This window comes from Lactuca saligna, chromosome 4 (genome assembly GCF_052625555.1).
Source record: "Lactuca saligna cultivar CGN05327 chromosome 4, ASM5262555v1, whole genome shotgun sequence".
NCBI classification, from domain to species: domain Eukaryota; kingdom Viridiplantae; phylum Streptophyta; class Magnoliopsida; order Asterales; family Asteraceae; genus Lactuca; species Lactuca saligna.
This window is the reverse complement of record NC_136420.1, coordinates 65,076,315-65,148,403: the sequence shown is the minus strand read 5'-3', so window position 1 is coordinate 65,148,403 and position 72,089 is coordinate 65,076,315. Positions and strand designations below refer to the sequence as shown.

The window sequence follows — 72,089 nt, the reverse complement described above, 5'->3', positions numbered from 1 at the left end:
GTAAAAATGCTGGAAATAAGGAGCATATACTCATTCTTGAACCATACATCAAAAGTGGGGAGATTTATGGTGTTGCAGATTTTGGTGTTTGTGTTTATAAGAGAGAGAGAGAGAGAGAGAGAGAGAGAGAGAGAGACCTTTTATATATTTAATTATGTTTATTCTTTTTAAATAGAAGAAACATCATAAATGGTCCATGTGGTTGTAAAATGATGAAAATACCCTTCAGTTAACAGACAAACTTAACATAGTTAGCAAAAACGAACAAATATTAAAAGTTTTGAAAACACAGGGACCATTTATGAGGTTTTTAAACTACGGAGGATTAAACTTCAGATTTTAAGTAACCACAAGGATCATTTATGATGTTTTTTTTCTAAAAAAAAAAATGATGTTCTCTTAAAACATGTAACAAGCAATTGATATAGTTTAGTCTATAAAGTTATTAACTCACAAAAAGAATCGTTAGAAATCGTTTAGTTTAACTATTATTAGTTAAAATCATAAATTTTAAACATCAAATATAAATAAGTTTAATAATAAATTATATAAAACATAATAACGACTGAATATTGGTTAAATGATTATCCCCAATTAATTAAATGAGTGCAGATAAAAAAAAGTTAAATAACTCGAAATGAAAATCTTGTTTCATGTTTGTTTTGTGATAAGTGGGGCATAATTTAGAAAGTAAAAAGAAAAGAAGAAAAAGGTAGGAAAAGCGCGTGATATTTGGAAGTGGAGTTCCGAGAAAGAGGGTGGTAATCAGAATATATTGTCGGTACGCACTCTCAACCTCCGCCGCGTGGGAGGGGCGGCGTTAAGAAAACCATCACCCAATAAAAACAAGACACGTGTTGGTAACTGAGAGGGGGGACAAATCAAAGGCGTGTTGGACAATAATCCTCTTAACTTTAAATCCGACAAGTCCGCCCCAGGTTTGTTCAATACCAGCATCCACTTTCTAAACATTTTTATACTAAAATTATTTCTCAAATTTTTTATTATAAAATCGTAATCAATAATCATATCCGATATATTCTTTCAACAGAAAAAAAAAAAAAAAGTTCGTATAATAACTAAATGGATTTACAAAACCTGAAGTATCAAAAAATCAAACGTATATTTAAAAAGGGAACTCTAGAAAGACTACTATATGGAACAATGATTGGCTTTTTAGAATAGGAAAATATATAATCATTCATAAATCCATATCAAAACGATATTAATCAATTAATTATTGTAAATGATAGCATATAATATAATGGAAGATATAGTGGGGTATTTGTAAAATGCTTTTGCTCCCAAATTGATAGATAAATAATCAAAGACACAAAGATCATGCACCATTGCACCGCCATATTCTAACAAGAGAAATTTCTCTTCTAACAAATGCACAAGTGTCCTTGCAAAGGTAACAAAGGGCATCTTTTATTGTATCAATTTTTAATTAAAAAGTAGAATATATTATATATGTTCAATTCAATTACATGAGAAAAAGAAGCTGCTTTTATTGGACTACACTTGAAAGCAAAATCATATAAATATAGTGGAGAAGATTTTGGTGGGCATGACAAGTTTAATCCATTAGTGTTTATCGAGACTTAAAATATGCAATATTAATTTGCTAAGTTTCTAGTTACATAAAGGACAAACGGCTTTCAGAAAGCAATTGAATTATTTATAAAACATACTGTATTTTTGAATAATTTATAAGAATAGTCCATAATTTCATATGGTATGCTACACTATAGTATATACTTAGATCAAATTTCAACTTCGTTAAAAATATTTTCTTCTCGATTTCATTTTATATGTTGATTGTGATGTGATGCACCAAAAATAAAAGCATTAAATCTTAATAGAATTACCATTTTAGTCTTATTTCGTCGTTTTATTTTGTTTTTTCTGCTATAAATTAAATATGACAATTTTTTACTCTCATGTCCAACCAAGGAAAAATGTTTAGTACATGTATTAGAACATATAGTAATCTTTTTTGCTTTACGTCCTTGGTGTTAAATCTGAATTCTGACAACGCTTTTACTAAAAGAAAAAAAGGAATATATATTTTAGAACGAAAGGCTAGGTTTATCACTTCATAAATGATTTGCTTCCTCAAAATGACCTAACGAAAAGTCTTTAGTTGTATTTTCATGATACTTATAACGAATTACATAATCTTTTAATGGCAGATCCATATACATGAGACAAAAATACATAGACCTTATGACTTTAGTGCAAAAATGTAGGAAACCTAACATTTTTTTAACTATAACATGCAATTCAAATTAGTAAATTAAAGAACATTTGTTGTCCCATGAGGAAACACAAAATAAGCATGACTTAGTTGTTAGAGTTTTCCATGAAAAAAATAAAGCAAGTTGGACGTGAAATCTTTAAAAAGAACATTTTCGGCGATGTTGTTGTATATATTTATGTTAAAGAATTCCACAAAAGTGGAAGTTTTTTTTGTTGTTGACGAGCTGTGAGGTACATGATTGAAATGATTTTTGTTATATAGAGATTTGTTAGCTAAAGTTATATCAGTATGAGATATTGATTTAGCAACAACATGAGGTATTGTTGCATTGCTACTTCCAGGAGGTAGAACAACTTATTCTAGATTCAAAACCCCACTCGATTTAGCAGAAGGAGTTTAAAGGAATTTGAGTAATATTAGATTAGGATTCCTTTATTCATTTTTTAGGATTTTTTCCTTATCTTCTATTGCTTGCTATCCAAGCATCTCATTGTATATAAATACCTCTTTGTTCTTAATAAAGAGATAACAAGGAATGCAATTCTTCCTGTAAACCCTATTTTTTTTTTTTATGGTATCAGAGCGGATCTCTTGATCCGTTTGAAGTTAAAACCATGATTGGACTAGTAATAGCAATTGAAACTAGCTCATCCACCAACCCATCCAATGATCCTAACTCTCCGTCCTATATTCACCCAAACGATTACCTTCGACAACTACATATTAAGGAAACCTTAAATGATGGCACACCAGATCTGATGGCATGGCAACGCAACGATGCGATAATCAAAGGTTGTTTGACCACTGCCATGGAGAAAGAAACGAGATAGCATAAAATATGCACACACAATAAGAGAGATCTGGAAAGATCTTGAGGAACGCTTCGGAAAAGAAAGTGCACCCAGGGCATACGAACTAAAACGGAAGTTAGCTTCAACAAAACAAGAAAGCATATATGTGTCGGCATACTTCATGAAGCACGGAGGAATCTGGGATAAGATTTAATTCTTCTCATCACAGCCTAGATGTGGAAATGTTTATGCAATATTGGAAGAAGGCTCACCGAGGACAAGGAGTAAGAACATGTCTACAAGTTCTCGATGGGTCTCAACGAAGAATTTGGAACGGTTAGAACTCAAATACTTAGCATCAAGCCCATGCCAAGTCGTGGGGTTGTGTATCATCTTGTGGCTGAGGACGAACAACAGAAAAAAATTATCACATCTCGAAAAAAAAAAAAGGTTGTCGAGGTTGTTGCCTATCAGATCCGTAGTCGGACAATTGTTGATAAAAACCTTACAGATAAGAAGAGCTTGAGGTGTAAGCATTATGGAAAGAACACTCACAACATCGATGGTTGTTTTGAAAAGACCATATACCTGGAATAGTGGGAAACCCACCAAAGAATACCTACTAATGATCAAAAAAAGAACCTGAAGGCGAAACCGAAGGCTATTGTGGTTGAGTAAGAAAACAACCCCATACTCGGTCCTAGTATCGAACAATATAAAAGACTTTTGTTGTAATTAAGTAATCTACCAAAACCAAAACCAGAAGTAAACATGGCAGGTAAATTTGATTTTGTTCTTCCATGGGTAATTGACTCCGGAGCCACATAAACCATAACATCTAACAACTTCATGCTAACATCCCTAAAGGAATCCAATGGAATACCCGTTAGCACTCCAAATGGTGATCGCATTGCAGTGAAAGGGTGTAAAATTGCCAAACAACTTGAATGTCCATGATGTTTTATATATACGTGATTTTAAACGCAACCTCCTATCAGTTAGCAAAATCACCAAAAGTGAAACGACCCAAAAACACGACCCAAAAATTTTCGTTTTTCCATATAATCAAAACCATAATATAAGTATCATAACATAATCACATGCGATGTATCCCCAAAACATAATAAAATATTGTGCGGAAAACTGTATCATACTACATCAATCCAAAACATCAAGAGACATCCCTAGGATAAAAGTTATGCTGCGGTGTGTGCGATGCTGTCACCCCGAGCTCTTCCCTTTGCTTGCGGAAGTACCTGAAACCAAAACTGAGACTGTAAGCACGAAGCTTAGTGAGCTCCCCCAAACTACCACATACCATACAATAACATATAAACACATATTGGGCCTTGCCCACTGCATCGGGCCGAAGCCCGGAAACTGCATCGGACCGAAGTCCGGAACTGACTGGGACCTTGTCCCCTGCATCGGACCGAAGTCCAGAACTAACTGCATCGGACCGAAGTCCGGAACTGACTGGGACCTTGTCCCCTGCATCGGACCGAAGTCCGGAACTAACTGCATCGGACCGAAGTCCGGAACTGACTGAACATGGCATATCATAACACATCAACTAGCATAACACATATACGACATGCTACATCGGGCCGTGGCCCAGAACACATAATACTTAACACATAAAGCATAGCACACAAATCCTGTTCGAACCACGGACGCATCGAACATACTAACTGCTGCATCGGACCTAAATCCGGAAACTACTGCTAACTGAACGGGCCGGCATTGTGGCCTTAGACCCGTTCCTACTGGAAGGAAACTGACCTCGTAAGCTGGCTGCTGAGTGTGTGGCTCGGAAAGCTAACGGCGGCTGCTCCTGAATCTCCTCGGCTACAAGTCCATAAACACACTCAATCAAATACTAAACACTGCGCTTGGGGTAAAATAACTCTTTTACCCTTGGTCAAAGTCAACTCTCTTTTGGGCTGACTCGCCGAGTTGGCCACCCAACTCGCCGAGTCCTACTCTCACTTTTCACTTCTACTCACTGCTACTCGTTGAGTCTGGCATCGACTCGACGAGTACCCTCTTGATCCAAGAACTCAGACAATCTTCATCCGACTCGCCGAGTCGTATGAACAGACTCGACGAGTTGTTCTTGATCCCAAGAAGATTGCCTTGGACTCGCCGAGTTGTATGAACAAACTCGTCGAGTCCCTCCATCACTGAGTCCACTCTCAACTCGCTGAGTCCACTTCCTGACTCACCTCGTCCACTCAACACTGATAAAACTGAAGGACTCGGGACTCGCGACCCGACTCGTCGAGTCGTTCTTCCGACTCGCCGAGTCGCCGCCATGCAACTGATTTTTACTTGATTTTGTTTGAATCCAATGCATACAATTGATAGATCTGAGTCCAATAAGCTGTTTTACCACGTAAAGTTTCCAACTTTACGTGCACAACCTCATGAATAAGGGAAATAAGGCTAAAAGATGCATAAAATGGATAGATCTATGGTTATCATGCAATATAACTCCAAAAAGACAGTAGATCTGGGCTCTACAACACCCCAACATTCAGATCCATAGATATATCGACTTAATAAGACGTTCATGCAAGTGAAAGGCTTGAAACAAGCACCAACTAGCTCTTAGGAGAGCCCTAATGGAAGTTTAAAGCATAATATGAGATGGAACTCCGAAAATACTTCAATAAACTCTGATTTGGCCTTGGATCTTTGCACTACAACCCTTCTCCTTGCTTCTTCCTTCTTCTCCTTCTTCACACCTTCACAAAATGGCACCAAAACACATATAAGCTCTTCAATGGAGGTTTGGGGCTCTATCACTGCGTTCACAGGGTGAGGGAGGCGAGAATGGGGGCTATAAGGTGGTATAAATAGTGGGCAACCCGGGGATTTTAGGGTTTCAACCAGACAGATGGACTCGCCGAGTCGGGGATATGGACTCGTCGAGTCCCCGGCTCACGCGTGCCCTCAGACGCGACCCGACTCGACGAGTCAGGCTAGAACTCGCCGAGTCCCTCTAGAAAACTCACTATAATTACCAATAAATCAACATACCGGGAACGGGTCGCTATAATTCTCCCCCACTTGTCTCAGACTTCGTCCTCGAAGTCTGCTACGGCTGGATCTGCAAATAACTCCGGGTAGTGCGCTCTCATCTCCTCCTCGGCCTCCCACGTCCATTCAGACCCCTTCCGGTGCTGCCACTGCACCTTTACTAGCTGAATTACCTTGTTCCTCAAGGTCTTGGTCTTCCGTTCCAGAATCGCGACCAGCTTCTCGATATAATTTAGGCCGCTATCAACTTGAATGTCCTCTAAGGGAACGACTGCTGTCTCATCCACCAAACACTTCCTCAACTGCGACACGTGGAAGGTGTTGTGTATCAGACTAAGCTCCTCAGGAAGATCTAACCGATAAGCAACCCGACCCACCCGGGCCAAAACCCTGAAGGGACCAATAAATCTGGGGCCCAATTTGCCCCTCTTCCGGAACCTGATGACACCTTTCCAAGGTGAGACTTTCAGAAGAACCATATCTCCCACCTGGAACTCCAAGTCCGAACGCCTCCTGTCGGCGTAGCTCTTCTGCCGACTCTGCGCAGTCTGCAGCCTACTACGGACCTGCTGGATCAACTCAGTCGTCTTGAGCACCACTTCGGTGCTCCCGATGACTCGCTGACCGACCTCGCCCCAACAAATCGGGGTCCTGCACTTCCTGCCATATAACATCTCAAAAGGAGGTCGATCAATGCTCGCATGATAACTGTTGTTATACGAGAATTCCGCTAATGGAAGATACGTATCCCAACTGCCCCCAAAGTCTAGAACACATGCCCTAAGCATGTCCTCGAGATTCTGAATCGTCCTCTCGCTCTGCCCGTCAGTCTGAGGATGGAAAGCGGTGCTGAAATGGAGACGAGTACCCATCTCGTCGTGGAATCGCTTCCAGAATCTGGACGTGAAACGAACATCTCGGTCCGACACCACCGATACCGGCACTCCATGACGTGCCACAATCTCTCGCACATAGATATCGGCTAACTTTTCCGCCGATATACTCTCCTGAATCGGAATAAAATGGGCACTCTTCGTCAACCGATCCACTACTACCCATATCGAGTCCACCCCGCGCGCGGTCCTAGGGAGTTTGGTGACAAAATCCATGGTGATGTCCTCCCATTTCCACACGGGAATGTCTAACGGCTGCATCTTGCCGTGAGGTCTCTGGTGCTCCGCCTTGACCTTCCGACAGGTCAAACATCTCTCCACATACCAAGCGACATCTCGCTTCATGCAGGGCCACCAATAATCCGATCGAAGATCTCGATACATCTTCGTCGCCCCTGGGTGGATAGAAAACCGAGACTTATGAGCCTCGTCCATCGATACTTGTCGTACCCCACCCCAGTACGGTACCCATATCCTACCATGAAGTGTCAACAAACCACGACTGTCGTAATCAAATGAAGCTACTCGGCCCACTATCCTTTCACACTTCTGCCTCTCCTCCTTGAGGCCCTCCATCTGAGCCTCCTTGATCCGCTCCAACAACGAAGTGATCACTGTCATCCTCATACACAGATCTCTGATAGGGGACGTTGACACCTTGCGGCTCAGGACGTCGGCCACCACATTGGCCTTCCCTGGATGATAAAGGATCTCACAGTCATAGTCCTTCAGCACGTCTAACCATCTCCTCTGTCTCATGTTCAAACTCGGCTGATCCATAAGATATCGCAAACTCTTGTGATCCGTGTAAATAGTACAACGGACCCCATAAAGGTAATGTCTCCAAATCTTGAGGGCAAACACAACTGCCCCCAGCTCCAAATCATGGGTAGGATAATTAGCCTCGTGAGGCTTCAACTGTCTCGAGGCATAAGCTACTACATGGCCTCGCTGCATCAACACTGCTCCCATACCTGTGATCGAAGCATCACAATAGACTACGAAATCCTCCACTCCCTCTGGCAAGGTAAGGATCGGAGCCTCGCACAATCTCTGCCTGAGAGTCTCGAACGCCGCCTGCTCTCAGGCCCCCAACGAAAAACCACCGACTTCTTGGTTAGTCGGGTGAGCGGCACTGCTATCTTGGAGAAGTCCTGAATAAATCTCTGATAATACCCTGCCAACCCCAGGAAGCTCCGAATCTCAGATGGAGACCTCGGGACCTCCCACTGCATCACGGCCTCAATCTTGGCCGGATCTACCAAAATACCCTTCTGGTTGACGAGATGACCAAGAAACTGCACCTCGCGCAACCAGAACTCACACTTGGAGAACTTTGCGAAAAGTCTCTCCCTCCTCAAAGTCTCCAACACCTCCCGCAGGTGCTCCTCATGTTGCCCCTGGGTCTGGGAATACACCAAGATGTCATCTATAAACACTATCACTGACCGATCCAGCATCGGTCTGCACACGCGGTTCATGAGATACATGAACGCGGCTGGGGCATTGGTGAGCCCAAATGGCATCACCACGAACTCATAATGACCATACCGGGTCCTGAAAGCAGTCTTTTGTACATCCTCATCTCTAACCCTCATCTGATGATAACCGGAGCGTAGATCAATCTTGGAGAACCAAGACGCTCCCTGAAGCTGATCAAACAAGTCATCTATCCTCGGAAGTGGGTAACGGTTCTTCACCGTTACTTTGTTCAACTCCCGATAATCAATGCACATACGATGCGACCCATCCTTCTTCCTCACAAATAAGATCGGCGCTCCCCAAGGCGAACTGCTCGGCCGAATGAAACCCTTGTCTAACAGCTCTTGAAGCTGTGTAGACAACTCCTGCATCTCAGGGGGAGCAAGTCGATACGGTGCTTTGGCTATCGGAGCCGCACCAGGAACTAGGTCGATCCTGAACTCAACCTGCCTCTCTGGAGGTATCCCCGGCAAATCCTCGGGAAACACATCCGGGTAGTCACGAACAACAGGAACATCATCAATCGCCGTCTTGCCCTTCTCCCGGGCATCCAAGACGTAAGCTACAAAACCGGCACAACCCTGCTGAACATAGCGCCTCGCCCTCGCGGCGGAACAAAAGATCGGTCCTCGCTGGGGCCTCTCGCCCTGAATCACTATCTCTCCCCCACTGGGAGTGTGAACCCTCACTAGCTGTAGCTCACAATCAATCACCGCCCCATTGGGGCTCAGCCAATCCATGCCCACAATAACTTTATTCCCACGCAGGGGAATAGGAACCAGGTCCACTGAAAACTGCTCATCAAATATCTGAAGGGAACACCCTTTATGTACTCTGCCGACCCTCACGGTCCTATCATCTGCTATCTCAACCTCTAGTGGACAATCCAGCTCCACTGGAGTTCTGCTAAATCTCTTGCTAAGCGCAAGCGATACAAATGATCGGGTAGCCCCCGAATCGAACAATACCAAAGCAGGGATGCCGTTCACCGAGAACGACCCTAAATAAAACATATCATCAAGTAATATTCAAACAATATAATAACAATTAAAGATGAAGGAAAGATTCATACCCGTCACCACATCAGGAGTCGCTCGCGCCTCCTCTGCTGTCATCTGAAATGCCCTGCTCTTCACCACCGGCGCATCAGCTCGGCCCTGCCGGCCATCCGTAATCCTCAGGGTGGCAGGGGCAGGTGCAACCACCTTCCCTGCTACAGCTAAACTGGGACACTGGGACCTTTTGTGTCCCCTCTGATTGCACTGAAAGCAAATCAGATCCGATGCTATAACCGTAGTAGCAGGGGCCGTATAATCCCTACTCATATGCCCAGTCCGACCGCACTTGTAGCAGCCGGAACTCCCTGCCTTGCACGCCCCCTCGTGCAATCTCCCACACTTGCCACACCGACCGTGGCTCTGCTGACCCCTGGACCTGTGATCTGAAACCTTGGGCTTTTTGCCCACACTGCCTAAACCCGAAACCGCCTCCGGTTTCCTCTTCTTCTCCATCTCGAGATCAATCTCCCTCTCTCTGGCTCTAGCAATCATGTCGTCCAGCGTTTTGCAACTGGACCGGCTCACAAACATACGAATGTCACTCCGCAACATCTCATGATAACGGGCCTTCTTCATCTCCTCATCGGCTGCATACTGAGGAACAAGAAGGGCCCTTTCCCTGAACTTGGCGGTGATCTCCGCCACTGTCTCTGTAGTCTGGGTAAGATCCTGGAACTCCCTAGCTAACTGTTGCACCTCGATGACCGGTGCAAACTCCGCTCTAAACCTGGTAGAGAAATCAGCCCAGGTCATGGCATCCAGTGCCGCATCATCCCCGATGGCATGTCCGACCTCCTCCCACCAGTCTCGTGCCCTGTCCTTCAGAAGACAGGACGCCAATCTGACCTTGTCCCCCTCGGGACATCTGCTAGTGCGGAATGCGTTGGCCACATCCGCCAACCACCTGGTACTCGCTATGGGGTCCCGTGCCCCATGATAGTCAGGAGCCCTGCATGCCCTGAACTCCCTGAACGTAAGTGTGCGCGACCCCATCACGGCCACCATCTCGGCACGGAAAGTACTCAATCTCTCATCCATCAGCTCTAAAATACCCTCCTTGATCGAGCCGAAGATCATAGGAGTCTGCTCTAGTATGATGCGGGTAACCTCAGAAGAAAGGAACTCCCTAGTCTGCTCATCCATCTGCCCGGCCTCCGGGCCTGATCCCGATCCTGATCCCCCTCCGGCATCTGAACTGCCGGCTGCTGGCCTCAAGGGATCATGATACTACTACTAGCTTCCTGGTCTTGTCTTGGCCTTCCTTAATTCGAGTACGGATCCTCTGCTTTCAGTAGTATGGGCCCCTACTACCTTCCACATCTATCCGTACTTTCCTCAAGAACTGCCTTGACTCCACCAAGTCACTTCTACTACTGCCATTCTCTGCTACTCTCATCCTAGGCTTGCCCTAGGGAAACTTCAAGCTCAACGCGACTGGTCCTCAGCTGCTGTAGGTCTCCTCATAATGCCAGTTAGCCACCACCTAAACACCATCACATGTGATGAGGATCAGATAATCCTTCAAATAAAAGATCCGTCCCTACAACGGTTGGACTCAAACAAGAGCTGCGCAGTAGAGCCAGTTCCAACACTCTGGGATTATTCAAACCTGATCACATGTGGTGTGACGTGTTCACCTAATGGCTAACTCCCACTACTCAGAACCCCACTAAGCACGAAGCAAGCAACATTCGGACACGGGAAATAGACTCAGGCAAAACTATTCTTATAACAAGAAACTGCACTAGCATAGGATGCTAAGCTCATACTATCAGGCATAACCTAAACAGGCTATCCTACTGCTGTCTACTCAATTCTAGCATGCAATACTCACAAAGCTGTAACACATAAACAGGCACATAAGGCATTCTCCTAGATCCTTAGCCCTATACTAGCATGCTGCTCTACTGAAACTGAAACTGAACATATAACTTGTATGGGTAATTTGGGAGTACTTACTTAAGCTCGGCTGACCGCATGCACACACACCTCTATCTTGTTCAAAACAATTCTTTCTTTCTAAGTGCTTTCAAAATTCTTCTTGTAAAACATTTTTATCTTACTAAAATCTTTTGTTTCCCTTAGTTTGAGTTCAGATACACCCGGAAGTGTATCCGAATCCCTCAAACCAGGGCTCTGATACCAACTTGAAACGACCCAAAAACACGACCCAAAAATTTTCGTTTTTCCATATAATCAAAACCATAATATAAGTATCATAACATAATCACATGCGATGTATCCCCAAAACATAATAAAATATTGTGCGGAAAACTGTATCATACTACATCAATCCAAAACATCAAGAGACATCCCCAGGATAAAAGTTATGCTGCGGTGTGTGCGATGCTGTCATCCCGAGCTCTTCCCTTTGCTTGCAGAAGTACCTGAAACCAAAACTGAGACTGTAAGCACGAAGCTTATTGAGCTCCCCCAAACTACCACATACCATACAATAACATATAAACACATATTGGGCCTTGCCCACTGCATCGGGCCGAAGCCCGAAAACTGCATCGGACCGAAGTCCGAAACTGACTGGGACCTTGTCCCCTGCATCGGACCGAAGTCCGGAACTAACTGCATCGGACCGAAGTCCGGAACTGACTGGGACCTTGTCCCCTGCATCGGACTGAAGTCCGGAACTAACTGCATCGGACCGAAGTCCGGAAATGACTGGGACCTTGTCCCCTGCATCGGACCGAAGTCCGGAACTAACTGCATCGGACCGAAGTCCGGAACTGACTGAACATGGCATAGCATAACACATCAACTAGCATAACACATATACGACATGCTACATCGGGCCGTGGCCCGGAACACATAATACTTAACACATAAAGCATAGCACACAAATCCTGTTCGAACCACGGACGCATCGAACATACTAACTGCTGCATCGGACCTAAATCCGGAAACTACTGCTAACTGAACGGGCCGGCATTGTGGCCTTAGACCCGTTCCTACTGGAAGGAAACTGACCTCGTAAGCTGGCTGCTGAGTGTGTGGCTCGGAAAGCTAACGGCGGCTGCTCCTGAATCTCCTCGGCTACAAGTCCATAAACACACTCAATCAAATACTAAACACTGCGCTTGGGGTAAAATGACTCTTTTACCCTTGGTCAAAGTCAACTCTCTTTTGGGCTGACTCGCCGAGTTGGCCACCCAACTCGCCGAGTCCTACTCTCACTTTTCACTTCTACTCACTGCTACTCGTTGAGTCTGGCATCGACTCGACGAGTACCCTCTTGATCCAAGAACTCAGACAATCTTCATCCGACTCGCCGAGTCGTATGAACAGACTCGACGAGTTGTTCTTGATCCCAAGAAGATTGCCTTGGACTCGCCGAGTTGTATGAACAAACTCGTCGAGTCCCTCCATCACTGAGTCCACTCTCAACTCGCTGAGTCCACTTCCTGACTTACCTCGTCCACTCAACACTGATAAAACTGAAGGACTCGGGACTCGCGACCCGACTCGTCGAGTCGTTCTTCCGACTCGCCGAGTCGCCGCCATGCAACTGATTTTTACTTGATTTTGTTTGAATCCAATGCATACAATTGATAGATCTGAGTCCAATAAGCTGTTTTACCACGTAAAGTTTCCAACTTTACGTGCACAACCTCATGAATAAGGGAAATAAGGCTAAAAGATGCATAAAATGGATAGATCTATGGTTATCATGCAATATAACTCCAAAAAGACAGTAGATCTGGGCTCTACAACACCCCAACATTCAGATCCATAGATATATCGACTTAATAAGACGTTCATGCAAGTGAAAGGCTTGAAACAAGCACCAACTAGCTCTTAGGAGAGCCCTAATGGAAGTTTAAAGCATAATATGAGATGGAACTCCGAAAATACTTCAATAAACTCTGATTTGGCCTTGGATCTTTGCACTACAACCCTTCTCCTTGCTTCTTCCTTCTTCTCCTTCTTCACACCTTCACAAAATGGCACCAAAACACATATAAGCTCTTCAATGGAGGTTTGGGGCTCTATCACTGCGTTCACAGGGTGAGGGAGGCGAGAATGGGGGCTATAAGGTGGTATAAATAGTGGGCAACCCGGGGATTTTAGGGTTTCACCCAGACAGATGGACTCGCCGAGTCGGGGATATGGACTCGTCGAGTCCCCGGCTCACGCGTGCCCTCAGACGCGACCCGACTCGACGAGTCAGGCTAGAACTCGCCGAGTCCCTCTAGAAAACTCACTATAATTACCAATAAATCAACATACCGGGAACGGGTCGCTACAAAAAGATTTAACTGTTTTGTAACTATTTTTCCCGACTTCTGTTACTTACATTCGAGGAAGCTGATTAGCATAGGGAGATGTAGTGATGGTCTTTACCACATAGAGAAGGTAGACAAAGGAGCTATTGCCATGGTTGTTACTATAAACTTTGAAGTTTGGCGTTGAAGGCTGGGACATACTTCGAACTCTAAGCTTCATCAAATTAACTCTATAGGTAGCGTAGCTAGTATTGATCATTGTGATTCCTATGTACGAGCCAAACAAACCCGTTTACCTTTTTATGATAGAAATATTAAAACAAATTCTTGTTTTGAATCAATTCATTGTCTTATATGGGGTGGGTATCGAGTTCCTTCAAAGTCAGGAGCATGCTACTAATGGGTTTTGAGCATAGCAAAATCACATATGTGTGCATGCAACCCTAATTGTTGGATCTATGTTTTCTCTAAGACATATAAGCATTGAACACAAAAATAGAAACGCTAGAATGCATCTAATATTTTCAAAATCTACAAAACAAGGATTAGAACACATACCTTTATTTTTCTCTAGTAATAACAATGAATTCCTTGAAGATCTTGACTTTGAGAACAAGTGCCACAAATTTAATACCTGGCTCACAAACACACCAAGGAAAGAGGATGATTATGAGTGTGTGTGTGTGAGAGAGAGAGAGAGAGGGAGAGAGAGAGAGGAGAAATGAGGGAGTTTATCAAAGTTTCAGCTCTTCTAGGTTACTTTGGATGGCCGAAACTTAGATGGGGTGATTATCCTTTTATAGTTAAGGTTGCTTAGTCTCCAGGTTAGGGTTTGAAGGTGAAAACCCTAATTTCCAGCTTAAAGCCTAAGTGTTGGATTAGGTGTCTAAGTTCATAATTATTTCTGGAATGTACTTAACCCGGTTGGTATGGTCCATTTGGGTTGCATGGCATTTCAACACTTGGATAGACTAAATGAGAGGTGACACTTAAGGATTATTAATATATTATAAGTTCTAATATATTAATAACATTATTTATTTAGTATTGAACAAATAATTAATTAAGTGATCAAAAAGAGACTAATTAAATATATGGGGTTAATTATGTAAATCATCCATTCTTGTATAGTGGGCTAATGATCCATGGTTTATATGAATTGGGCTAAACCCATAAGGTGCTCCATGGATAGTCCATGGAGGTCATAAACCCATGGATCATGGAATATGGAAATCCATGACAATTAGGGTTTACATGGTGTAACCCTACTTGTGACACAACTATATAAAGACCCTAAGTCTAGCAAAATCGGCACTACAAGTGAAGAATTAGAGGGCTAGCCGATTTTGAGTGATTGTGAACTTCTCTCAAAGTTATTCTAAGTGTTGTGGTGTTGTGTGAGACATTTGAGGCATCACACTTGAGGTGCTAGGCTCACAAGGTTCTCAAGGAATCCAAGCAACAAAAGGTATGTTCTTCTACTAGCTATTATGATTCAAAATTCCCCATGTCATACTAGTTAGGTTAAGAACCTTGGAAAATCAACTTTGCATGTATCTTAGTAAAACGTAGATCCAAGGTTTCTAGGGTTGCATGTACACCATAGGAGTGTTAGAATGATTAAAACCCTTCAGCGGTATCAGAGCCTAGACTTGTTTTCTTGATACTTGATGCAAACTTGTTGGAAAAACTCAAAAATGTGCAATCTGCTGAGTGAACTCACCGAGTCCATGGGGGGACTCGACGAGTCCATGTGTAAAATCATCCTACTCGTTGAGTAGGTTCTTGCACCCGACGAGTAGAAGCCCCTGATTACAGATTTTTGAGTTTTGTTGCTGGAAATGGACTAGAAACATTACCCTAAACTGTTTTGGTCTTATAAAACTTGTTTTAGATGGTGCAATGGTTATAATAATCCATTTTCAATAGCCAATATCAAAATTTCAAGTTTTGTATGGTTTATTTATGATTCTTGAAATTGTTGATATGAATGTTCATGAACTTATAAGTTTAGAAGATCATAGGAATTATTTGTAACTTGTTTGTTAGCTTAATTCTTGATCTTAATGTGTTTTAATGGAATCCATAATTTGCCCTCAAGTTATGGATTACCAAAAGTCACTCTTTTAAAGTCCATTATGAAACACATAGGTTACATAAAATGAAAAGTCTCTCATTTTAATAAACCATTAACGCATAAGTTATGAAAGATGAACAGTTTTGAAAGTTACAAAACTTGCCCTCAAGTTTTGGAACATGTAAAGTCACTTTAAAAAACTTTAGTTCCAACCCCTAAAATTTTAAAAGTTAAAATTCAACCCTTATACTTTATAATATTATAAATTAATAATATATATATATATATATATATATATATATATATATATATATATATATATATATATATATATATATATATGTAAAGAACAAGTCGTTTTACCGTTAGTAGGCCTCATTCATGAAGCCGGTCTATATGGGGGTATAAGGTTGTTGCCTATAAAATGGCTGCTTAATGGGTGTCCACTCTCACCCACCGCTTCCTTAACTGGTGGAGGGTCGTTAGCCGAACGGGTAGGACAATGACTTTAATCCTTATTAAAAGTATGATGATTGTAAAGTAACTAAATGTTTTTTAAATTATCAATCTTAGTTACTTTAGGAAATTGCGAATAATGTGATAACCCATAAAATTACACTTAACACTTTGTTTAAGTTGTTGGTGGAGCGTGTGCGGTTAACAGGCACACTAACCTGGACTTAACAAGGTAGGCAAAGGGTGGCGTAGGGTTTATCATAGGTCGGTGGAGTGCGTGTGGTTAACCGGCACATCGATTGAGTGATAAACATTAAGAGTACCAAGTAATTTGCATGGTTATTTCACACCTTGTTTTGTGATCCTCGGCATCCCAGTCACAAAACTTGAAGGACACACTCGAGATTGAAACATGCCATTGAAAAGTTCAATGAATCTCAAAGAATATAGGAGTTTCAAAACCAATTAAAACCTAATAATCTATCTCATTTTTCATGGTGGAAATTGGTGAATCATCATTCACCTACCTTCAAATATTTTATAGCTTGGATTACGGCATCCCTCTTCTAAGTTATAAAATATTGTGTTAGGTCCTAGCCTTAATATTACATTTGGGTGTTTTATTAAGGACTATATTTATATCTAATCTAAACTTGTCTTTCTTCTTTTTCAGACTTCTTCCAACAATGTTGCTTCTGGCTCAAACCCTACCGACTCCTTCTCTCTCATGAACCTTTGTGGGAGAGTCATCTTCGATGGTTCCAACTTTATGGATTGGATCCGGAACATCATGATGGTGACTCTTTACGAGGACAAGGAATATGTCCTCGACAAGGAGCTTAGGGAACTTAATGAGTCGTCTGCTACTCCTGAGGAGGTCGCTGAATTTCGAACTCATGAGAGAGATTCCACGGAATTGGTATGTATCATGTTGGCCACGATGACAGCTGAGCTCCAAAAGTACTATGAGAACTATTACCCTTTTGAGATGCACCTGGACTTGATGGACCGCTACCATCAAAGTGTTCGCCAAGACAGGTATGACATCATCTGCTCCATGATAACAACTCGAATAAAGGATGGTAAACCTATCATGGGCCACTTACAGAAAATGCAAAGGTATGTGGACCGTTTTCTGAAGCTAAATGTAAACTTACCCGAGGAGTTGGATTTTGACATCATTTTTCACTCCTTATCTTCTTGTTTTGATCAATTCCGAATGACATACCACATGAACAAGGAGGAAGTTACACTCAACAAACTTCAAGGACTCTTGAAGACCGTTGAAAGTGGTCTTAAGGGTAAGTCGGTGGTTACCACTCTTACTCCTACCTCGGCCCCTGTCTTGGCAATCGGGCAAGGCAAAGGGAAAAAGAGGAAGAACCCCTCGAAGGGTACCAAGGGAAAGTACCTTGATGTCTCCTCTTCAAGTGGAACCAAGAAAGGTTATATCACTTCTTCTGCCAACCCTAAAGAGGCTGAATGCTTTTATTGCCACAAAAAGTCGCACTGGAAGCGAAACTGCCCAAAGTATTTGCAAGATGTTAAGGAAGGGAAAGTGAAACCCAACCATGCAGGTATTTACACTATATTGTCTAATAACTCACCCTATTATAACTTTTGGGTCCTTGATATAGGGTGTGGTATTCACATATGTTTTGATGTGCAGGGACTAAGAAGAAGTGAGAATGTGGAGCATGGGAAGATAATCTTAATCTTGGGGAATAGGAAAGCTTCACCTGTCACCAAGATTGGAGTTTATACTTTGTTGCTAAGTAGTGGATTAACATTATATTTGAATCAATGTTGTTACTCGTCTGAAATGGCGAGAAATATTATTTCTTTTCATGCTTTGTACAAACAAGGGTTTACCTTTTCTTTTGATAATGAATGTGGTGGTATTAATGCTTTCTCTAATAATGTTCTTTATTTTAAAGCATTACCTTGTGCTGGTGTGTATGAAGCTGTGTCGGTTGTAGATAACCTAGGAAATAATGTGTTGTGTATTGATTCTTCCACTAACTTGGATAAAGCATCATTGTGGCATTGTCGTCTTGCACATGTAAGCAAGAAACGCATAGGACAACTCCAAAAGGATGGAGTCTTGGAGTCGTTTGACCTAAAGTCGGATGATAGTTGTGAATCATGTGTAGTTAGAAAAATGACAAAATCACCATTCACTGGTTCTTGTGCTAGGGGTGAAGGTTTGTTCGATCTGGTACACATGGATGTGTGTGGACCCTTCAGAACCGCCACATGGGATGCTAACTGCTTCTATGTGACTTTTACTGATGATTATAGTAGATATGGAGATGTCTACTTAATCAAGCATAAGTCAGAAATCTTTGAAAAGTTCAAGGAGTTTAAACAGGAAGTGGAGAATCAGCTGGGCGGGAACATTAAGATGCTTCGATCCGATCGAGGTGGTAAGTATCTTAGTACAGATTTCCTTGACTATCTTAAGGAATGTGGTATTGTCTCACAGTTGACACCTCCCAGGAAACCACAACTTAATGGTGTGGCTGAGAGGCGTAATCGAAACTTGTTGGACATGGTTCGTTCCATGATGAGTCGAGCTTCGCTACCAATCTCATTTTGGGGGTATACCTTAGAGACTGTCGCCCATATTATTAATCTAGTCCCTACAAAGAAGGTTGCCAAAACACCTCACGAGATGTAGACTGTAAAAGTTCCCAGCTCTGCAGGAAGTGTTTCGCTATGAAGGACCTTGGAGAAGTTGCCTATATCCTAGGGATAAAGATTTTGAGAGACAGGAGTAAGAGACTAATTGGACATAGTCAGAGTACCTACTTGGATAAGGTGTTGAATAGGTTCAGCATGCATGATTCCAAGAAAAGTGACTTACTGATCCAGAGTAACGCCAAACTGAGTAAGACTTAGAGCCCGAGTACAGAGGCTAAGATAGTTGAGATGAGTCGAGTACCGTATGCTTCCGCTGTAGGCTGGATCATGTATGATATGACTTGTACTCGTCCTGATGTGGCTTTTACGTTGAGCATGGTCAACAGATATCAGGGGAACTCTTGCAAGGCTCATTGGACTGCGGTAAAGAACATTCTCAAGTACCTGCGGAGGACTAAGTACTAGGTCCTTACCCTCGGTGGAGTGATGACTTTAGAGTAGTAGGGTATAGTGATGCTATCTTCCAGACTGATAGGGATAATTTCCGCTCACAGTCAGGCTGGGTCTTTACCTTAAACGAAGGAGCAATTACTTGGAAAAGTTCCAAGCAGGAGACAGTGGTTGATTCAACTTGCGAATTAGAGTATATAGCAGCAAGCGAGGCAGCAAAGGAGGCTATATGGCTAAAGAACTTCATTGGATAACTTGGAGTTGTACCGGCTATAAAGGAGCCTATGGAAATTAATCAAAGTGATAGTGAAAGTGCAGTTGCCTTAGCAAAGGAACCAATGGTTCACGGAAGATCCAAACACATCGACATAAAATATTATTTCATTAGACATCGAATAGAAGGACTCCCCATGGCAAAGAGGGTATCATCGGATAAGAATCCATCAGATCCCCTCACAAAGGGACTGGGTAGGGTTAAGCATCTTCAGCATGCGAGGCGCATAGGGCTAAAGGATGATATTAGTTTTAGAAATTAGATAGTTTTAGAAATTTGTTAAGTGTAATTGACATTTGACGATAAATAAAAGTTGTTTTTTATTTATAAGTATAAGTGTTGCTATCTTTTGTCAATTGTTTACTATCATTTCAATTTTGCATGTTTTGAGTTCCAGAATAATTATGTTATGGTATATCATATTATTCAAATTCTCCACAGTCGGTCATATGTCGGAAGTAGATATAAATCAAGATTGTCATGAGTTAGGTTGTAGATGTCTATTTTGTTGGACATAGCAAGATTTGCTACAACACTGATGAGTGCTCATAAGTTCTGAGTATTGGATTCAACCCATGCTCACTTGTATCACTTCATGGAATTTATCTCGAGTGATCGTGCGACGGTAATATCATATAAGTCTTCAAACCTAGAGATATGAGGTGTTGACTATGATCTAGATATACATTGATTGTACGAAAATGCATTGGTAATTCGATTTTATAAAACTTGCCTTTGTGTATAATTCAACGAGTAGTAAAACAAGCATATGATTCAAAGTTTATCTGTTCCTTCTTGGATTAGAAGCGATATCTGGGCCCTCGATGATTTTGTTTTTACCTATGTATCGGGCCCGATCAGAACTAAATTGATGTGTTCAATTAAGCTCTATGTCAAACAAATCGGAAATCGAGAAACAAACTGTTGGACAATAAGTAAGACTTTGTTCCATGTATTTGTCCGGCTGATATCTAGAACAGAGGATTATATGATCACTTATCTTAAATGGTGTATCATCATAATCTTAGTTCTGTGAGAGCTTGAAAGAGCTACGATTGCTGATCGGTTCCTGGAGTCATTCTTGCAGTTATAGTTATATGACTTATCCAAGTGGGAGACTATTGGATTAGGTGTCTAAGTTCATAACTATTTCTGGAATGTACTTGACACGGTTGGCATGGTCCATTTAGGATGCATGGCATTGCAACACTTGGATAGACTAAATGAGAGAAAGGACACTTAAGGATTATTAATATATTATAAGTTCTAATATATTAATAATATTATTTAATTAGTATTGATCAAAGAATTAACTTGGAACTAATTAAGTGATCAAAAAGTGACTAATTAAATATATGGGGTTGATTGTTTAAATCATCCATTCTTGTATAGTGGGCTATCCATGGTTTATATGAATTGGGCTAAACCCATAAGGCGATCCATGGATAGTCCATGGAGGTGATAAACCTATAGATCATGGAATATGGAAACCCTTGACAATTAGGGTTTACATGGTGTAATCCTACTTGTGACATAACTATATAAATACCCCAAGTCTATCAAAATTGGCACTAAAATTGAAGAACTAGAAGGCTAGACGATTTTGAGTGATTGTAAACTTCTCTCAAAGTTATTCTAAGTGTTGTAGTGTTGTGTGAGACATTTGAGGCATCACACTTGAGGTGCTAGGCTCACAAGGTTCTCAAGGAATCCAAGCAAGAAAAGGTATGTTCTTCTACTAGCTATTATGATTCAAAATTCCCCATGTCATACTAGTTAGGTTAAGAACCTTGGAAAATCAACTTTGCATGTATCTTAGTAAAACGTAGATCCAAGGTTTCTAGGGTTGCATGTACACCATAGGAGTGTTAGAATGATTAAAACCCTTCAGCGGTATCAGAGCCTAGACTTGTTTTCTTGATACTTGATGAAAACTTGTTGGAAAAACTCAAAAATGTGCAATCTGCTGAGTGAACTCACCGAGTCCATGGGGGGACTCGACGAGTCCATGTGTAAAATCATCCTACTCGTCGAGTAGGTTCTTGCACCCGACGAGTAGAAGCCCCTGATTACAGATTTTTGAGTTTTGTTGCTGGAAATGGACTAGAAACATTACCCTAAACTGTTTTGGTCTTATAAAACTTGTTTTAGATGGTTTCAAGAAAAGTTATGAACCATTATCCGTCAATTTCATGGGTGAAAAAATATCTGGAACATTAAAATGTTCACCGTCAATTTAGAAATGGATGGATTTCGGATTTTGGGTTTCACTTAGAATCATGGTGACAATGACTTCCATGATCATAAACACATAATTTTTGGTAATCGTCAGCCGAGTTGTTTTTATACTCGAACCTCAAGGGGTATCGGTACATGGAAGTGATTTAATGGAGAAATTTTAGATATGGGTGAAGAACAGTTGGGTGTTTCACATTAGTCATGGTGAAAATGACTTTTGATCATTAACATTTGATGAGAATACTCCTATTAACACTGGTATATGTCTGTATATGAAAGAGTCTATCATTCGTATTTGAATCTTTCGTCAATTCTTTTCCTTTTTCAAGTTTCTTCTCATTGCTCAAAATATTTCGATATAGTCTCCTTGAGTCTCATCTTCTTCGTAATTCAGCAATTTAAGTTGCACTCAAATGACTTGATAACAACAAGCAGATGCAACAACACATTCAACCTTAAATGTGTTTCAATTCCAGAACAGATTCACAAATTCGTCACATCGTTAAGTACAATCCCCATTTGTGATCCTCTTCTTTCTTCCTTTCCCGCAAAGGCCACATACTCTTAATGAAGATTTTGAATGTCATACAGATGAGAGATGTATCCTATCATGTTCCTGGAACAACCACTACCAACAAATTGATATGATGATATTCCTCTATAGCTGCTTCGACACAGAGTGCGGGATTAGTTGGTCTTTGGAACCCAACCCATTTTGAAGCTTGGTTGACCATTATCATCTACACAAGGTACTCTCTCCCATTACATATTTTGTTTTTCACATAAAGAAGATGAAGAAAAGTTAGAATCATTAGATGATTTGGGAGTGTAAGCCTTTGGTACCAATCTGTAGACGCTTTTAACCCATTACCTGCTTGATCGGATGGATGTCGCAACACTTGCTTTAGAACTTGAAACCAACCTCTGAGATTACTTCGATCTAAACGATCTTGATCTAACATAACCATTTCGTAAATTTGGCATCTTGTCAGACATTCTCTTCTTGTCCTTGGGCGTTTGATTCTTTTCCTGCTTAACATTCCAGTCACCATTGTTTAAATGTGACCTCGAAGGGTTTCTTTTATAAGATCTTCCTCTTGGCACGTTCTGCCAACCTTGTTTGCAGTAAGGAACATATAAACGATGTGGGCAATTTCTGACAATGTGACTGGGAGTCCCACAGTTAAAGCCAGTCTGTCTTTTCATATAAATCAGATTGTGACTTGTTCCTTGTCCAACAAAAATTCGTTTCGAAAAACTTCCACAAGCACAAGCACAAAAACATTTGTTAGACTATTTAACAAACTTTTGAGGATGGGAATTTTCAATAGTGGGGGTGTCAGCATCACAAGCTTTTAAAACACTTTCAGCAGACTTAGAATTGATTTTGATCTGCTCTCTCCCAATTTGCACTGCTTTTTTATCTAGCACATGAAGTAGAAGCATTAGAATCGTTCACCTCATCATGAGTTTTTGAATCATTGTCAGCAGAAAAAGAATTATTAGTGTTCTGCTCATTCCCATCTTGCACTGTAACCTGCTCTGCACTTGAGGTAGAAGTATCAGAATCGTTCACCTCAACACTTCTAGTGGGGCCAGACTTTTTAGTCTTAAATGAATTTGTTACTGGGGGCTGGCCATATTGAGCAGGTGTCTCTACCTCTTTAGTTTTAAGGGGTGGGGTATATTTATCATTGAAGGGAGGTGGAACACTTTGATACCCTAGACCCTTATTCTGATTATCTTTTAATTTTAACTATTTTTCTATCATGGACACAACTACCTCACTTGACACATCAAATTTCTTAAAGTTCAATTCAACATCTTTATATTTAGCTTTTAATGCATCAAGTTCGGTAGTTAATTCGGAAATTATTACTTGAGCATAATGATAATGTTCACATTTACCGCTATAGTCTGCTTGAAGTTTTTTAAAGTCCTTGGTTTTGGCCTCTAATTGATTTTTAAGGGTCTTTGGTCCTTTCTGATAGTATATCATTCATATTTAAGGTCCTCGATTTCCCTAATTAATAATTCATGTCGATCACGATAAAGTTTAATTTTAGCTTCACATGACTGAGAGCATGAAGCTTCATTAACCTTGGTGATTGAAGAACTCATTATTCACCAAAAAGAATAATTTACCAAAAATAGAAATGATTGTGAAACCAAGAAAAATGCCCTTTAACTTAAAACCTTGAAAGTTAAACTTGAAAACTTGAAAGTCAAAAGTGAAATTTGAAAGTCAAAAGTCAAATATGAAAGTCCAATCTTTTTGTCCAAAAAGAATGACCTTGATCGAAAACAAAAGTTTCTAGGCCGAGAACTAAGTCTCAAGACTAAAAACGATGGTATTTGACCGAATACGCGGCTTTTTGACCAAATACGAAGCTTTATGTCCGAAAACGAAGTTATTGGATCGAAAATATGGCTTTTGGATCGAAAATAAGTCAAAATATTGAAAATCCAAAATTTCAGCCGAGGATGCGAGGCCGAAATCTCAGACCGTGAACAAGATCGAAATCAAAAGCCGAGAAGAGAAGTTGTCCGAAGTTGCAAGGCTGAGAAGTTGCGAAACGAAATTAGCGACCGAGATTGCAAGGCCGAGACCCTCACACTGAGAACCCTCACTTCCGACCGAAAACGCTGTTGACCTAACTGAGAACGCTGCTGGCCTCCGAAATCTGCTAGGGCTTGACCGAAGACCAAGGAGTGCCGCCGAAATCTCGCAAATTTCGACCAAAACACCCAAAACTTGCCAAAAACACGGGATTTTCAAATCTTTAATGCAAAACTTGATCAAAACTCCAAATATATGAAGAACGCGAAGAAAAAACAACCAAAAAATCGTGTAAAACAATTCAAAAACACCTGGAAATACGAGAAAAAAATCCAAGAAACTCTTAACATCTTGTCAATTCGATTGATACCGATCCAAGCTCTGATACCAACTGTAAAACTCAAAATTCTTTGATGTATCAATCGCATTCACTTGATGGTGCATAATCTCAATCAAATGAATTAGACAAGATCAAATATGGAATAAGAACACGAAGATTAATCTTCAATGCACACTATTATTGAATAGTCAGGTACATAAGATACTTGATTACACTTGGTTTTCTCTGTTTCTCTCTAAAATCACGTTCTAAGCTTATGGCAGCCCCCAAAAACATCCCACACACTTTACAAGGCTCAAATGACACTATCTATACCTAGACATAATAACCAAGCCCAAGTCTAAAACCCAAAAAAACAATATTAAGCCCAACAAAAATCACATGAGATTTCGGTCCAAACAACACCAAATCATACTATTTTCAATCCTATCCCAAGAACTCTAATAACTTATGAAAAACAAAGTATAAACCACAATTTATGACCTAACACATTTTTGCTATCTATGCATCCGTAGTCAGACTCTAATTCTTACTTAGTTTGGTATTGCTCCGGATAGGTAACTCTCTTTTCTTGGAGTTCTCCATGCTAAAATGCTTTAGCACCTTATTCAAATATATACTTTGACTAAGTCCAATTAGTCTTCTAGCCCTATTTCTCAAAATTCTTATTCCCAGATTATAAGCAGCCTATCCTAGATCCTTCATAGCGAAACACTTTACAAGCCATGATTTAACTTCCTACAAGGTTGGAATGTCGTTTCCTATGAGTAGTATGTTATCAATATACAATACTAGGGAAGGTGAATATACTCCCATTAGCTTTGACATACACAAGATTCATCTTCACCTATAAAGAAACCAAACTCTTTGAATTTATCATCAAAGCAAAGATTCCATCTGCGAGAAACTTGTTTCAATCCATATATTAATTTCTCAAGCTTACACACTCTATTAGGATACTTAGCTGTCACACCCCCAAACCAGAACAACGGAATCGTTCGAGGGTGGATGACTTCATGTAGTATCGTTACAGTTGAATACATAGTAAAAAAAAGTAAACACAACCATCATATATATAATTTAAGAGTTACATTGTTGGATGATACTTGTTTCAAAAACAAATTACAATATGATGACAAAATGAGTTTAAAACTGATGCCTTAGCATCACTTTTCCAAAAGTTGAAGTTTACATGTATTACTGAATCCTTGAGAAATACAAGTAGATTTGAAATAGTAGATCAGTATTTAAGCTGGTGAGTTCATAAGTATTTAATGTCAATGTTTGTATAAATTTGAATGAATTTGTTTGTAGATGTTTGAAAACTCCTAGAAAATCCCATATTTCATACTAGTATAAAAGTAGTCTTCTACTAAGACCCGACTGTTTCGAATGTTGTTTCTGAAATTCCAATATTTTTCTATAAGTGTAAGGTAGTTAAAAAGTTCCAAAGATTATTATGCAATAGTGTTTTTCATGCCTAGAATAGAAGATTTATGTATGTAAAAGAATCGCTAAGACATTAGATAACCCCATAAATCAATATGTTTTTAATACTCTATGTGAGTTTTATAACAATACTATTGACCCAGATTGCCTGTAACAACGTTCTTCAGGTGTTGGAATGTTATGACGTTTGTCACCCCAGACCTGCCGGTCTAACTGTAGCTAATAGTTTAGGTGCGGGATTGTCAATCCCGTATAGATCTATACACAAGTATCACGCTCTCCCTACAAAAGATTATGGTATATAATACAAGACTTTAACTGCATACTCGAAAGTACGTGAAGCTGAATGTCTCACAAAACTTAGTATCAAATAGATTTACGTATGAAAAGTTCATTTGTTTTTGTATGAGAAAGTATTTCCTTGATATAGTACTTATAGTATGTAAAATCTCTTGAATATCTAAAAACTATACCTATTATAGTTTTTCTCAAATGTATGATTCGTATATAGTTACAAAAACATCATGACATCTTGTGAGATATTGACAATAAATAAAATCAGATTTTCTCTCTCTCTCTCTCTCTCTCTCTCTCCAACCTTTAGGCACTACAATGATTCCTAAAAATGTCTAAAGTTGAAGGAATTTTTTTAACATTGCTTCAAATATTTAAACACCGAGGGTTTAGTTGTGGAAATTAAGTAAAGTAATCTAATTAACTTTTTAAAGAAAATAGCTTTCCATTTAGTGTTTTAAAAATGGCCATTTACTTTCGAGTTTTCTATTCTAGTATGTTTTTGAAATTTGGGTTATTTTTTCTAATTTTTTTCTCTGCTTATATCGAAAATGTTCATTTTGATGTGTTTAATATCATTATTTTTCAATAAGTTGTTTAATTTTAAGTCATATTAACATATATATTGTTTATTTATTATATTTGTTTAACATTTTGTTAGATTTTAGTAAAAAAAAAAATTTTTTTTTTTGGAAATTTTGGGTTTCGAAATTTCAATCAAAAAACCAAAATATTACTCCAAAATCTTAGAATTTCAGTGCGAAATGTAATTTTTTTATAATTTTTTTTTCCCTTAATCTGAAATCCTTCATTTTGGACTTAAGAAATATTTTTTTAAAATCTTTTTTTTTTTATTATTTTCTTCAAATACACGTTTACATGTGTGTTAGATTACTCAATTTCCATGTATTTGTACATTAGATTCCAATAAACTAGAGTCATTATGGGTAATTTCGTAAACGCTTTAGAATTGAATAAACCAAAACAATATGGATCAAAACTACAACATTTAAAATCTTAGGGTACTAAAAAGCGCAACAACACCAAACTCGAAAACCCCAAAACGCAACAACAAAACGTGGGTCGAGTGGCAATCGCATGCTTAGGATTTTAGGGTTAGGGTTTATCGATTACGGGGTACCAAATCACCAACTAACTGAACCTCGATTTCTTCATTTCAAAGGCTTAGATGGCGACGATCAATGAAACGGCGGCGGTGGAGATTGAAAATCAACAACCAGAACAAGGAGGAAGAGGAATAGTGAAGCGGAAGCCGGTGTTCGTGAAGGTGGGCGACCTGAAACCTGGAACCAACGGCCACACACTCGCCGTCAAGGTCTTGTCTTCAACGACGGTCTTAGACAAGAAAGCGCGCATCTCATCGTCATTCAGTAGCCGACCCGGCGCTGCTAACACTCGCATCGCCGAATGCCTTATTGGTGATGAAACCGGCACCATTCTCTTCACTGCTCGTAACGATCAAGGTCCCCCCTCCCCTCTCTCTCTCTCTCTCTACTCCTCCATGACAATTTCTTGATAATACTTCGTTCTATTTACTGTGTCCAAGCTTCTGGTTCGATCTATTTGAAATCGATGATATTTAGCCATTTTTGGTTTTGCAAAGTCATTTTGTGTAAGTTTTTGTTATGACAGTGGACTTGATGAAGGCTGGAAACTCTGTGATAATCCGAAATGCGAAGATCGATATGTTCAAAGGGTCCATGAGACTTGCTGTGGATAAATGGGGGCGAATTGAGGTGACTGAGCCTGCAAGTTTTACTGTTAAGGAGGATAACAACTTGTCTCTGGTGGAGTATGAGTTGGTGAATGTTGCTGAATAAAGATTTAGGGGGTTTTGGTATACAAGAACATGGAGGTCAGTTTAGTCTTTTTCTTGTTGATATTATTTTAACATGTAATGGGAACTAAGTCATTATGGCCTTCATACTGGTTTACTCTGTAAAAAGATCATCTTTTGAATTTTCTTAGCTTTTGTGCTTACATTGGTTTATTAGATGTGTTAGTTTGTTATCCTTTATACCTGTTTATGCTGTGGTTCACATCTTTATCTTTGTGTTTGTGTCGAAAATGCCCTCATTCAACTCGACAACTATCTGTTTCATGACTCTATTGTTGTTAACAACTATTTATGTTAACAATGGTGTTGTATTCTTCAACATTAATCTTGAACTCTGCAACAAAATAAACTTTGGATGAGATTAAAAGAAGGGGTTGTTCATTAGAATGACAAATAAAAGTTAGGGCTCATATTTCTAGATAACAACTTCAATATTAAAAAAAAAAAAAAAAAAAAAAAAAAAAACGACAAATGTGGCTAAGGCGAATACACTTTTTCCAAAATTAAAATCCGTGAGTGTAATTTTTCCTCGTGAAATGCTTTATGTTCGATGAGTTTGACATTTTTCATCAAGAAAAAAACATAGAAAATTTTTATGCTTTATAGGTGTTCATCATACGATTATTAAGACATCGACTAATTTGCGTTTTTATTTATTGTTTGTTCGGTTTGTTAGATTGTATGATGGAACATTTGTAATATAAAAGTTTATTCTCTATTATAATCATGTAACTTGACATTTATCAAGGTTGTTGGATTTTTGGATTATTTGATTATATACGGAACATTTGTAATATAAAAGTTTATTCTCTTGTATAAAGTGAACAATTAATAGATAAGCAACTTTCAAGTGATTAAATGTTGTGCTATAGCCATTACATGTATTTTCATAAACGCAATTAATACTACAATGCAAAGTGAAAATCACTATGACCATGAATACAAAAAAACTCTAACCAAGATAACATTTGTAAACTTTTGGTCTTCCAACTTGAAACTAATATTTTTGTTGTGCTTCATCTAACTGCATTTACTTTTGTAGTTATGATATGTGTTATTCAAACTTTAAACCGTTGTATATGCTCATGTTCTTCAACTCGAAGTGCATTTCTTTTGGTTCCAATATCTTTTAACTCGTTGGCATGTCAAGTAGCAAAACACATGTAGTTCTGCAAAGCTATTTCATCATCTATCAATTTGAAGTATTTATTGTTCGGTCTCTTATCCAATAAAAATATCACACTTTGCATAGATGAAATAAGCAATAATATAGGTCATTACAATCCCTAACAAAATATGTGTTGCACAAACCACATCAAAAAACTTTATAATAAAGTTGAAGGGGGTCCATGATGTAAATGATGGACCTTTGACATCAAATTAATTCCTTTAGGTTTCATTATTTCTTATGGACAATTTTCTCCTTCGTTAGCTCGTTTTAGATTATCAATAAGAGATAAACATCGATGATCTCATTTAATAAAGAAAAAAATATAGAACATTTTCATGCTTTCTCGGTGTTCATCACACGATTATTAAGACACCGACTAGTTTGCGTTTTTATTTATTATTTGTTTGGTTTGTAAGATTGTTTGATGGAACATTTGTAATATTAAAGTTTATTCACTGTTGTAATCATGTAACATGACATTTATTAAGTTTGTTGGATTTTTGGATTATTTGATTATATATTTGTGTGGTTTGTAGGTTATAAAGTCAACAATTATTAGCTAAGCAACTTTCAAGTGATAAAATGTTATGCTATTCCTATTACATGTATTGTTATAAACAAAATTAATACTATAATCCAAGGTGAAAATCACCATGGATACAAAAAACTCTAAGCAAGATAACATTTGCAAAAGGGTTTTCTTCCAACATCAAACTAATATTTTTGTTGTGCTTCTTTTAATTGCATGTTCTTTAGTTATCATATATGTTCTTTAGACTGTCGTTTAGGTTCTTGTTCTTCTTCAACTTGAATTGCGTTTCTTTCAATCCTGACTAAGTATTTTTTTAACTCGTTGTCATGTCAAGAAACAAAATACATGTAGATTTACAAAATTACTTCATCATTTATCAATTTGAAACATTTATTGTCCGGTCTTTTATCCAATAAAAATATCATACTTAGCATAGATGAAATAAACAATAATATAGGTCCATTACAATCCTTATCAAAATATGTGTTGCACAAACAACATCAAAAAACTTCATAATAACGTTGAAGGGGGTCCATGATGTAAATGATGTACATTTGACATCACATGGATTCCTTTATATTTCACTATTTCTTACCGACAACTTCTCTTTCGTTAGCTTGTTTTAGATGATGAATAAGAGGTTAACACCAATGATCTCATTTAATCATTAAGAAAAAAACATAGAAAATTTTCATGCTTTCTCGATGTTCATCATACGATTATTAAGACACCGACTAGTTTGCGTTTTTATTTATTATTTGTTTGATTTGTAAGATTGTTTGATGGAACATTTGTAATATAAAAGTTTATTCTCTATTGTAATCATGTAACTTGACATTTATCAAGTTTGTTGGATTTTTGGATTATTTGATTATATATTTGTGTGGTTTGTTGGTTATAAACTCAACAATTATTAGCTAAGCAACTTTCAACTGATAAAATGTTATGCGATAGCCATTACATGTATTTTTATAAACTGAATTTATACTACAATCCATGGTGAAAGTCACTATGGCCCTGAATACAAAAAACTCTTAAGCAACATAACATTTGCAAACTTTTGGTCTTCCAACTTCAAACTAATATTTTTGTTGTGCTTTTTCTAATTGCATTTGTATTTAGTTGTGATATATGATCTTCAAACTTTAAAGTGTCGTTTTATGTTCATGTTCTCTTCAACTCAAACTGCGTTTCTTTTGATTCCGACTAAATATCTTTTAGACTAAATTACTGAAATCGTCCCTGTGGTTTGGTCAAAATTGCATGTTTGGTCCCTAACTTTTTTTTTGCACTCGGATCGTCCATGTGGTTTGATTTTGTTACGTTTTTCGTCCCTATGGTTTGGTAAAAATTGAATGTTTGGTCCCTAACTTTATGTATGTAAGGGATGAAAAATACAACAAAATCAAACCACAGGGACAAAAAACGCAACAAAATCAAACCACAGGGACGATTGGAGTGCAAAAAAAAAAGTTAACATGCAATTTTGAGCAACCACAGGGACGATTTCAGTAATTTACTCTATCTTTTAACTCGTTGGTATGTCAAGAAGCAAAACACATGCAGTTATGCAAAGTTACTTCTTCATCTATCAATCTGAAATATTTATTCGTTGGTCTCTTATCAATAAAAACATCACACTTAACATAGATGAAATAAACAATACTATAGGTCCATTAGAATTCCCACCACAATATTTGTTGCACAAACGACATCAAAAAACTTCATAATTAGGTTCAAGGGGGTCCATGATGTAAATAATGGACCTTGGACATCACATTGATTCCTTTAGATTTCACTACTTGTCGACACCTTCTCATTCATTAGCTTGTCTTAGATGATGAATAAGAGACTAAGAAGAAAAAGAAGAGAACAAACGACCTAATATAAACATGTTGCTTAGGACTACAAAATTGAAAATGTCTATTTTTCAAACATCTTGTATGTACCATCTCACACCAATCAACACTTTCATGAGCTTCTAAATGTAAACATGTACACACAAACCATCCACGTGTTCACAAGGTGTATTTTCGTATGTGAGATTTTCCATGCAAATGTTAATACAAAGCATGAATCATCAACATAATTCATGAGGTTATTTGTTAAAGTGTTTGTTTCCAATGCAACTATTTATATCATATCCCATCCATAGAGCAAATCGTGAATTGTCGTTGAGTGTTTGGGTTGTGTAGTGTAGGTTTTTTTGGTATATAATATAACATCGACCGAAGATTATGGATTTACAAAACTTAGGTTCAATTTATCTTTTGATTAAGACACGATGGTACGAAGGCTCAAAACTTGTAGAATAACTACCAGCAAATGAATAGGTCAACAAATTACCTTCCATTTATATTTTCCTATTTCCATTTCCAACAATACTTCTTTATCATACATATCTACTTCGTCATGACCAAATTTCAGCATCACCTCTACCTTTCAATAATGATCCTAGGAGATCCGTGAATGCCTATCGGAAGAATTTTAGATTTTGCAAAAATATGGATTCTGATATACCTATGTCGATCCTATTTATCATCATTGGTATCGACATATCCTGAAACCTATTTGCCAACATCGGTATCAAATATCCTTTATAGATTACCGTAGTGTTAGATCAAACAACACTGAAGTTAGACAAGGTCATTCCAAACACCACCACTTCAATACATCTTTTAGACGAGCAAAGTAATTCTTGCAAGTAAAAAAAAGATGAGGAAAATGTTTAAAACTAATACTAGTGTTTTTTTTAAATGAACTTATATTGATGTTTTTTTAACTACTTTTTGTTAACTAGTTTAGCACTAATGAACTAATTTTATTTAGGAAAATCTCCGAAAAAATCCCAAAGTTTGGATTTTCGGTTTAGTTTCAAATTAATTTATTTTAACGAAAAAGGGACAAAAGATCGGTTAATGTAATCAGTTTCACCCTTTCACCCTTTTAACCTATTGAAGAATGGGTAAGTGCTAACGTGACGTATGACTTGACTATAATTGCTGACATGATAGCTAAAAATACATGCAACATCACTTTCTTTGTTTTATTTAAAAATTAATCCGTGATGAATAAGGGAAGCACGTATCAAACCCACAATCTCCGGTTCAAAATGTAACACGGTTAACCACTTAACTAGAATGCTTTTGATGCTTTATATATATATATATATATATAAAAGAATAATAATAATAATAATTATTATTATTATTATTATTATTATTATCGAAAAGAAAATAAGTTTAAATACTTATTTAAATACATAGTATAGGATACGTTTTTAAAAAATGTTTTTTTAGAACATTTAAAAAAATATATATCTAAATACATTTTCAAAAATCCATTTTGAAATATGTTTTTCGAAAACACGTTTTCGGAAATATGTTGCAAAATAAATTTCAAAATACGTTATCACAAAATATTTTTTTGAAAATACGTTTTTTGAAAAAATTGTTGTCAAAATAATTTTTCAAAAATCCATTTTTAAATATGTTTTTTGAAAACACAAATTTGGAAATACGTTGAAAAATACATTTCAAAATACGTTGTCAAAAAATATTTTTTGAAAAAATGTTGTCAAAATAAATTCCTTAATACGTGAATACATTTTAAAAAACATATTTTTGACATCGTATTTAGAAACATATTTTGGAAAATGTATTTTTAAAAATGTCTTTAACGACTTATTTTTAATAATAATAATAATAATAATAATAATAATAATAATAATAATAATATAAACGATGATGGTGATGGTGATGATAATAATAATAATAATAATAATAATAATAATAATAATAATAATAATAATAATAATACTGGTTAGCAAATTGTATCTTAAGTATATAGGAATAAAATTAGTGAAAATTAAAATTAGTGAAAATTGTGTAGCCCAAGTTGTTAAAAGCGTTTGTTTAGGGATGTCGTACATAGAGTTTAAGCCTGTTCGGAGTGGAAAGCAAACCATGCATGAGTTGCTTACGTGGAGATCATCTCCACGCCTGAACACCGCCCCCAACCTTAGTGGATTGGGCATGATGTGGCAGCGAAGACAGAAGAGGGCACAATTTGAACGAACACATATAAGAAAGACAATTCCAATGGGAAAATGACAATCGAGACGAAGATGATGAGGACGGTGACGACGAAGCGGATGAGGCCGGTGATGACAACGACGACGACTAATATTTCTCTATGGGCTTTTATGTTTTAAATTTTTATGTTTTTTAAGTAGTGTAATGTTTTATTTGATATGTTTTATGTTGTCACACCCCCGAACCAGACGGCGGAAACGTCCGAGGGCTCTTGTGATTTAAATTGAATACCATCACAATGAATATACATGAATCATAACATAATTCATCACCATGCATTGAAATATTACAACTGATATTGTTTACATCCAGTACATTATTTTAGGCATTACAATTTTTTAACATAAATTGTCTGATAGATAATCTAAACAAAACACCATGACATTATTTGATACTTATTCTTCGGCTTACCTGTTACCTGAGAATACAAGTTATTTTGAAAAACGTTAACATATGAAATGTTGGTGAGTTCATAAGTAATGTTGTGGTAAAATGATTTGGTGTAGTTTGTAAAACTCAGAAAATCCGATATTTTCTGAAAAAATAATTGTTTATAAAAAGTGTGAAGATCCATGAATATATGCTTGTTGATTTTCAAAACATGTATAATTGTTGAACCTTTGTACACATCACGCAAGTGAAAATGTTGAACTTCCCACGAAAACCCGATGTTTTTCCAATACATAAAATACGATGACTTGTTTATTATTATACCGATACGTCGAATGATTTTGATTACCCGGGTGGCGTTGGATTAATTAGGGTTTGTGAGTTGTTATAATCACGCATTAAAGAAAATGACTAGTTTATAACTACAGATTACGAACGATCCTTAAAGGCGTTGACCGTTACTACTCACTTAATCCACCCACCATGTTTACTCTTGTTTATCGTCCTGAATCTGTTTACTTTGGTTTCTCATAAGCCCAACAACCGAGGAGATAGGAGAGTACGAAGTCCCTTTATTTCCATGAATTATTCAAGGCTATCGGGAATGCGAGAGACGCTTGGCCCCACTCGCATTTGACTTCTCGACCTCACTAGCGGTACTAATGAGCTACTAGGGTCCAATAGCACATTAGAGCTATTGAAAGTCCTTTTACATGGAATTGGGTCATAAAAGGCCCAATAACACGTAAGCATATTCCCTTTAGGCCTAAAGATCATGTTAATTGGCTAGCAAGGCCCAACAAGCATGATTTGAAACTTTCAAGCCCAAAGTTTGTAAGTTAGCTCATCATAGTTATCGTGTGTTTATTGAAATGCTTTGGTTTTATGATTTTGTTTTGTTATTGATTCGAGACCGAATCAATTCATTGTGTAACGATATTTGTTGTTGAGTGTATATTTGTTTTCCGGTTCGTCGGTAGTAGTGGATCTTGTATTTTGTATTAATGAATTAATTTGTTTGAAAGTGGAATTTGACCCTTTTGACTACCCTTCTTTTATAAAAATAACACTTTTAGTCCTTTTTATATAAAAGAATTTCATTTTTAGTCCTTAAAACCCTTTTCTTGACACTTTTGTATTATTTATTTGATGAAAACACGATTTTAACCCAAAATTTACTTTATTAACAGCTTCAGCCCCTCTAGAATAGTGATTCTCAGTTAGGGACCCATTTTTCACAACTTTTACAGTTTTGGCCCAAAATCTAAAAAGTTTACATTTTTGGTCCTTTTTGTTAGTGAAAAGCATTTTTGACCCTTATAAACATTTTGTTATGGTAATTACCCCGTGTTTTACAGGAAGTTACATTTCCAGCCCCTCAACTTATCTTTTTCGCATTTTTGAGGCTTATTGGGCCGAGAAGCCTATAAATAGCCCATTAGGCCGAAAATTTACATTTTAAGTCCCTTGAAATTCCTAATGTTCAGAAAAATAATTATAGGAACTGTTTTGACCCTTTTAACCTTCAAGAAACCGTGACTTGTTGATTTGTACCCCTAGTTTTGTATTTTTGACAATTTAAGCCCAAAAATGGGTTTTATGTTAGAGCATGTTCATCATGACCTTGTAAACTGTTTTTCTTGACTTTTTTAGTGTAAGATAGCTTAGATTATGCTTGTTTCCTTTCTCATGTCATAGATCTCGGGTTTACACCCATTTTTGGTAACATAGTCATCACAAAACACATGATATCACACACATACATGCATCAAATCACACATAGCATGCATATACCCATAGATCTACACATTTTCTTGTATTCTCCCCTATAAAAATCATAAAAACCGAAAAGAAGGGGGTATGAAACTCACCTTGTGGTTTGGATTTGGTTTTGATGAAGATTTGAGAGAAGATTTCGGCCCTAACAACTTCTTGAGGAAGTTTTCGAACTTAGATGGTTTTAGGGAGTTAGATCATGAATTTTCATGAGTTAAGATGAGATGTTTGATGAAATGTAGAAGTTAAGCCATGAATTCAAGTAATTACTTACCAAGAATGATGATATTAATTGGTAAACTCCTTGAAGTCACACACCAATGCTGGAAAATTCAGAGAAAAGGGAAGAGTTCTTAAGAGTTTTTCTTGTAAGAGTTAGATCAAAATGAAAATGGTGGTGGTGTGGAGTGCTCTCGGCCGTGGATAAGGAGAGGAGGGGGAAGGGGGAAGAGATGAGCTTGCCTTGATACATGAAACTATGCATGGATACATGAAACTATGCATGGATACATGGAGAGGAGGGGGAAGTGCCCATTAGGCCCAATAAGGAAATCCTAGTCCATAATGGACTTAAACCGGGATTTCTAGGGTTTCCAATTATTTGTTGACTATTTGTAGTGTTTGCATAGAGCGTTTGATGGATAATTTATTGTTATTAAATAAGCATCATATGTGCTTTCACGTTGTTGGTTCACATTTATTATCGTTGTTAAATGTTTACAAGGAATCGAATTTCCTAGTTGTGACATATATTTATTTTAGTAATTTAGGTTTTAAATTTCTTTATTTTTAATTAATGAAGTGTGGTTTTATTTTTTTAAGTTTTCAAAAAAATTATTTATGTTATAAATTATGTTTTTTATTTAATATAATTTTAAAAAATAAAAATAAAATAAAAAAAAGGAATATTGTGTAGTGATAACAATTTCAAATGTCTAGTGGGTTGGTTGTGATGCTGACGTGATGCATATGTGACAACAGTTTTCCAGTGGATTGATGGTGACCATTCCCCATAACCTTATTTGTATTTTTAAGTATTTTTTAAGTTAGGGAATTAATGGAATTTCTTCAACAACTAAAGCATCAATATGGTTATAGCTTAGTGGTAAAACCCTTTGTTAGGTGTTGTTTGTTTTTTTTTTTAAACAAAATATCTGCAGTTTGGGACCACATCTGTAGAGCTCTGTAGTAGAAGAGGTGGACCAAACGTCTGCAGTTTCAAAAAAGAAGATTGTTTGTTTTTTTATACATCTACAGACTACTAAAATAAACTGATTTTTTTAAACTTCAAAGTGATTTTTTAATAATTTTATGGCTTTCTTATGAATAATTTACAAATCTAGATCAATTTTTATGTATTAATGTATAAAAAATTAAAATAAAAATGATACAAATTAACGTATATATTTGATAAAAATCAATAATTTTGGTTGCAAAGTTATACCCAAACATTGCAATTAGGAATCAAAAAATCTATACACTAATTAGATAGAAATAAACTTCGATTTTTTCAATTAAATCAATTAAAAACATATCATATATATTTTCTTAAGAAATTGACGATACAGTATTAAATAATGTTTCATAAAATTTGGTACAAAAAATATAACAATATATTATGATTTTTTTGTTCATATTTATATAAACAACTTCAACGAACATTATTATAATAAATCTTTATTTACAAATTTGTCAAAAATATCATGTTTCTGTCGTCGATTTTTTTTTTGAAGTATTGTAACTTTTTTTTTTCAAATTGTTTATCATTAATAAAGTTTGAATAAATATAAATTAAAAAAAAACTAAAAAAAAATAAAGATATAAATGTTTTTTAGGCTAGAAGATGTTTGAAGATATTAAAAGACTCTGGTCTACATCTGCACCAAAAAGAGGGTGCACAAACATTTTTAGTTCTGCAGTCTCCAAAAAAACAGTCTGTGAAAACTAATGTCTGTGCGTGGTTTGTGCGGTGCAGACAGAAAAGATCAAGAAGATATGCAGACAAAAAACAAACAAAGAAGTATTGAAACTCCCTTTTTACAATTTAAAATCTGATTTTTTTCATACAAATTATACATCGTGCTCATACTATCAGTGTCATTTCAACAACTTGTCCTACTTGGCTTGCATTTAGGCAGTTTATGCAGGTGAAAAAGGGTTGGATTTAATTATATTAGTTGGGTTTTTATTTTTATTTTTATTTTATTTTATTTTAAAACTAATTTGAGACTAAACCATAATCTAAGCCAAAACTTTCAGACTTTTTTTGGAGATATCATTTTTGTTTATTACCGCAATAATTTAGCGGAATAAGTAGTTCATATTATATATATTAATTAGCAAATAAGGTTTGTGAGAAACATTTACCGTTCATTTGGATTGCTTATTTTCAAAACACAAATTACAAAACCCAATCAAATTACAACTATTACAACATATATTATAAAGAATCCATATTTTTTTTTCTTCAATTTTTTTATCTAACAATTTTCATTGTTTATAACTTTATGGTTAAATTATTGTATTTTATAAGTTGTTATTTTGGTTCTTTATTATATTTTAATGTTATATTTTTTTGTCCCTTACATAATTTGTTTTTATAGATATTATTATTATTATTAGTTTTCATAAGATACATTTTCAACCCTTATTTTCGTTCATCTTTCATACATAATTGTTTCGATCGAAATTTTTTTTTTGGTAATTTTATGGTCCACTTGATATGGTATAATCGTCATTTGTAAATCAAAATCTATATACCTATTACAATTGAGTTATTTTGCGGATTAAAGTTACGTTTTTGTCCATGAGATACACTTTCAAGTCTTATTTTCCTATTTCTCCTCCATACATAATTGTTTGTATTAAAATTTTATTTTGATACTTTTATAGTCCATTTAATATGGTATAAAGAAGTCATCACACACATTGTTGACATTTGTAAATCACATACTACATACAAATTAAAAAGAAGTCATCCCACACATTAAAACTACGTTTTTGATCCCTTATATTTTTTATAGTTTTTTGTTGTCATTAATTGCAAAAGAATTCTATGCCGCAATGCATGTCATGACTTAAATACTAGTTTTAAGTCAAGTATTTAAGAAAAGTAGTTCATACATACTCATATATGATTATTCATAAGGTTTGTGGTCGTTTTTTGAAGTCCCAAAAAAACCTATGGTTATAATGAAATATGAGTCTTTTTATGGTCATTTTAGCAAACAAGTCTTGAAAGAAAGCAAAAATGAGAAAGTACATACAAAAAGCCAGGACAAGGACTTGATATCTTCATCTCTTGCCTAAGCAAAAGACTTAAATACCCTTTTCATCTCCATCATTCAAAAAACCTTTAAAATATGATTACCAAACTAACCATGAATCGGTTGTGTTAATATACTCATAACATCATCTTTATCTTAATCAAGGGAATGAATAAACCATCAACATTTGAGAGTATGAACATCATTAAATTTCATGTTTTTTTTTTAAAAGTACAAACAATAAAAATGGAGGATGCAACTACCATAACAATGGGCGACACCTTGAGAGCTAGCGATCAAATGCATAAAATCATCCATCTACAATCAACAAACAATTTACCCGAATGAAAAAACCATATGCTAAATCTTGATGCCCCAAGTCAACAAGTCAACCAATCACAGCCCTAAACAAACAAAACCCCATGTCAAATAATATATGCTATGTTTGCTACAAACTCAAATAAGATCTAAAGTCTAAAACTTCAATTTTAGTGATGGCCGATATTATCATAATTAAGATTAAAAAAAAAATGATAAGGAATCCAGACTTGCTTCTTGTAGTAGTCCAGAGCCTTCCAACAAGTCATCATACATCGTCGTTCATATCTGATGACAAGTACTAAATTAGCATCATACTTTTATAACTATGATAACTTATGTCAACTTGATCAATATCTTCTACAAATTAAGTTATCTCCTTTATGTTAAAAACTAAAACTTTTTAATACATAGCAATACAAGGACACTTAACTAAATGGGTAGTGGAAATTTGCTTTAAATAGAGTAAAAGACTAAGTTTAATAATGTTAAAATCATATTAGTGGAGTGTACTATGAATATAAGCTCCAAAGAACCTGTTAACAACCCTAATTAGACCTAGAAAGTAAAGCCATTGTCACTACTCAATACTCACTAGCAGTTTTGAAGCAATCACAAAGTAATGTTTATAAAATAATAAACAAAGTGAAACAGATATACCTTCAAGGGTCCAACCACAGGTCCTTGGAGCAGCTGACAGCATAGATGTCAGCAATGCAGAGGCAGTAGCTGTGTGGAATGGAAGCATTGATTCAACAGACACACAGCTCATCTCAACCGGTGACCTAACAAATTTAGATCCAAAATAAACATTAAAGAGGCGTCATATGTGATCACTGAAACAAATTTCTCATTTTCTAATATTAGATTTACTCAAAAACCTAAGTAGTTTAACCCCGAATATGTAGCGATCATATCATGACTAGGTAGGAGTAGGATTGATATTTGGGATGTAAATTCAAAATTCTATATAACGAACAACACTGATAATAGATTGCATTAAAATTGGATAAACAATCAATGGCAGAAAATAAGCGTATACGATATATCATAGTAATAACCTGAAAATGCGATGAGAAAGGGGGTTTTGAGAGGGGAGACGAAAGGGAGAGCGTGCTGCCGACGTCGCATTGGGTTTGGCGCCAGCGGAGATTCTAGAAGCCGCCCTGCCAACGGTGGTGAAGGTGGAGGCGGAGCGGAAGACGGACCTAGCTGCGACGGCTGTTGCCATGTTGTTTGTCGAAACAAAATGTATTGGGGTTTGGGATCTGTACAACAGGGGTTTTGGTTTTGGAGTGGAGATATCGACATTTTTGGTCCCTTAGTTTTCAATCTTTTCTAATCAAGTCCTTCTTCAACTTTTTTTTTATTCAATATTTCTTTCTTTCTTTTAGTAACATTATTCAGAAAAATATTACAACTGAATCCTTGAAGTGAGAACTCCTGAACAACGAGATGTTTGGAGTAAGATTACTTGATTTAAACTTTAAACTACGTGATCTTAAGACAATGACAATCTCAAATTATAAAAATATTATCATTCAAGTTTTGGTAAGACTAATCAATCTACATGTCTAAGTTTTGCTATTGAGTTCATAATTTTACATTTTCCATTTTCCAAGAACCAAGTTTCAATATATATGTTCGATATTTTTTGATCAATAGATTCAGACAAGGAAACTTGATTACTATGTCAAATATTTGTAGTGGATTTAAACACAAGTCGATCTTGGTGACACTCTATTTCGTTTGGTACAAAACAACTGATTATTATTTTATCTTTAAATTTATAATTTTAGCCATTTGTTTATTATTTTTGTTGATCCGTAGGGCCCAACATAAAACAATTTGCCTCCATCTTCATTTATATTTTAGGGTCACCTCTCAATCAATTTGTCATATCATTATTATTATTATTTTTTCTAATTCGATATCATAAGGTCGAGTATACTCACCAACTAGTCATCACCACTTTGTAGTTGTTATACTCAAGCTATCCGGTATGTAAATGAATTCACACATGGGTTTCCTATGTAGCACACCAATCCACCGGTGAACACCGCCCCAGATGTTGGTGGGTTTGGTATGGAGTGGATTATAGTGATGGTGAAGACGCATGAAAACATCTAATGAGAAACCGTGAGTTTCCATTTTCTCTCTACTTTTCTCTCCTCTTTTTTGTCCATTCACTACAAACCAACCGATGAACACTATTTCCACAATCTAATGGGTTGGTTATGGAATGCTAAAATACTTATGTGGCGCTGAATTGACTGAAGGTTTGGTTGTGATCACTCCCTACAGTCTCACCACACCACATTATCAAAACAATTTATTTTTCATTTTTTAATTTAGTGTTTTTTTAGTTAAGTAAATTAAATAAAACTACAACATTTTCATTAAAAGAAACCGTACATAAGTTAAATAAAAACCGAAAAAAACTAACCTAGAAAAAATACCAAACATTGAATTTTTTTTACATATTCTTATATTTATTTTTGATTCTTTCTTTTACCGTAAAGAATATCTCAAGATGCTCGCCTTTGTAATCTTCGACTTTCATCCTCAATGTTTCCAAATCGTTTTTTTTGCTTCACAAATTGTGTTTGTTTGTAATCTTCTTTCGCTTCTTACATGATCTTAATCTTCCATTTTGGGGGATTTACATATCGATCGAATTTCTCTTTAACATGTTCGATACCACTACGCTCCAAACTTTTTGAAGTAGAAACGGAAGCCGTTTTTTTCGTTTTATTCCTTCCAATGGGCCGACATAGAGGTTATTCCACTTCTAATTTATCCGACTCATTGTTTACGCCAATAAATGTTCGTCTGTCCGATTGTTGCAATTGAGATTTCCTTGAGCACTTGGAATCGGATGAAACGATTATTCATTAAGAAGCCATTTGTGACACTTTTTTAGCTCATACCAAGCATTCACATATGAAAAAGGCCTTCATGTTAGATGTGACTCTTGGTATTGCTTAAGCACCGCCGCAAATACATCAAAATCAATCGTCTCTCTTTTGTGCATATTCTTCAAGTTGTGAATTTTGTCGAATTCGGTATTTAGAGCCTCATGTTGCGCCATTTGGAATTCAGTTGGTCGATTGTTTGATACTCGTCTTCTCCCAATTATTCATGGAAAATGTTTCTAACTGTTTCCCAAAAACCAACTCTCGTTTGCACATTCCCTTTTATCGGGTTTTGGCTGGCCACAATCCAAGCCTTAGTCAAAATGGTTTTTTATTTTCTGACCAATTTTGCGTGCTGGTTGAAACAGGTTTAGACTTTTTGCCTTTTTTGCTTGTTTTTTTTCTTCATCAGGGAGAAGAAGGGGTATACCAATTAGCCTAACATATAAAAACTCGTCTTCTCATCCTTTCTAACTCAAACTCATATAAAGTACTAAAATCCCACACATATTTCTTTGACAAGGTGGCCCTCATGAGAAATTGATGAGTAGCCTAATTCGTGTGATCAACCAGCCCGCTCTATAGGCTATAGTATCCAAAACCCCATTCATAATTCTTCCTTAAGTTTCTTTGATAATCAATTCACCACTATAATCTTGTAAATAACAAACTAATAGACGCACAAGGAAACCGACAAATAATATTGAGAATTATATGTCGATTAGTTGTGAATAATAGATCCAATTATTATTATTATATTTACCGAGTTTCGTCCAGAAAGCAGATCTATCCTTCTCGATTAGATCCGATTATAAGAAAGGTAGAAGAAGACTGTCCTGTTATTGGACGAATTAAACACAAGACAGAAAAATAAAACCGACCTGTTGATTGCTGATCTTGATCTTGAAACAACTGCACGGATCAGACTCCTGTCCTTAAAGGTTTTTACTTCGCTTGTACTGGCTGTAAGCAACAGAGTAAAACCCCAAGATTTAATGCAGCTTTATCGATAGTCCAACAGCACTGGAAATCGATAAACACAAAACCGACTACTTGGAAACTAGGAAAAAAACGCAGAGAGAGGGAGGAAGCTTTCAGATTTCGAGAGTATCCATACGGCTCCTAGGGAGCTGTATTTATAGGTATCGTAACCCTAGAAGGCATCAAACGGGCCCCCATAGGCCGGCCCCAGAAACCCTAGGGCGACTGCTTGCTCTCCAAGCAAGCCGTTTCCTGATCCTTCTAGAATACCCTGACTTGGCCTCCACGAAGTCAACGATGGTCAACCATTTGACCGGATCGGTCAAACCGGCTTGACCCGAACTCGTCAAAAATAAAAGCTCGTCAGCTCCCAGCGATCGATACGTCGTGCGAAGTGCAAAGTGCGCCTAAATCGCGCACTCGCGGCGTCAGCTAGTGCTAGGCTAGGCTAGGCGCGCGCGTGGGCTTGGCCCATTCCTTTGATCCACTAAAGCCTTTGAAGGCTTACCAAGGGAATAGGCTTATAAACCCACAAAAGTTTCTTCCCCCCCCCCCCCCCCCCAATGTGGGATACAAAGGAAATTGCCAACTTGCAATTCCTTTATATATGAAGTTCCAACAATCCCCCACCAAGTTGGTAAGTTTCCTTTCACTCAAACAGATGATGTCACTTGGGTGTCACGAAGATTAAACCCTGGTTTAATGAGAACAAACAAGAAGAGACCGATTCAATGGTATCCTTATGGCCATGCGCTATAAATCCTTTTCATGACCCTCTAGAAGATAAACCACTAATCTTCACTTGAGGCGGCACCACCTCTAGATCATATAGGCAAAGTTTTACAACATCTTCGTTGCTTAGATGTCTCCAAAACTATGTTAAGAGTCGTAACTCAACCTCGTTCTCGGCAACGACGTACTATCCTACCTCACATGGATCTATCATGAATGATAGTACCTTCTATCGTTAGTGATTCCGTTGTTACCCGTTAAACTTGAAAATTAGGAGCACTAATGTCAAGTTGGGTTTCCATCACTAAACGATTCTATTGTGGTTTTAGACCCATGACTCTCGTGGTAGATGTAACCAAATCTCTCATCAGAGGTTTGGTAAATGGATCTGCCAAGTTCTTACTTGTCTTGACATAGACAACCTTGATGGTACCACTTTCAATTAGTTGTCTCACAAAATTGTGTCGCAGACCTACATGTCTTGACTTCCCATTATATACCACATTATATACTTTAGACAGTATGGCCTCACTGTCACAGTACATGGGTATTGAAGGCATCGGAACATCCCACAAACGGATGAGCTATGCTAAGGCAATTAGCTCCGCTTCCATTGTTGAATGAGCTATGCATGTCTGTTTCTTGCTCGCCCAAGAAATAGCACCACCAGCTAGAGTATAAATCCAACCACTTGTTGATTTTGAATCACTAGTGTGATCAATCCAACTGACATCAGAATAACCTTCAAGTATTCCATTAGATGACGAATATGTCAACTCAAAAGAACTTGTCCTTTTCAGGTATCCTAGTACTTTACCCACTGCCTTCCAGTGCTCCGTCCCTGGATTAACTGTGTATTGACTCAATTTGCTTACAACGAATGCGATGTCAGGTCGTGTGCAGTAAGTAGCATACATCATACTTCCTACTGCACTAGCATATTCCAGTTGAGCCACTGCTCGACCATAATTCACCTTCAGTTTTACACTTGAATCAAAAGGAGTATTGAATTCCTTAATGTTCAAATGTTGAAACTTTGTTAGAATTTTCTCTATGTAATGAGATTGACTCAGAGAAATCTGACCACCTGTCATTTTCACCTTGATACCAAGAATAGTATCTACTTCTCCAATATCTTTCATCTTAAAGTTTGAGACATCCTCATTTTCACGGCCAGAAAACACCGATTTTTTTTTTTTTTTTTTTTATGCTTTATAAAAATCAGAGTACTTCTTTTAATAAAAATGTTGCGGAATTTGTTCCCAGAAAAACATGATAAATACGTTTTTAAAACATTTTCAAAGAAACGTATTTTGTTCATTTTAAAACATTTGGGATGTCATCGTTAATACAAAAAACATAAGCATAAACAGAACTTACATTTATTTACACTAGTGATCTACATCCCTTTAAATCTCTCAGTGTAATGTGACTTCATATCAACATCTGTGATATAAATAAACTGAGTGGGTCAGGTTAGGAAACCTGGTGAGCACATAGGGATTTCAATCCCACAATGTTATACCATATATATAGTTTAAAATTCACAAAATATACAATTTCACCATATATATATAAACAACTCTTATCCCACCCCGTCGATCCTCGCAACGAGGCTATCCATACTCTCGGACCTAAGATTAGTCGTTTTACCTACTCCATACTCTCGGATCAGAAATGAACGAATTTACCAAATCCATACTCTCGGACTAGGGACGAATGACTAATCCATACTCTCGTATTAAAGATGAATGATTATGCCTAATCCATACTCTCGGACTAGGGACAATAGCTAATCCATACTCTTGGATTAACGACGAATGATTATACCTAATCCATATTCTCGGACTAGGGACAATGACTATGTCTAATCCATACTCCCGGATAAGTGACATATACTAACTTCTATTCTCTGAGTTTAACTCACTTGTACTCGTAAGAATATACTACCCAATATTCCACATATTTAATTTAGGTCTACTCTTTATCCTAAATTATCAAATATAATCAGGTATGTTCTTTAACACGAATTTCAAGCAACATCAATTAACTCGAACATAAACATATAATTAATACTTCAATCAATACTTGTATTAAAATCATGTTCATGAAAGGGACTATGCACTCACCTGAGAAGGTGGTGACTCGGTACTCGGACAACGCTTCGTTTACTTTAAAATAATTTCCTTCGACGAAACCTAGTATTATCACCAATAGATTTTAGTCTATTATTCGCCGAGACTAATTAATAGTCTAGCTATTATTACTATTATATAAGCGTTAAAAAAAATACTTACATAACCCATAATAATAGCCCAAGTATTTATTATATGCTCTTAATAACGTTAATATAATTAAATAAAAGCTATATTAAAAATAGCGTAGGCGTAGCTCACTTACAGCGGGTTTTATAGAAAACCAGGCTTTGCTTGGAGCAGCGTTTCCGAGCCGAAAAGCTCTTCTTCTTGGAGCCGTCGAGCACTCCGGGGCTTCCGCCTCGTGCTAGGGAGGTTCCCTAGGCTTTTCGGGGGATTTCGGGGCTAGAGAGAGGTTCTAGAGAGAGAGTAAAGAGAAGAAAGAATGGGAAAGGTGTGAAGAAAATGAGGGTGGGAGAGGTGGTATTTATAGGGTGAAAATGGCTGAACTTGGTGCCACATGTCACCATCTAGTGGCAAGACTTGGGGAGAAAACAATGGCCAAGATTGTGCCACATCACCCATTTTCGCACAACACACTTCCGACTTCTAAAATCCGTAACTTTCACATACGACCTCCGTTTTTGACGTTCTTTATATCCACGCGTAGGTAAAAATAATATCTACAACTTTCATTTTGACTCCGCCGGCTAATTCTCGACCGATCTTAAATTTAACAGTACGAGGCGTTTAGACTGTTAAATGACCGCGAAGAATTCGTAACTCCTTCATACGGACTCCGTTTTCGTCTGTCTTTTTACCGTTGAGTTCCTATTAATGAGATATTCAACTCTCATTTATTTCACGTAAGCCAAAAACCGCTCGAACTAAAATTCGAGTTTCGGGCTGTACACTGCTAAGCCGAATCTTAGAAAAATCATAACTTCCTCATACGAAGTCAGATTTGGGCGTTCTTTTTAGCGACGCTCTTAGTTTAACATATTCTACGACTTTTGTTTAGATTGCTAAGGCTAAAAAGTCTTCTATCGTAAATTCACTATTTACGTCTTCCGGTGCCGTACCGATTTTGCCGTAAAACTTCGGCGGACCATAACTTCTTCGTTATAACTCGGATTTCGGCGTTCTTTATATGTACGGAAACCTTGTGACATATTCTAAAACTTGGTTAAGACTATTCATTCTAAATAATCTTTTGTCGAAAAGTCATTTTTGACCCCTATTGCCTCTAAATGGACTAGCCCGGATCTGCGGGCGTTACAAAGTTCGAGGATAGGTATTTCTTCGTCTCAAGAATACCTTCTAGATGAGTGCCAATGATCAGCATATCATCAACATAAAGACATATAACTATTATATAAGTAGTTGTATATTTAGAATAAATACACCTGTCAGCACTGTTGTGCTGAAAACCAAATGTTGTCACAGTGGTATCAAATCTCTCATGCCACTGTTTGGGAGCTTGCTTCAATCCATACAAAGACTTAACAAGTCTACACACTTTGTTTTCTTGTCCAGGTATTACGAAACCTTCAGGTTGCTCCAGGTAAATCTCCTCTTTGAGATAACCATTCAGAAAGGCTGTCTTCACATCCATTTAATGAATGTACAATCCTTTCAAAGCTGATATTGCTATGAGAGTTCTAATTGAACTAATTCTAGCAACTGGGGCATAGGTATCAAAATAATCGATCCCTTCTCGCTGCCTATAGCCCTTTTCAACCAACCTTGCTTTATAGGCAGATATGGATCCATCAGGATGATATTTCTTCTTGAATATCCATTTGGATCCTATGGGTCTTCTCCCCTTGGGTAGATCAGCTAACGCCCAAGTTCCATTACCCATAATTGAATCCATTTCGTCATTGATTGCTTCCTTCCACAGAGGAGCATCCCGAGACGTCATGGCTTCAGTGAAGGTCTTAGGATCATCATCAAAATTAATTGAAAGGATGACCTCTCTCGTCACTTTCTTTTGTGTTCCTTCGACCAAATAAGAATAGAAATCATCTCCAAAGGTTTTCTCAATTCTAGCCCTAGTACTTCTCCTTGGTTCCTCCACAATGGGAGGAGGTGGGAGTATTTCTCGAGAGGTACTTGTAGGTGTTGTATGACTAGAGTTTTCTTCATCCTTAGAAAACTTGTCCTCAAAGAATTCCACATCTCTGGATTCCACAACAACACCTGAATCAATATCAAGTAACCGGTAAGCCTTGCTATTTTGAGCATATCCAATAAATATACTCTTATTAGCTCGTGCTCCCAATTTGGTTCGCTTAGGATCGGGAGTTCGATAATAAGCAACACACCCCCACACTTTCAAATAGTCTAGGTTAGGTTTTCTACCTTTCCACAACTCATAAGGGCTTGTAGGAATCACACGACTAGTGATCCTATTGTGAACATAACAAGCAGTCAATAGTGCTTCCCCCCACAGATTGTTTGGTTGACCCGATTGGTTCAACATACAGTTGACCATCTCAGAAAGGGTTCGGTTCTTTCTTTCAGCCAAACCGTTCTGTTGGGGAGTGTATGGTGATGTTCTCTCATGTTTGATTCCATTCTCTTCGTAGAATGTGTCAAACTCTTGGTTGAAATATTCTCCGCCTCTGTCCGAGCGAAGAATTTTGATGAGTCTTTCAAGTTGATTTTCGACCGCAGCCTTATATCGTTTAAATGCATCAAAAGCTTCATCTTTTGATCTCAGAAAATAAACATGTAGATATCTACTGAAGTCATCACAAAATGTGATGAAATACCTTCTTCCTCCTCGAGTAAGGATTCCATTTAACTCACATATATCAGAATGAATCAACTCAAGTAACAAAGTGTTTCTCTTAACTGATGGAAATGGTTTCTTAGTGAACTTTGATTTTACACATGTTTCACATTTTTCAAAATCTTTTGTGTCATATTTTAACATACTTTTAGTTTGCATTTTTTCAATGTTTTTAACATTAGTGTGAGCTAAGCGTTTATTCCATAAAGAAATTGAACAAACAATATAAAAAGAAAAGTTCACTTCATTCACATTAGCAACCAATCCATCAATTACATCATTTCCAACACTCGACACACTAGCAACACCACTCTCAACACTAGGACCACTCATATTACCCTCATCACTAAGACATAAACGATACATTCCCAAAGTGTTGTTAGCCCTCCCAACATATCTTCTGCCTTTAGTGATCACAATTTTGCCTTTCTCAAGCACCATCTTGAACCCACCCTTGTCAAACTTGTTCGCAGAAACCAAACCCTTCGAGATAGTAGGAACATGAAGAACATCTCGAAGAGTCACCCATTCACCACGTGTGAACTTCAACCGAACATCACCCCTTCCTAGAACTTCAGCTCTATGGCCATCAGCACAGACGACAACCGTCCCATGAGGCATGGGTTGGTAGGTGCGAAAGCTCTCTCGTTGCCCACAAACATGCACAGTGGCTCCAGTGTCCACGAACCAACCTCGAGCACAGATTGCTCGAGTAAGAGAGGAGATCATGAAAATCTCTCCAAGGTTCACACTATCCACCATGTCAGTTACCTTCTCGACTGCATGTGCAACCGGTATGGATTTGCGATCTTTGCATTCTCTCGCATAGTGCCCAATCTCTCCGCAGACGTGGCAAGGACCGGCCCTTTTTGGCTTTGAGTTAGGATTTTGATGACCCGGTTTCTTGAAGCTTTGTTTCTTGGGCCCAAAATTCTTCTTGTTTTGTCCCCCAGATTTACCTTTGTGGCTAGAACTCCTACCTGACACATGATGCACACTTTGTCCAACTTTACCTCACTTGTCCCTGATGTGAGTTTCCTCCTCAATGCGGAGGTGTTTCATCAGATCATCCAAGGAGTAGTCCTCAGATTTGTGCATTATTCTCTTAGAAAAATCTTTCCACGAGGGTGGCAGTTTTGCGATGATCGCACCAACCTGAAAGAGTTCTGGAAGAGAGATGGTGAGTGCGTTCAACTTGTTGACCATGACTTGGAGTTCATGCACTTGCTCCATAATTGGTTTGTCATTAACCATTTGAAACTCAAGGTACTTGGACACAAGGTACTTATTAGTACCTTCTTCATGTGCCTTATACTTGAGTTCCAACGCACTCCATAGCTCTTTAGGATCTTTGACCGGCGAGTAAAGATCATAGAGCCGATCAGATAGGGAATTCTTGATGTGACCCACACACAATTCCTCGGATTCTCTACGCAGAATCCTTTGTTTTTCCAGTTCTGTAATGACCGTTGGGTCCACAGATTCCCCTTCCTTTGGAATTGGATCATCAGGAATTGGTGCTAGTTTTGGGTCCAACAAAAAGGAGAGCTTCAAGACATGAAGCATGAACTTGACCTTTTCGGCCCAACGAGTGTAGTTCTGACCATTGAATTGGTGAAGTTTGGCAAACTCTTAGTTCATGAAATGGAGGCTAGCAGTAGGGTCCATTAGTCTGTTGATTGATCACAATAAAGTAAAAACCTTTAAGATTGTTGTAAATAACAAATTAATAGACGCGCAAGGAAACCGACAAATAATATTGAGAATTATATGTCGATTAGTTGCGAATAATAGATCCAATTATTATTATTATTATTATATTTACCGAGTTTCGTCCAGAAACCAGATCTGTCCTTCTCGATTAGATCCGATTATAAGAAAGGTAGAAGAAAACTGTCCTGTTATTAGACGAATTAAATACAAGACAGAAAAATAAAACCGACCTGTTGATTGCTGATCTTGATCTTGAAACAACTGCACGGATCAGACTCCTGTCCTTAAAGGTTTTTTACTTCGCTTGTACTGGCTGTAAGCAACAGAGTAAAACCCCAAGATTTAATGTAGCTTTATCGATAGTCCAACAGCACTGGAAATCGATAAACACAAAACCGACTACTTGGAAACTAGGGAAAAAACGCAAAGAGAGGGAGGAAGCTTTCAAATTTCGAGAGTATCCATACGGCTTCTAGGGAGCTGTATTTATAAGTATCGTAACCCTAGAAACCCTAGGGCAACAGCTTGCTCTCCAAGCAAGCCGTTTCCTGATCCTTCTAGAATACCCTGACTTGGCCTCCACGAAGTCAACGGCGGTCAACCATTTGACCGGATCGGTCAAACCAGCTTGACCCGAACTCGTCAAAAATAAAAGCTCCTTAGCGACCGATGCGTCGTGCGAAGTGCAAAGTGCGCCTAAATCGCGCACTCGCGGTGTCGACTAGTATTAGGCTAGGCTAGGCGTGCGCATGGGCTTGGCCCATTCCTTTGATCCACTAAAGCCTTTGAAGGCTTACCAAGGGAATAGGCTTATAAACCCACAAAAGTTTCTTCCCCCCACCAATGTGGGATACAAAGGAAATTGCCAACTTGCAATTCCTTTATATATAAAGTTCCAACATATAAATATTTTAAACACCATTTTATATTTTTCTATAATTATGATATTCCGGGCAGAAGTTAACATTTTTTTTTTTGGGAAAATGATTTTGGAAGTTAATAAATAGTAACGTAGCCACATATAGGCAAAGGTGGGCCTTACCCACCCACAAAAAATTAAGTTTATACATATCTGGAAAATGACTTTTGAATGATGCACACCATTCAAAATTCCAGATTTCATATCTCGTTTATATTTTATAAATTATTTGATCTATTTTAAAATAAGATTCTGGCTATGTCACTGGTAACAAACTATCGGTTTTGTTCACATTTGGTCATTTTTTTTTGTTCTTTATTTACCATTGAACTTGTTTTTAATGTTCACAAAAACCATTGCAACTTGCTATTGAAGATTTCCAGTAACTTTATCAGCTCCGACGGCTCTCCGGTCATCTTATACGACGAGCCTCCGACAAACAGGAGTTTTCTGACTATTTCAAACCCACAAACCCACAAAAACCATTGAAACCTTGAAATAAGTTCGATTTCATATCTATAAATTTTTCCTCTTCAAGTTCAAGTTCATCAGACTGTCTATTTTGTTTTGGAAAATAGAAAGGGGAAGATGAAGGTTGAAGGTTCATCCATGGAAGAAATCGTTCATTTTTTCATTAGAAATCGTCCAGCTTCGAGTTCAAGTTTACCAGAAAAATTTGTAGATCTAGAAAATAGAAAGAGGAAGATGAAGGTTCATCCATGGAAAAAATCGTTCATAATTTTTATCCCATTCAAATTCATTCATATTTTCATCAGAAATTGCTCACCTTCGATACTTCGTTACCTTCCAAAGTGGTTTTTCCTAATTTTTTTAGGCTGTTCCTTAAATATTTATCCATGCCCTTAAGTGATAAGTAATTAATATCCCATTCAAATTATCAAAGAATCTGTACATAAATATTTCGATTCACCTCTTCTAACGTGGATTTAATATCTATAGGTTAAAGCCACTTAATTTTATGTCAAATATATATACAACGTTGACAAAGGATCAAAGAATGGGAAAATATAAATTGAATGAAAATATTTCGATTTACTCGAATCTACCAACCAACAAGGAAATATAAATATATCTATCCCATCCATGGTGGTAATGTGGATTTATCATTTTACCTATTTAAGCATCACACTTCTAACTTTTTGCCAAATTATGGCACAACCATCACGACTTTATTAATATGCAACATTTAATCATCCCATTGTATTGCAAAGGGCTAATGCCATAAAAATCCCCAAATTTTCAAAAAATGTTCGGTTATGTCCTAAGTCCATTTTTATGTCTACTAAAACCGCACATTTACGCAAAAATTGTTATAGTTGCCCTTTTTTCCGATTTTACCCTTCTGTGGCATTAGTTATGTTTGGTTATAACCTCACCATCACTACCTATCCAACCAATTCCCCTTCCCTCACACAATGACACCAGGCGTCAACTCTACCAACACCTACAACACCACCGCCGAAATCCTCCACACAATCCGTCCATGGTTCGATGACTTCCTCTCCTCCTTTACTCTCCTTACTCATCTTCATCTTAACCCTAATTCTCCGCCTAATCGCTGCAATCGTGTTCCGGTTCATCATTTATCATCTTCGGTTGGATCTTCCTGTTCTTCGCCAGATACGAACCCTTAATCGTTTTCGATTTCAAATTCAGATATCGTTTGGTTCTGATTTCGTTGATCGTGATTACGATCGTTGTGGTGGAACCTCTTTAGCTCGATTTTGATCGCGGCTCCTTTGGTGAGCTTACATGCGATATTAGGGACTCCTGATTATACCGAATCGCTATATGGAGCTTTGCTTTCAGGTGTTGATGAAGATGGAGATTCACGATGAGCCTACATACAGGTTTGATGGATTTTTGAAGAACAAATTCGATTTGATTTTAACAATACTTTTGCTTGTATGATTTTTATGTACATGTAAATTGATTGATGATTATATCACTATGTTGTTTGAATGGCTATTTTTGTTACATATGATCTCATATTTGTTGCTTATGGATTGTGAATTGTGATCTAATTTGTGTTCTTGCCAATTACTGCATTCATATAACACTGAAACTCAAAATTAAAATCAAAATCAAAATCAGCTTATCTATTGAATCGAGTTAAGGATGGATTTTTATCTGAATCAAACATGCAACCTTCAGGAAAAATTGTAACGTGTTATATACCAAGCAAACCAAACACAATCTAATCCTAGAACCAAACATCCCCTAATGCCACAGAAGGGTAAAATCGGAAAAAAGGGCAACTATGACAATTTTTGCGTAAATGTGCGGTTTCTGTGGACATAAAAATGGACTTAGGACATAACCGAACATTTTTTGAAAATTTGGGGCTTTTATGGCATTAGCCCTATTGCAATTACATCTAAGACCAACTCTTGGTATACTAACACCCATTTATACATTTTTCATGCACAAGATACACACATGAAACATGTAGAAGTGTATTTTCACAACTTAAAATTCTTAACAATTTATAAGTATTTGATACCTTACATACAAAATGTGTATTTATTTTTGGGTCTTACATAGAAGCCAATATGAAGAACGTTATTGTTGATCTACAAGGCTCAACTTCAAATAAAACTGAAAAATAGCTATTGGACTCTAAAATTGACTTATTTTGCAACACATATCAAGAACTAGCTTTTGTTAAGTTATATTCTTAAAAGACAATTTTAGTTCAACCAGAAGACAATGTCAGCCCGATGAAAATCAAAATGACACCTTGAGGACTTGTTTTTACGAGGATTATAACACCACGACATGAAAGTATAAGGTTTATGGAGTCTGATAAGGGTCCCAAAACAAAAAAGACATGACGACAAGATTAGGCAACAAGATTGGAATCCAAGGGTTGATATCATTCCCTAACCTTTTCCTTCTAAGTCTCTTCTTCACATACTGTATCTTATCTTCTTCACCCCATTTTGGTTCTTCTACGCCTTTCGCAAGCACCAAGGGTTGGGGTAGTTGATAAGGGCACTTTGACCTCCAAGATGCTTTCTTCACCGATACCCTTTTCATGAAAAGACTTAAAGCCCATCGGAATTCATGGTGTTTAGGGCACAGGATTGGAGGGTATTCCCAATCGAGGTAACATGGGATTTGTGTGGCGATGAAGAATTGGGCATGGAGAGATGGGGTGGTTGTATGGTGGGTTAGGATGTGAGTTAGGGCATGGTGTCTTTGTTCCCATGTCGTTTCTTCCATTTGGAAATTTAGAGGGTGGGTTTTTGTTTTTGTTTTTGTTTTTGATTGGATTGAATGGGTCAATATTACTACATATATATATATGGTATAAAGTGTTAAAAATTAAAGTATCCATATAAAAAAAGAAAAAGTGTTGGTAGTTCTGCTGTTGCTATTTAAAAGTTTATAATTCAATAAATAAATGTGGTTATCCATCAAAAATCAAAAATTAAAAATATAATAAATAGATTGAGATCGTGGTTGATAACGAGTTTCTGATTTTTTTTACAAGTTTGAAATAAAAAAAGAATTATCTGGAAATATATGCTTAGATTTTTTATTTTCTAATAAAAAGCTTCTAACTAAGGAATTACTTCAACTGTTTTTTAGATGTTTATGAATTTTTAGCTTTTATATTTCATTTAAATTTATGATTTAAAATATTTATAGTAAATTAAAAAAAATACTTTTACATAAATAAAAATAACATCCTCCTGTTACAAAGTAATTTATAATTTCAAAACTTTACAATTATTTTTAACAAACAAATTTATACGGATAAAAATTATAATTTATAATTATAATATATTTTTACATATCATGAAACAAAATAATATTTTATATAATAAAATGAACGGTTATTGATCTTTTTTTTTTTTTTTTTTCTTTTCATTTTGTTGATTTTCATTGCAAATGTTTAATGTAATCCTTTATGTTTTTGTAATTTTTAACAACACAATGATTTTTTAGAAATTTAAATTTAAATTTTTATTTTTTATAAGTAACTAGAAAGTATATAACTTTTATTAATAATATTTTTAGATTTTAACAAGCTTTTGTTATGTATAATTTTTTCAAAAATATTAATACCAAACCTACATAATATTCATCCCATTAGTTTCTTCATTTCATTATTCCATGATTTCCAATCAATTATATTTTTTCTTTAATGAGTCATGATTCCGGTCCATCTTTGCCAAACTACGAGTCACCCAAATAGCGGCTGTAGCAGTGTGGCCTATACTTTTAGCCATCCAACGAAGAACTTCAAAACTGAGCAGATCTAGCAACTTGATCACTCTCTGAATTCACCATCATCTATTGTAGTAAGATCTTTATCGTATTTACGATTCTTGTCATACTAAAACCCATTATACCTGTACTTCGATGTCTCCAAATGATTGTTTGACAACATGCCTACAAACTGTTTGATAAAATGTCTGAAAGAAAAATCATTTTTACACCAGGCCTTCAGATATCCAGTTTTCACCTGAGCACCTCCGATAGACTTATGGGGTAGTTTGGGAAAACATTCGTCGGTATTTGCAACATGGCGATGAGAAGCAAATCACTTATCAAATGGCCAAAACAAGTAACAACATCTCTAGTTGAACAACTGATTAAAGCTGAACGGAATGTAGAAAAAGCTGTCATCGTTTTTGATTCCGCATCAGCAGAGTACGCTAATGGCTTCCGCCATGACCACACCACTTACTCCCTCATCATCTCAAAGCTCTTATCTGTCAATCAGTTCCAAAGAGCAGAAGATTTCATCGACAGAATGACAAAAGAATCCTGTAAAGTCACTGAAGACATACTTTTATCAATATGCAGAGCCTATGCACGTGTCCATAAACCTCACGATGTCATGAGAATTTTCCAGAAGATATCTGAACCCACATTGAAAGCTTACGTCACTGTCTTCTCCATTCTCGTTGATGAAAACCAGTTGAAAGTCGCCTTCAAGTTCTACAGGTACATGAGACAATTAGGCTTCCCTCCAAATCTCCCTTCACTTAACGTCTTAATCAAAGCTCTTTCCAAGAACATCTCCACCATTGATTCAGCCATTAACATCTTTCGTGAGATGCCCAAACACGGGTGTACACCAGATACATACACATACGGGACTTTAATCAATGGGTTATGTAAATTATCAAAAATTAAAGAAGCCAAAGAGCTTTTTAAAGAAATGGAAACAAAAGGTTGTTCTCCAAGTGTTGTCACCTACACTAGCTTAATCCATGGATTATCCCAAAACAATTTGGATGAAGCTTTGGCTCTTTTTCAAGAAATGGAAGCTAAAACTATAACCCCTAATGTATACACCTATAGCTCTATTATAAATGGGCTATGTAAGAATGGGCGTAGTTTGGAGGCTATGGAGATTTTGGAGGGTATGATTGTCAAACGACATAAACCCAACATGGTAACTTACAGTACTTTACTTCATGGATTATGTAAGGAGAAAAAGATTCGAGAATCTTTGGAGATATTTGATAGGATGAAAGTTCAAGGGTTGAAACCAGATGCAGGATTGTATTGGAAGATGATTGAGGTGTTTTGTGATGATGGAAGATTTGATAAAGCTGCTAACTTTCTTGATGAAATGGTGTTTGAAGGGATTCCTATAAAGAGAGTGACTTGGGGTGTTCATGTTAAGATTCATAATACTGTGGTGAGAGGTCTTTGTAGGTGTAATGATGGAAATAGAGGGTTTCAAGTGTATTGTAGGATGCGAGGTAAGGGGATTTGTGTTGATGTTGAAACTTTTGAGGTTCTTGTTGGTTTTTTTTGTGAGAAATGTGATCTTGAGAAGGCGATTAGGGTTTTTGATGACATGGTTGTTGATGGATGTGTTCTTGAAGAAGATACATGGAGTGATTTGGTTTGTAGAGTTTTGGGGAAACAAAAGGTGAAAGAAGCTGATGAATTGATGAGTAAACTTGTTGTGTTTGGAAATCAAGTTTGACATAAGTCATCTAATATTCTAATCCTTTATAATTACTTATTTTAATCATATGTATGCTCATTATCTCGGATATAAGCTTAATGATGTAATTTAAGTATGGGGTGTGTAACAACTAACTCAAGTATCGTATAATTTTACTAGCCTTAAGAGTAAGAGTATTTAATAAGTAGAAGCTAAAGGATCCTGTGAAATGTGAATCATGAAGATTGAACTTAAGAACTTAAGAACTTAAGATATTCATTATATTTATTTTAAATTGAAGATTGAAGATATAAAACGCTACCCAAAAAGGTATATCACAATTCACAATCAACATTTGAATGTCAATCGCATTCCAATGCTTTACAAAAGGAAACGTGTATTAGCCATCCTTTGAGTTAGGGTCAAGTTTGTCTATTTTGGGAGGAATGTGTGGTTTAAAGGGTGCCGTATGCAAGTAGCGTGTTATAGATGTAGTTGATGGCGACGTTACATCTTTGTAAATGTTGCATGGAAGAGGGCAAAGTTATGATAAGTTTTTGTGTGAACGTTTGAAAATATCGCGAATGATATAATTTCTTGTGATTGCATATATAAACAATATAAAAAAAAGTTAATTACTTTTTATTTTACATATAAATTCATAACATCTACATTTTTCAATTCACACAATTCCCCTCTTTCTCAATATTCTCTACAATTTCAAAACTTTTCAAAAAAAAATTATGGATCCTTTCGACTCGTCCGACGATGACGATGACGGTGACGATATATTCATCAATATGATGTACCAGGATTGCATCAACGAGTTATTACAAGCAAACACAACCCCTCTACTAGCAAAACATGCGATGGTAAATAGAAATCGTGAGGAAGGACACGAACGTCTATATCGTGATTACTTTGCAGATAAGTGTGTGTATGGATCGAAGGAGTTCAAAAGAAAATTTCGTTTGAGTAGGAATGTGTCCCTACGGATCGCCAACGCATTGGAAAGCCAGTATCGTTTCTTTAATTTATTACATATTTACTACGGATCACGGTTCGCCTTCGTTGGTTTTAGAGGTTGTTACTTCACAAGATTTATGGAATTGACATGCATTTTTTAGGGTTGTGGGTTCCAACAACGATGTCACAGTCGCCAATATTCAACTATTTTTCGAATAGAAAGGCTCCGGATGCTCATTTCACAGATAATAGAAACGAATACAAGTTTGGGTATTACCTTACGGATGGAATATATCCTCCGTATTCCACATCCGTGAAGGCATTCTGACACTCGATTGAATAACGACATAAATTATTTAAGAGAAGACAAAAAGGAGCATGTAAGGATGTGGAATGTGCTTTTGAAGTTCTAAAATTGAAGCGGCACATAGTTGAACATGCAGCACGCCCATTCGACTTAGAAACTATATGGTATATCATGTATGCGCGTATCATAATGCATAACATGGTTGTAACATCCCAAAAATACAGGCCAAAAATTTCATTTTTAAATACGTCCTTATAAAACCAACAGTGTAATAAAACATTTGTAATATCATATCATGTCAAAACCAAAGTAGAAATAATCAAACATGTTATCATAAAACAATATCAGAGTGTAATCCCAAAGATCTCATGTGTGGAAAACCATAGTGTGATGCGTTGCGATCAAGCCGGCTCCTTTCCTTTAAACACGAAGTACCTGAAACCAAAACACCGTAAACACGAAGCTTAGTGAGTTCCCCCATCATACCACATATCATATAATCACATAACATAAATATATTGTCAGGCATATCTGGGAGCCCGACCTACCCCTTCGGTCCTCTCGACCGGATACTGACTAGCATATCTGGGTGCTGGTCTCCCCTTCGGTCCTCTCGACCGGATACTGACTAGCATATCTGGGTGCTGGTCTCCCCTTCGGTTCTCTCGACCGGATGTTGGGGACTATTTCACCCTCTACCACTACCACATAACACGTATCACGTAATCTATTTAACATGGCTGGGCATGACTGCCCCTTCGGCCCTATCGACCGGTAACCTAGGGACTATCTCCCCTACTATCACTAGCACATAACATCATATCATACAAACATATAAACATAACACATGTAGTATTAACCCTAGATGAATATCATAGAGACAATCATCTAATCATACAATTCCTACTAGTGGGCCGACATTGTGGCCTTAGACCCACTACTACTAGAAGGTAACTCATCTCATTTTGTTGAAGTCCCAAAGACACAATCCCACACTTGCTGATGTCCCGCAGACTAGGCCCTTGCTGTTGGCTGACAGATTCCCGAACTGTCAACACCAAAATAACACCCAATCAATAATTGGGTCCCAACACATAACCAATTGTACATTCTTTGGATAATTACTACATTACCCCAATCTTGGCTCATTCAAGCCCAAGGCCCAATCCATAGGCCCAAAAGTCAACTATGAGTCAAAGCCCATCATATGGCCCAATTTTCCAAATTGGGCCCAAGCCTATACATGGTCTTATTATAAGGCCCAACATTATTGTAGGGTTTCAAAGCACTCCATGGATGATGGCAATGGGCCCCTTGATGAAGTGTAGGTTAAAAGCCCAAGACTAGTCTTTTCCCTATAAATAGTCATGTATTATTCATTATTATGGTTAAGAGAGAGGCAAAATGTAGCCGCCACGTGAGATTTCTTATGTAGTGTTAGATTCTTTAGTCTATGCTGAAAGTGTAATTTATTCCTCTTGTTTCAATAAATCGAGTGATCATTCAACATAATCTTCATATTTGTGTTTGTTCTTATTTTCCGCATCTTGTTCATCAAATCTCAATTAGGGTTTTAATTCCAACAAGTGGTATTAGAGCAGGCCTTTGAAGATTTATTGATTTTTGAAGTATCGGTTCTTGATTTGATGATTTTCTGCACAAGTTATTGAAGATTATTGATATTTTGGCGTCTTGGAATCAAAATTATGTTCGATCAACTGTTCATGGAGACTTGTGTTTATTGTTACTATTCATCTGGTATTTTTTAATATGATTCGCATTTGTTGGTATTTTTTTATTAGATCCGATCATTTATTCAATCCAAAATCAATTGATTTATCGTTATCATTGATTGGTCCTATACTATTCATGATACATTTACTCTAACCCAAAATTGCGTCCACTGTTCTCACGTTTTTGAGTCTTCTCATATCGATTTCTGTTCATCGATTTGGCATTCCTTGAAATCGTTTATTGCAATTCATCTCATCTGTAAATCTTTAAAATCGTTAGTTCTTCTATTCTTGAATCGATTTTCTTTTAACAACACTCTAATCAAAATTGATTTTGATCTTATAACTTGATTTGGTGATTTATACGAAATCAATCCAATCATTCATCGTGTGTCAGTTTTGTTTCTTGATTATATCTATTCTGTGAAGTTAAAATTGGAGACTCAATGATTTAAACATGTTGCGAATTGAGATTACAGATTTTGCAGTGTAATGTTAAGAACCAATGAAATCGGGATCAGATTTTATCGGATTAAGTAGATTTTCTTGCGAGTCAATCTAAAAAGTCAAAATTGAGGCGAATGGACTTTCTGCGTTCCTAATCGAAATTGTGATCGGAAGTGTAACGTGAACAAATGAAATCGGGGTGGTTGTGTGTTCATTACCAATTGCTAGTCAACAAAAAAGTCAAATTTGATTAAAAAAAAAATCCAACCTACGAACGTTCGGATTTGGAATTGGAATCTAGGCTCGCACTCGTTTTCTCCCACAATCACTCAAAGCTTTGGATTCGTGTTTGACATTTGATTCAGGTGAACTATCTTGCAAGTGAAACTGCAAATGGATTCGGAATCGGGTTCTCTGTTGACTCAGATTCGCAACTCAGGGCTCGATATGAATGATTGATCGGGGTTGCCTTGTTTTCGCATCTAGAACAGATTCACATTGGGCTATTGTCGCTTGACTCGGAACGAACCAGGACTTGTAGTTCCAATCGGCTCGTATTGGAAATCCGACTGTACTCGGATTCGCAGTTGGAATTGGGTCGAGATACATACTTCACTCGCAATTGGAAATCAGATTAGACTTGATTTCGTACGTGAATGTGCTTGGATTCACATCTTGTGCTCGGTGAACAGTTTTGGTTTTTTCAACGCTCATATTTTTTCGAGAACAGAAAATTATGGATTCCATCAAGTCTTGGTGGTTCGGAAAGTCGTTTTTTGTGATAACGACAAATTTTCACGACTTTTTCGGATTTTATACTTCATCGTTTATATCATTTTGCCGCGGGGAGCTTAGTAAATTTTTATCCATTCAAGATCATTCTCATGACCATTTGAAGGCTTTATAATCATGTTTTTGGTTATAAATCGGGGCAGAATTTGGTATGGCCATTCGAAATTTGGATTTGTGACTTTTCAAAGTTGAAGATTTTTAATAAACCTTGTGGTAGAATTATGAAGGTAGCTTTTACAGTGGAAGTTTTTCATCAAGCTCTGCTAAAGCTTTTACAGAGAAGTATCCTTTACAGCGGAAGTTCTTTATCGAGCTTTGCTAAGGACTAGTTATATCTCTGACTTCTAGTATTTTCTCAATCAAGTGGCATTACGACTCTTAAAGTTTGGGTTGTTACATGATATTTTTTGATGGCTTATATCATTAGCTTATTTGAAGATCATTGTGACTTGGAGGGGGAGCTCTTCAAAGACAAGAAGTGATTCGGTTTCTTTGTTCTGAAATGGGTTTTTATGGCGGGTTTGGTTTTCATGAAGATTTTTTTTTGGGATTACATTCGAAAATGAAGTTTAAAGACATTGCTTCAGTGCTTGATTTATATATCCTAGAGCCTGTGTTTGAAGACTATTGAAGAATCAAGATTCGTGGATTGCTTCATATATTCCTCGTTGCAAGATCTTTTTATTCACTAGATGCTTGTTTTGGAAGTTAAAGCATTGTCATCCATTCCATACTTTGAGGGGGAGATTGTAGGGTTTCAAAGCACTCCATGGATGATGACAATGGGCCCCTTGATGAAGTGTAGGTTAAAAGCCCAAGACTTGTCTTTTCCCTATAAATAGTCATGTATTATTCATTATTAGGGTTAAGAGGGAGGCAAAATGTAGCCGCCACGTGAGGTTTCTTATGTAGTGTTAGATTCTTTAGTCTATGTTGAAAGTGTAATTTATTCCTCTTGTTTCAATAAATCAAGTGATCATTCAACATAATCTTCATATTTGTGTTTGTTCTTATTTTCCGCATCTTGTTCATCAAATCTCAATTAGGGTTTTAATCCCAACAATTATACAATCATTAAGGCCCAATTATGGCCCATCTATGGCCTAATTTTCCAAATTGGGCCCAACCCCTTACATGGGACTTACCCTAGGCCCATTAAATTATTTTAGTCCATATAATTATTCTCGGATAGCCCATTAATAATCCAATCATCAAGGCCCGAAAGAAAGGCCCAACAATAAACCCAAGTAAAGTTAGGGTTTCACATAAAATGCCGATCAGGGTTAAGTTTCCTACTTAACCCATTAAAGACTTAATCCACTAAGGATTTAATCCATTAAGTCCAATATCACTTAGATTAATCTTTACCAATGATTATTATTTAATATCTCAAGTTATTAAATAATTCTCGTGTGTGTGACCCGATTAATTCTTAATGTTAGGGTTTCATTGGCATTAGGGTTTTCCAATCCAATTATTAGCCCATTTATCAATGTGTTGGACTTTTAGGTCAATTAGGGCTTTATTGGGCCTATTAATCCCACTAGAATATCATTAAGCCCTTTAGAGTCTTATTTGGGTCAATTAGGGTCTATTAGACCAATTAGGGTTTCCTTAAGCCCATTGATCACATGTTTGAGCTTTTGTGTCCATTAAGCCCCATTGGGCCCATTAGGGTTTTAGTCCCTTGTCCAAACATCCCCAAACTAGTAATCCCAACACAACTAAGGACACCGCCATCCGACACGGCGGCCGGTGGCGGCACCCTACGGTGGTGGTTTTGAGTTTTCTTTTCATTATCCAATTTTTAGTACACTTTACAATGCTAAATCTCAACTAAAAATGCACATACCCACTAAACACACACATACATGGCAGTGTATGGTGGTAGCCACCACCTCACGGTGGTGGTGGTGGTTTCTATGGTTTTCCAAACACACAAACCCAACATACAACACTGAAATGACCCGCACTCACATCCTATGCTTGGATTAGTACTACAACCACCATCTGGTGGCACTTGGCGGTAACAGCAGTGGTCTTGGGGTGGCGGTGGCGGCAGGGCGCACATGACGGGGCAACAGCGACAGAAGGAGGCGGAGAAGAGCGTTGCAGATTGACCGGTACATGGGAGCAGCAGGCTAGCTGGTTGCCGGTGGCTTAACGCACGAGGGAAAGAGAAAGACCCTCCACAACACCCAGCTCCGATCTCAGTCTCTTCTCGTCGAAATGACAACAACGATAGTAACAAGGCGGCAAAGTTTCGATGGCTTGGTTGCTAACGGCGATCAACGACGTAACAACGCTTGGAGGCTTCCCTCAACCCTCGTCGGTCTTCATTGTTTCCGGTGACAAAGAGGCTTGATGATGGCGATAGCGAGATGGAGTCTCGATCGGTCGGCAAAGTAGGAGGTCGGGTAAATGCTTGGTGGCCGCTAGCTTGTCGGAGGACGGACTAGGTGGGGGGGGGGGGGGGGGAAGGGATGGTTGCCGGAGGTTGAAGATGAAGAGGATGAATGGAGGTGGCTGAAAGATGATAGGTTTAGGGTTTGTATGGTGAGGGTGGCAGGTTTTAAACCCCGACTATTCTAAATCTTTGACATATTTACAAGTCTGGCCCCTCCCTATAAGATCGTTTCATAATTAGGCCCTACTTTACCATTTAAACCTCATCCATGTAAATCCTTTCCAATTTAAATCCGAATTTTACTAAAACAACCCCCATCTTCTAAAATCTTCACAAAACTAATCCAAAATTTACCTTTTTAGCCCCCATCTTTTAGTTATGACATAATCAGTCTCCCCTTCTCTTTTCTTCCAAATTATATCCAAATAATTACCACGGAGCCCCATGTTTTCATTAATAATTAAACTGAGTTCGAAACTTCCACTTTTAACCCTCAACTTCTAAATTACGCCAATTAGCTCTTCGAGACCATCTTTTGATATATAATTATTTATTTTAGGGCTACTACTCGTTCATCAATTTAATTGTTTATTTATTAAAAATAAACGGGTGTTACAACTCTCCCCCACTTAAATTAGATTTCGTCCTCGAAATCATTCTTTACCATTCCTTACACGCCCAAACACTCTAGTAACACGGTCACCATCCCGAGCACACCCTAGGCTTCCCCGAGTAGCAGTGACCACTCTTCGTAAAGCCCTATAACCTAAAGGTAAACGAATTCCTCGCAACATAATCACAAATACTAATACTGCCCAGACGCTGAAACTTCCCGAACACTGAACTGCCTGAAGTAGTATGCTGCCACATGGCTGCTTCCCAAAAGCTATCGAGGCCTCCTAGGTCTCAATTCGCTCGCCAACCATATAAAATATCGGGTTCCGGCCCGGCTGCAGAGCCCAAGGACCCCCACTTAGTCGCCTCACATAGCTTCTGCCCGAAATCCTTCTCTGGAACTAGTTACAACTAGTTATCATGCCACTGTGGTTCTAACAACCTCTTGATCTAATTGATCGGGTCCATATGTCGAAGCCTGTCATCATCAAATCAAGGCTGAAAGTAATTGCTACCTGACCAATGGTAGCCTTATCTCACACGTCCTTAAGTTGTCCGTTGCTTCTCTGATCTCATAATTGTAGTGACGTTCCTAACGTCTTATCAGCGACTTAACCAGATCTAACTCCTCTGGGGAAATCCATAATCCAATCCGTGAATTTCCATATCCTCACCGTTGCACCCGAACTGGTGGGTACTTACTGTTCCTTTTGTGTCCTAACAATGCATTCGTGCTATCTACCAACCTAGTGAATGTTACGACTACACCCGCAATCTCATAACAGTCTATCACTCTCTGACCGCTAGTGAATGCTACGGCTACCCCCGTAGTATTACAACACTTCCCATGCTAACTGACCACTAGTAAATGTTACAGCTACCCCCACAGTCTTACAACACTTTCCATGCTAACTGACCACTAGTGAATGCTACGGCTACCCCATAGTCTTAAAACACTTTCCATACCATCTGACTACTAGTGAATGCTACGACTACCCCCGTAGTCTTACAACACTTTCCATACCGGGTCAAACACGTACTCGACCTAACTTATCACTGAACTAGAGTCCTAACCGGAACTCTGACATGGTTCCCGAAACCTGCTATCTGTGAGCCCACTGTATCAGTACCGTACCCATACCCGTGATCAAAGCGTCACAGTAAACCACAAAATCATCTACACCCTCTAGTAGGGTGAGAATCAGTGCCTCGCACAACTGTTGTCTGAGAGTCTCGAAGGTTGCCTGCTACTCAGGCCATCGACTTCTTAGTTAGTTGGGTCAAAGGAACCACAATCTCGAAGAAGTCCCATACAAATCTCCGGTAATAGCCCGCTAGACCCAGGAAACTCTGAATCTTGGTTGGAGACCTCAGAATCTCCCACCGCATTACGACCGCTATCTTGGCTGGATCGACCGGAATATGTGACATCCCCATTTTCACGGCCAGAAAAGACCGATTTTTGTTTATGCTTTATAAAAATCAGAGTACTTATTTTAATAAAAATGTTGCGGAATTTGTTCCCAGAAAAACATGATAAATACGTTTTTAAAACATTTTCGAAGAAACGTATTTTGTTCATTTTAAAACATTTGGGATGTCATCGTTAATACAGAAACATAAGCATAAACAGAACTTACATTTATTTACACTAGTGATCTACATCTCTTTAAATCTCTTAGTGTAATGTGACTTTATATCAACACCTGTGATATAAATAAATTGAGTGGGTCAGGTTGGGAAACCTGGTGAGTACATAGGGTTTTCAACCCACAATAATATAATTATTATTTTTAAACAATCAAACAATCAACCCAATTACCCATCCCTATTATCTGCTTTATTCTTAAGGATCTACCCTAAGAATCAACTATTCCTCGTTCATACATTCCTAAGGATCATCCTAAGGAATCGGCACGAAGTCCATCGTCACCGGGGTTTAGGCACTAAGTCTGCATAGTCGCCAGAATTTATACAATAGGCACTAAGTCTGCATAGTCGCCAAGGTTTCGACACCAAGTCTGCATGATCGCCAGGGTCTAGGTATCAAGTCTGCATGATCACCAAGGTTTAGAGTACACCGGGTGAACACATTGTTCACAACACCTACAGGTTGCGAGCCTGATAGTGTTCCACTGGACTATCTAGGATAGTCCGTGGTTGTCATCCATACTCTGCTGAATGACGGGGACATCGTTTGGGAAAAAGGCTTCTCACATCGTACACCTCTCACCCACACCTTATAGTCTATATCACCTCTCAACTCATCATCCAACTCATATTTCATCTATTATATCTACCCATGTTTTACCCCAACATTTTCGTAGATATAAAATACATATATAGTTTAAATCATTTAAAACATGTATAAAATCTTTCACTCAGCATAGCCAGCAAGTATTCAGACAATATGCACACATAGCACGTAATTTATATTAAAATACTTCATATATATGTGTAAGATGAAAGGGACTATGCACTCACCTGAGAAGGTGGTGACTCGGTACTCGGACAACGCTTCGTTTACTTTAAATTAATTTCCTTTGACGAAACCTAGTATTATCACCACTAGATTTTAGTCTAATATTACCATGACTAATTATTAGTCTTATTATTATTATTATTATTATTATTATTATTATTATTATTATTATTATTATTATTATTATATAAGCGTTTAAACAATACTTTCCAACTACTATGTACAGACAGGGGCTAGACATAAAACACCGGAGGGCAGGACCATTTTGGCGTATAGCACTTCTGAAATCCAACAACCCTATGCGGCCCTTTAAACCAGATTCCCCGTACCGCGAGTAGTTAAAAGATATTATAACGACACTTATATAAGTCATAATAATAGCTCAAATATTTATTATAAATTTATAATAACAATACTAATTTTAAATATAAACTATATTTAAAATAGGGTAAGCATAACTTACTTTCAAGGGGATTTTAGCTAGAAGTCGGGCTCTGCAGGGGCAGAACTTTGTCGCTGAATCTTTCTAAGAAAGATTCGTGCAGCGCTTCAGCGCTCACCTTACTATACTAAAACTACAGAAAGAGAAGTCGAATCACGAGGGACCGAAATGCTCGGGGGATAAGGAGAGAAAGACTCTTGAATCAAGAGAATGGTGCAAGAAATATGAGAGCCCAAGGCTCTTATTTATACTAATTGAATTTTCAAAAACTACCCTCCATAATTACTTAATGACCTTTTAGTTATATAAACAACTAAACACCCCTCTATAATACTATTTTAAATGGATTTAATGATATTTGTACTAAACTAATGTCGAAAGAACTCAACATTAGTCTTATAATGACCGCATCATCGATACCTTTCTAATGATATATACATATGTATATATATGTGTACGTATACATGATTTATACTTTATTTTAATACGTAAATATGCTATTATAATTTGTAACTCGTTCATACGAACTCCGTTTTTGACGTTCTTTATATCCACGCGTAGGTGGAGACGTACTCTACAACTTTCGTTTAGACTCCGTCGACTAATTTTGACTTTATTTTTAAAGTTATATTTTTAACAGGCCGGGACAAGATTGGTCCGTTAAAATCTCATAACTTCTTTATCCGATGTCCATTTTCGTCTGTCTTTTTATCGTTACGCTACTAATAACGAGATCTTCGATTCTTGTTTAGGTTGTGTCGGCTAAAAATCAATCGATCTAAAATTCGAATTTCGGGCTGCACACCGCTAATCCGAAACTTCGAAAAATCATAACTTCTTCATACGAAGTCAGATTTGGGCGTTCTTTTTATCGATGTTCTTAGTTTAACATATTCTACAACTTGGTTAAGATTATTTATTCTAAATAATCTTTTTGTCGAAAAGTCATTTTCGACCCCTATTGCCTCTAAATTGACTAGCCCGGATCTGCGGGCGTTACAGAATACCCTTCTAGTTGACAAGGTGCCCAAGAGATTGCACCTCGCGCAACCAGAACTCACATTTTGAGAACTTAATAAAAGTCTCTCCCCTACTTAGATTCGACTTAGTCTTCACATTACATGAAAATTGAAGGACTCCCAATCCTTCTCGCTTTCTACTATCCCACTGATGACAACCTGTGCCTGCCAATGCTAGCGCTTAATCACTGATTAAACCTTGAGATCTCCCATCCTCGGAAATCTCGATGAGTACTCTTGAAATCTGATCTAGTCTGACACCTCAATCCATCTAACATGCTGTCAATTGAAGACCTTAATCTTCACTCTAGCTGACGAATCCTCATTCCCACTCCCAATCTTGCAGTACGACTGAACTCTAACCGAACATAGCTCATGTGAAAATACAATTCTCTTGATCATATAGTGACCAACCACTTATGCATCTAACATCCGTGACTGACACTACCCTATTCCTGTCACCAGTTCTGTCCTAGCAACGGTAGTGCCTTGAACTCCAAAGTTCATCCATAAACAATTTCCAACCATACCTAAACAATGATAGAACCTCTGAACGCTGACTTCATTAGAGAATAATCACTCCAACCCTGATCGAGTATCCTCTAAATAATACTCCTGCATAGATCCCGACAAGGATCCTAAATGATAACGGTATGTGCGGAACCCAATCCTCAAGATGCGTCTCTCTTTGGGTTCATCAAGGACCTCTCGGCATGCAGGACGGCATATATGATCCTTGGTAACCCAAACACTAGCAGAAAAACCGAAACGAGGTCTAACTTATCCAAACTCACTCACAATTCCAACGCGATACGTATCCCCAACCTCCATCTAGTAGCAATAGAAGATGACATACTCGCAACGTCTGGGGAAATACTGGTCACCTTCTGTTGATATGACCAATCCTGCTACCCTGTAGCAGCCTAAACCCTTGGAGTGACAAACTCCCTTGTGTACTTTCTCGTACGCGCTGCACTAACTTAGACCTTACTGGCCTTTCACCTGATGTTCAGAAGTCATGGGTCTCTTACCGGGACCCTCTACTCTACGCACCTGGCATGCACCTCTCTTTCCAGGGTGCTCCAAATCAATCTCGCGTCTGCAACTTCTTGGATATCATATCCTTCAGGGTCTGACACCCTATCACGCTTGCTAGCTTTCTTGCCAATGACTAAGCTGCAATAACTGGGACATCCTTTGTCCCTAAACTAGGTCACGAAATCTCCCCTGAAGCTTCTTAGATTCTCCAAGACTCTCACTGATTCGAGTATGGATCCTATGCTTTCAGTGGTATGAGCCTAATACTACCTTCCACACCTATCCATACTTTCCTCAGCAATCCTCCCGGATCCTCCAAGTCACTTCCTCAACTGGTAAACCCAAGTCTAACCGAGCCTCACTACTAACCACTGAAACATATCCTAGGCTTTCCTAGGTTCCCGAACTCACCCAGTCCTCAGCTGTTGAAAGATTCCCAGTAATGTCAACTAGCTACCTCATGAATATAGCCACATGCAACAAAGATAAGATAATACTTCGAGTAAAATACCCATCCCTAGAATGGTTGGACTCAGACAAGAGCTGCGCATAGGGTCAAGTTCCTCACTCTGAGATTATCTGGCCTCTGTCCTATGTGACCTAGCATATTCACTTAATAGTTAGCTCACATTACTAAGAGTCCCACAAAGCACAGAGCAAGTAGCATTCAGACAATGGAAAATCTAACCACCATATTCCAATCAAATCATTTTATCCTCTAATCAGGAATTTGTACATGCAATTCAAAGGCTCATACAATCAGGCATAACCTAAACGGGCCATCCTATCACTGACTGATCAGTATTAGAATGCAAGTCTAGAAGCACATACAATAGGCATATAAGGCATCCTCCTAGATCCTTAGCACTAATCTAGCATGCAGTTCTCATAATCATGTCGTAACATAACATATCATAACATGTATGTATGTGTATCTTGGGGAAAACTTACTTGAGCTCGGTTGATTGCACGCATCACACACTTTGTTCTTCTCAAAGTTCTTTTCTCCTTTCAAATTCTTTTCAAACTCTTTTCTTATTTATAAAATGGTTTTACTTTTGAAAATTTCATACCAAACCCTTAGTTTGAGTTCAGACACACCCGAGAGTATGTCTGAATCCCCCAAACCAAGGCTCTGATACCAACTTGTAACATCCCAAAAATACAGGCCAAAAATTTCATTTTTAAATACGTCCTTATAAAACCAACAGTGTAATAAAACATTTGTAATATTATGTCATGTCAAAACCAAAGTAGAAATAATCAAACATGTTATCATAAAACAATATCAGAGTGTAATCCCAAAGATCTCATGTGCGGAAAACCATAGTGTGATGCGTTGCAATCAAGCCGGCTCCTTTCCTTTAAACACGAAGTACCTGAAACCAAAACTGAAAACCCTAAGCAAGAAGTTTAGTGAGTTCCCCCATCATACCACATACCATATAATCACATAACATACATATATTGTCAGGCATATCTGGGTGCCCGACCTACCCCTTCGGTCCTCTCGACCGGATACTGACTAGCATATCTGGGTGCTGGTCTCCCCTTTGGCCCTCTCGACCGGATACTGACTAGCATATCTGGGTGCTGGTCTCCCCATCGGTCCTCTCGACCAGATACTGACTAGCATATCTGGGTGCTGGTCTCCCCTTCGGTCCTCTCAACCGGATGCTGGAGACTATTTCACCCTCTACCACTACCACATAACATGTATCACATAATCTATTTAACATGGCTGGGCATGACTGCCCC

General features: G+C 37.6%; 5 protein-coding genes and 1 pseudogene across 10 annotated transcripts; 2 read left to right on the top strand and 4 right to left on the bottom strand.

Moving 5' to 3' along the window:
* Nucleotides 1-27,622: 27,622 nt before the first annotated feature.
* On the top strand, nt 27,623-28,559 carry LOC145042049 (uncharacterized protein At4g28440-like). The gene is made up of 2 exons (XM_078990407.1): nt 27,623-28,032; nt 28,202-28,559. Exons 1-2 carry the CDS (start codon nt 27,738-27,740, stop codon nt 28,387-28,389), a joined length of 483 nt encoding a protein of 160 aa, XP_078846533.1. The 5' UTR covers nt 27,623-27,737; the 3' UTR covers nt 28,390-28,559.
* An 11,210-nt stretch (nt 28,560-39,769) lies between these two features.
* Nucleotides 39,770-41,236, bottom strand: LOC145042048 (protein NUCLEAR FUSION DEFECTIVE 6, mitochondrial-like). 6 transcript variants are annotated; one of them, XM_078990401.1, is made up of 4 exons: nt 41,015-41,236; nt 40,614-40,738; nt 40,184-40,241; nt 39,770-40,039 (listed from the first exon to the last, which is right to left on the bottom strand). In XM_078990401.1, the coding sequence occupies exons 1-3, from the start codon at nt 41,182-41,184 to the stop codon at nt 40,222-40,224; spliced, it is 315 nt and encodes a 104-aa protein (XP_078846527.1). In that variant the 5' UTR covers nt 41,185-41,236; the 3' UTR covers nt 39,770-40,039; nt 40,184-40,221. The 6 variants fall into 6 exon arrangements, with proteins under 6 accessions (XP_078846527.1, XP_078846530.1, XP_078846529.1 ...); XM_078990404.1 differs by having other exon boundaries at nt 39,770-39,953; XM_078990403.1 differs by having other exon boundaries at nt 40,188-40,241.
* Nucleotides 41,237-45,165: 3,929 nt separating this feature from the next.
* Nucleotides 45,166-45,723, bottom strand: LOC145039694 (secreted RxLR effector protein 161 pseudogene; annotated as a pseudogene).
* A 4,804-nt stretch (nt 45,724-50,527) lies between these two features.
* LOC145039693 (uncharacterized) lies at nt 50,528-51,079 on the bottom strand. The gene has a single exon (XM_078987715.1). It carries the CDS (start codon nt 51,077-51,079, stop codon nt 50,528-50,530), a length of 552 nt encoding a protein of 183 aa, XP_078843841.1.
* Nucleotides 51,080-54,813: 3,734 nt separating this feature from the next.
* Nucleotides 54,814-55,449, bottom strand: LOC145042047 (uncharacterized). Its single transcript, XM_078990399.1, has one exon. The coding sequence runs from the start codon at nt 55,389-55,391 to the stop codon at nt 54,960-54,962; it is 432 nt and encodes a 143-aa protein (XP_078846525.1). The 5' UTR covers nt 55,392-55,449; the 3' UTR covers nt 54,814-54,959.
* An 824-nt stretch (nt 55,450-56,273) lies between these two features.
* On the top strand, nt 56,274-58,294 carry LOC145042046 (Pentatricopeptide repeat (PPR) superfamily protein). Its single transcript, XM_078990398.1, has 2 exons — nt 56,274-56,476; nt 56,618-58,294. The coding sequence occupies exon 2, from the start codon at nt 56,701-56,703 to the stop codon at nt 58,120-58,122; it is 1,422 nt and encodes a 473-aa protein (XP_078846524.1). The 5' UTR covers nt 56,274-56,476; nt 56,618-56,700; the 3' UTR covers nt 58,123-58,294.
* The last annotated feature ends 13,795 nt before the right edge of the window (nt 58,295-72,089 follow it).

Coding starts and splice junctions, on each gene's coding strand:
- LOC145042049 (XM_078990407.1), top strand. CDS start 27,738: ATGGCGACGATCAATGAAACGGCGGCGGTGGAGATTGAAAATCAACAA. Junction 28,033..28,201: donor CACTGCTCGTAACGATCAAG/GTCCCCCCTCCC, acceptor TTGTTATGACAG/TGGACTTGATGAAGGCTGGA.
- LOC145042048 (XM_078990400.1), bottom strand. CDS start 41,184: ATGGCAACAGCCGTCGCAGCTAGGTCCGTCTTCCGCTCCGCCTCCACC. Junction 40,739..41,014: donor CTTTCTCATCGCATTTTCAG/GTTATTACTATG, acceptor TAAATTTGTTAG/GTCACCGGTTGAGATGAGCT. Junction 40,242..40,613: donor CTGTGGTTGGACCCTTGAAG/GTATATCTGTTT, acceptor ACTTGTCATCAG/ATATGAACGACGATGTATGA.
- LOC145039693 (XM_078987715.1), bottom strand. CDS start 51,079: ATGCTTCATGTCTTGAAGCTCTCCTTTTTGTTGGACCCAAAACTAGCA.
- LOC145042047 (XM_078990399.1), bottom strand. CDS start 55,391: ATGGAAGAAACGACATGGGAACAAAGACACCATGCCCTAACTCACATC.
- LOC145042046 (XM_078990398.1), top strand. CDS start 56,701: ATGGCGATGAGAAGCAAATCACTTATCAAATGGCCAAAACAAGTAACA.